We start from the raw sequence: 72089 nt of genomic DNA on the forward strand, positions 1-72089 counted from the left end.
ATGTCATAATCATTAGATGATGTCATAATCATTTTGTTGATGTCATAATCATTTGATGATGTCATAATCATTGGATGATGTCATAATCATTGGATGATGTCATAATCATTTTGTTGATGTCATAATCATTGGATGATGTCATAATCATTTTGTTGATGTCATAATCATTTGATGATGTCATAATCATTTGATGTCATAATCATTGGATGATGTCATAATCATTTTGTTGATGTCATAATCATTTGATGATGTCATAATCATTAGATGATGTCATAATCATTTTGTTGATGTCATAATCATTTGATGATGTCATAATCATTAGATGATGTCATAATCATTTTGTGATGTCATAATCATTTGATGATGTCATAATCATTTGATGTCATAATCATTGGATGATGTCATAATCATTTTGTTGATGTCATAATCATTTGATAATGTCATAATCATTAGATGATGTCATAATCATTTTGTTGATGTCATAATCATTTTGTTGATGTCATAATCATTTGATGATGTCATAATCATTTTGGTGATGTCATAATCATTTGATGATGTCATAATCATTTGATGATGTCATAATCATTTTGTTGATGTCATAATCATTTGATGATGTCAAAATCATTGGATGATGTCATAATCATTTTGTTGATGTCATAATCATTTGATGTCATAATCATTGGATGATGTCATAATCATTTTGTTGATGTCATAATCATTTGATGATGTCATAATCATTTGATGTCATAATCATTGGATGATGTCATAATCATTTTGTTGATGTCATAATCATTTGATGATGTCATAATCATTAGATGATGTCATAATCATTTTGTTGATGTCATAATGATTTGATGATGTCATAATCATTGGATGATGTCATAATCATTGGATGATGTCATAATCATTTTGTAGATGTCATAATCATTGGATGATGTCATAATCATTTTGTTGATGTCATAATCATTTGTTGTTGTCATAATCATTTGATGATGTCACAATCATTAGATGATGTCATAATCATTTTGTTGATGTCATAATCATTTGATGATGTCATAATCATTTTGTGATGTCATAATCATTTGATGATGTCATAATCATTTGATGTCATAATCATTGGATGATGTCATAATCATTTTGTTGATGTCATAATCATTTGATAATGTCATAATCATTAGATGATGTCATAATCATTTTGTTGATGTCATAATCATTTGATGATGTCATAATCATTTTGGTGATGTCATAATCATTTGATGATGTCATAATCATTTGATGTCATAATCATTGGATGATGTCATAATGATTTTGTTGATGTCATAATCATTTGATGATGTCATAATCATTAGATGATGTCATAATGATTTTCTTGATGTCATAATCATTTGATGATGTCATAATCATTAGATGATGTCATAATCATTTTGTGATGTCATAATCATTTGATGATGTCATAATCATTTGATGTCATAATCATTGGATGATGTCATAATCATTTGATGTCATAATCATTGGATGATGTCATAATCATTTGATAATGTCATAATCATTAGATGATGTCATAATCATTTTGCTGATGTCATAATCATTTTGTTGATGTCATAATCATTTGATGATGTCATAATCATTTTGGTGATGTCATAATCATTTGATGTCATAATCATTGGATGATGTTATAATCATTTTGTTGATGTCATAATCATTTGATGATGTCATAATCATTAGATGATGTCATAATCATTTTGTTGATGTCATAATCATTAGAAGATGTCATAATAATTTTGTTGATGTCATAATGATTTGATGATGTCATAATCATTGGATGATATCATAATCATTGGATGATGTCATAATCATTTTGTTGATGTCATAATCATTTGATGATGTCATAATCAATAGATGATGTCATAATCATTTGATGATGTCATAATCATTAGATGATGTCATAATCATTTTGTTGATGTCATAATGATTTGATGATGTCATAATCATTTGATGATATCATAATCATTGGATGATGTCATAATCATTTTGTTGATGTTATAATGATTTGATGATGTCATAATCATTTGATGTCATAATAATTGGATGATGTCATAATCATTTTGTTGATGTCATAATCATTTGATGATGTCATAAACATTTGATGTCATAATCATTGGATGATGTCATAATCATTTTGTTGATGTCATAATCATTGGATGATGTCATAATCATTTTGTTGATGTCATAATCATTTGATGATTTCATAATCATTAGATGATGTCATAATCATTTTGTTGATGTCATAATCATTTGATGATGTCATAATCATTAGATGATGTCATAATCATTTTGTTGATGTCATAATCATTTGATGATGTCATAATCATTTGATGTCATAATCATCGGATGATGTCATAATCATTTTGTTGATGTCATAATCATTTGATAATGTCATAATCATTAGATGATGTCATAATCATTTTGTTGATGTCATAATCATTTTTTTTATGTCATAATCATTTGATGATGTCATAATCATTTTGTTGATGTCATAATCATTTGATGATGTCATAATCATTTGATGTCATAATCATTGGATGATGTCATAATCATTTTGTTGATGTCATAATCATTTGATGATGTCATAATCATTAGATGATGTCATAATCATTTTGTTGATGTCATAATCATTGGATGATGTCATAATCATTGGATGATGTCATAATCATTGGATGATGTCACCATCATTTTGTTGATGTCATAATCATTTGATGTCATAATCATTTGATGATGTCATAATCATTTTGTTGATGTCATAATCATTTTGTTGATGTCATAATGATTTTATGATGTCAAAATCATTGGATGATGTCATAATCATTTTGTTGATGTCATAATCATTTGATGTCATAATCATTGGATGATGTCATAATCATTTTGTTGATGTCATAATCATTTGATGATGTCATAATCATTTGATGTCATAATCATTGGATGATGTCATAATCATTTTGTTGATGTCAAAATCATTGGATGATGTCATAATCATTAGATGATGTCATAATCATTTTGTTGATGTCATAATCATTTGATGATGTCATAATCATTTGATAATGTCGTAATCATTAGATGATGTCATAATCATTTTGTTGATGTCATAATCATTTTGTTGATGTCATAATCATTTGATGATGTCATAATCATTTTGGTGATGTCATAATCATTTGATGTCATAATCATTGGATGATGTCATAATCATTTTGTTGATGTCATAATCATTTGATGATGTCATAATCATTAGATGATGTCATAATCATTTTGTTGATGTCATAATGATTTGATGATGTAATAATCATTGGATGATGTCATAATCATTGGATTATGTCATAATCATTTTGTTGATGTCATAATCATTTGATGATGTCATAATCATTAGATGATGTCATAATCATTTTGTTGATGTCATAATGATTTGATGATGTAATAATCATTTGATGTCATAATCATTGGATGATGTCATAATCATTTTGTTGATGTCATAATCATTTGATGATGTCATAATCATTTGATGTCATAATCATTGGATGATGTCATAATCATTTTGTTGATGTCATAATCATTTGTTGATGTCATAATCATTTGATGATGTCATAATCATTGGATGATGTCATAATCATTTTGTTGATGTCATAATCATTTGATGATGTCATAATCATTAGATGATGTCATAATCATTTTGTTGATGTCATAATGATTTGATGATGTCATAATCATTGGATGATGTCATAATCATTGGATGATGTCATAATCATTTTGTTGATGTCATAATCATTGGATGATGTCATAATCATTGGATGATGTCATAATCATTTGTTGATGTCATAATCATTTGATGATGTCGTAATCATTAGATGATGTCATAATCATTTTGTTGATGTCATAATCATTTGATGTTGTCATAATCATGAGATGATGTCATAATCATTTTGTGATGTCATAATCATTTGATGATGTCATAATCATTTGATGTCATAATCATTGGATGATGTCATAATCATTTGATGTCATAATCATTGGATGATGTCATAATCATTTTGTTGATGTCATAATCATTTGATGATGTCATAATCATTTGATGTCATAATCATTGGATGATGTCATAATCATTTTGTTGATGTCATAATCATTTGATGATGTCATAATCATTAGATGATGTCATAATCATTTTGTTGATGTCATAATGATTTGATGATGTCATAATCATTGGATGATGTCATAATCATTGGATGATGTCATAATCATTTGATGTCATAATCATTGGATGATGTCATAATCATTTTGTTGATGTCATAATCATTTGATGTCATAATCATTGGATGATGTCATAATCATTTTGTTGATGTCATAATCATTTGATGATGTCATAATCATTAGATGATGTCATAATCATTTTGTTGATGTCATAATGATTTGATGATGTCATAATCATTGGATGATGTCATAATCATTGGATGATGTCATAATCATTTTGTTGATGTCATAATCATTGGATGATGTCATAATCATTTTGTTGATGTCATAATCATTTGATGATGTCATAATCATTTGATGTCATAATCATTGGATGATGTCATAATCATTTTGTTGATGTCATAATCATTTGATGATGTCATAATCAATAGATGATGTCATAATCATTTTGTTGATGTCATAATCATTTGATGATGTCATAATCATTAGATGATGTCATAATCATTTTGTGATGTCATAATCATTTGATGATGTCATAATCATTTGATGTCATAATCATTGGATGATGTCATAATCATTTTGTTGATGTCATAATCATTTGATAATGTCATAATCATTAGATGATGTCATAATCATTTTGTTGATGTCATAATCATTTGATGATGTCATAATCATTTTGGTGATGTCATAATCATTTGATGATGTCATAATCATTTGATGATGTCATAATCATTTTGTTGATGTCATAATCATTTGATGATGTCAAAATCATTGGATGATGTCATAATCATTTTGTTGATGTCATAATCATTTGATGTCATAATCATTGGATGATGTCATAATCATTTTGTTGATGTCATAATCATTTGATGATGTCATAATCATTTGATGTCATAATCATTGGATGATGTCATAATCATTTTGTTGATGTCATAATCATTTGATGATGTCATAATCATTAGATGATGTCATAATCATTTTGTTGATGTCATAATGATTTGATGATGTCATAATCATTGGATGATGTCATAATCATTGGATGATGTCATAATCATTTTGTAGATGTCATAATCATTGGATGATGTCATAATCATTTTGTTGATGTCATAATCATTTGTTGTTGTCATAATCATTTGATGATGTCATAATCATTAGATGATGTCATAATCATTTTGTTGATGTCATAATCATTTGATGATGTCATAATCATTTTGTGATGTCATAATCATTTGATGATGTCATAATCATTTGATGTCATAATCATTGGATGATGTCATAATCATTTTGTTGATGTCATAATCATTTGATAATGTCATAATCATTAGATGATGTCATAATCATTTTGTTGATGTCATAATCATTTTGTTGATGTCATAATCATTTGATGATGTCATAATCATTTTGGTGATGTCATAATCATTTGATGATGTCATAATCATTTGATGTCATAATCATTGGATGATGTCATAATGATTTTGTTGATGTCATAATCATTTGATGATGTCATAATCATTAGATGATGTCATAATGATTTTCTTGATGTCATAATCATTTGATGATGTCATAATCATTAGATGATGTCATAATCATTTTGTGATGTCATAATCATTTGATGATGTCATAATCATTTGATGTCATAATCATTGGATGATGTCATAATCATTTGATGTCATAATCATTGGATGATGTCATAATCATTTGATAATGTCATAATCATTAGATGATGTCATAATCATTTTGCTGATGTCATAATCATTTTGTTGATGTCATAATCATTTGATGATGTCATAATCATTTTGGTGATGTCATAATCATTTGATGTCATAATCATTGGATGATGTTATAATCATTTTGTTGATGTCATAATCATTTGATGATGTCATAATCATTAGATGATGTCATAATCATTTTGTTGATGTCATAATCATTAGATGATGTCATAATCATTTTGTTGATGTCATAATGATTTGATGATGTCATAATCATTGGATGATATCATAATCATTGGATGATGTCATAATCATTTTGTTGATGTCATAATCATTTGATGATGTCATAATCAATAGATGATGTCATAATCATTTGATGATGTCATAATCATTAGATGATGTCATAATCATTTTGTTGATGTCATAATGATTTGATGATGTCATAATCATTTGATGATATCATAATCATTGGATGATGTCATAATCATTTTGTTGATGTTATAATGATTTGATGATGTCATAATCATTTGATGTCATAATAATTGGATGATGTCATAATCATTTTGTTGATGTCATAATCATTTGATGATGTCATAAACATTTGATGTCATAATCATTGGATGATGTCATAATCATTTTGTTGATGTCATAATCATTGGATGATGTCATAATCATTTTGTTGATGTTATAATCATTTGATGATTTCATAATCATTAGATGATGTCATAATCATTTTGTTGATGTCATAATCATTTGATGATGTCATAATCATTAGATGATGTCATAATCATTTTGTTGATGTCATAATCATTTGATGATGTCATAATCATTTGATGTCATAATCATCGGATGATGTCATAATCATTTTGTTGATGTCATAATCATTTGATAATGTCATAATCATTAGATGATGTCATAATCATTTTGTTGATGTCATAATCATTTTTTTGATGTCATAATCATTTGATGATGTCATAATCATTTTGTTGATGTCATAATCATTTGATGATGTCATAATCATTTGATGTCATAATCATTGGATGATGTCATAATCATTTTGTTGATGTCATAATCATTTGATGATGTCATAATCATTAGATGATGTCATAATCATTTTGTTGATGTCATAATGATTTGATGATGTCATAATCATTGGATGATGTCATAATCATTGGATGATGTCACCATCATTTTGTTGATGTCATAATCATTTGATGTCATAATCATTTGATGATGTCATAATCATTTTGTTGATGTCATAATCATTTTGTTGATGTCATAATGATTTTATGATGTCAAAATCATTGGATGATGTCATAATCATTTTGTTGATGTCATAATCATTTGATGTCATAATCATTGGATGATGTCATAATCATTTTGTTGATGTCATAATCATTTGATGATGTCATAATCATTTGATGTCATAATCATTGGATGATGTCATAATCATTTTGTTGATGTCAAAATCATTGGATGATGTCATAATCATTAGATGATGTCATAATCATTTTGTTGATGTCATAATCATTTGATGATGTCATAATCATTTGATAATGTCGTAATCATTAGATGATGTCATAATCATTTTGTTGATGTCATAATCATTTTATTGATGTCATAATCATTTGATGATGTCATAATCATTTTGGTGATGTCATAATCATTTGATGTCATAATCATTGGATGATGTCATAATCATTTTGTTGATGTCATAATCATTTGATGATGTCATAATCATTAGATGATGTCATAATCATTTTGTTGATGTCATAATGATTTGATGATGTAATAATCATTGGATTATGTCATAATCATTTTGTTGATTTCATAATCATTTGATGATGTCATGATCATTAGATGATGTCATAATCATTTTGTTGATGTCATAATGATTTGATGATGTCATAATCATTTGATGTCATAATCATTGGATGATGTCATAATCATTTTGTTGATGTCATAATCATTTGATGATGTCATAAACATTTGATGTCATAATCATTGGATGATGTCATAATCATTTTGTTGATGTCATAATCATTGGATGATGTCATAATCATTTTGTTGATGTCATAATCATTTGATGATGTCATAATCATTAGATGATGTCATAATCATTTTGTTGATGTCATAATGATTTGATGATGTAATAATCATTTGATGTCATAATCATTGGATGATGTCATAATCATTTTGTTGATGTCATAATCATTTGATGATGTCATAATCATTTGATGTCATAATCATTGGATGATGTCATAATCATTTTGTTGATGTCATAATCATTTGTTGATGTCATAATCATTTGATGATGTCATAATCATTGGATGATGTCATAATCATTTTGTTGATGTCATAATCATTTGATGATGTCATAATCATTAGATGATGTCATAATCATTTTGTTGATGTCATAATGATTTGATGATGTCATAATCATTGGATGATGTCATAATCATTGGATGATGTCATAATCATTTCGTTGATGTCATAATCATTGGATGATGTCATAATCATTGGATGATGTCATAATCATTTGTTGATGTCATAATCATTTGATGATGTCGTAATCATTAGATGATGTCATAATCATTTTGTTGATGTCATAATCATTTGATGATGTCATAATCATGAGATGATGTCATAATCATTTTGTGATGTCATAATCATTTGATGATGTCATAATCATTTGATGTCATAATCATTGGATGATGTCATAATCATTTGATGTCATAATCATTGGATGATGTCATAATCATTTGATAATGTCATAATCATTAGATGATGTCATAATCATTTTGCTGATGTCATAATCATTTTGTTGATGTCATAATCATTTGATGATGTTATAATCATTTTGTTGATGTCATAATCATTTGATGATGTCATAATCATTAGATGATGTCATAATCATTTTGTTGATGTCATAATCATTAGATGATGTCATAATCATTTTGTTGATGTCATAATGATTTGATGATGTCATAATCATTGGATGATATCATAATCATTGGATGATGTCATAATCATTTTGTTGATGTCATAATCATTTGATGATGTCATAATCAATAGATGATGTCATAATCATTTGATGATGTCATAATCATTAGATGATGTCATAATCATTTTGTTGATGTCATAATGATTTGATGATGTCATAATCATTTGATGTCATAATCATTGGATGATGTCATAATCATTTTGTTGATGTCATAATCATTTGATGATGTCATAAACATTTGATGTCATAATCATTTTGTTGATGTCATAATCATTGGATGATGTCATAATCATTTTGTTGATGTCATAATCATTTGATGATGTCATAATCATTAGATGATGTCATAATCATTTTGTTGATGTCATAATCATTTGATGATGTCATAATCATTAGATGATGTCATAATCATTTTGTTGATGTCATAATCATTTGATGATGTCATAATCATTTGATGTCATAATCATCGGATGATGTCATAATCATTTTGTTGATGTCATAATCATTTTTTTGATGTCATAATCATTTGATGATGTCATAATCATTTTGTTGATGTCATAATCATTTGATGATGTCATAATCATTTGATGTCATAATCATTGGATGATGTCATAATCATTTTGTTGATGTCATAATCATTTTTTTGATGTCATAATCATTTGATGATGTCATAATCATTTTGTTGATGTCATAATCATTTGATGATGTCATAATCATTTGATGTCATAATCATTGGATGATGTCATAATCATTTTGTTGATGTCATAATCATTTGATGATGTCATAATCATTAGATGATGTCATAATGATTTTCTTGATGTCATAATCATTTGATGATGTCATAATCATTAGATGATGTCATAATCATTTTGTGATGTCATAATCATTTGATGATGTCATAATCATTTGATGTCATAATCATTGGATGATGTCATAATCATTTGATGTCATAATCATTGGATGATGTCATAATCATTTGATAATGTCTTAATCATTAGATGATGTCATAATCATTTGATGATGTCATAATCATTTTGGTGATGTCATAATCATTTGATGTCATAATCATTGGATGATGTTATAATCATTTTGTTGATGTCATAATCATTTGATGATGTCATAATCATTAGATGATGTCATAATCATTTTGTTGATGTCATAATCATTAGATGATGTCATAATCATTTTGTTGATGTCATAATGATTTGATGATGTCATAATCATTGGATGATATCATAATCATTGGATGATGTCATAATCATTTTGTTGATGTCATAAACATTTGATGATGTCATAATCAATAGATGATGTCATAATCATTTGATGATGTCATAATCATTAGATGATGTCATAATCATTTTGATGATGTCATAATGATTTGATGATGTCATAATCATTTGATGATATCATAATCATTGGATGATGTCATAATCATTTTGTTGATGTCATAATGATTTGATGATGTCATAATCATTTGATGTCATAATAATTGGATGATGTCATAATCATTTGATGATATCATAATCATTGGATGATGTTATAATCATTTTGTTGATGTCATAATCATTTGATGATGTCATAATCATTAGATGATGTCATAATCATTTTGTTGATGTCATAATCATTAGATGATGTCATAATCATTTTGTTGATGTCATAATGATTTGATGATGTCATAATCATTGGATGATATCATAATCATTGGATGATGTCATAATCATTTTGTTGATGTCATAAACATTTGATGATGTCATAATCAATAGATGATGTCATAATCATTTGATGATGTCATAATCATTAGATGATGTCATAATCATTTTGTTGATGTCATAATGATTTGATGATGTCATAATCATTTGATGATATCATAATCATTGGATGATGTCATAATCATTTTGTTGATGTCATAATGATTTGATGATGTCATAATCATTTGATGTCATAATAATTGGATGATGTCATAATCATTTTGTTGATGTCATAATCATTTGATGATGTCATAAACATTTGATGTCATAATCATTGGATGATGTCATAATCATTTTGTTGATGTCATAATCATTGGATGATGTCATAATCATTTTGTTGATGTCATAATCATTTGATGATGTCATAATCATTAGATGATGTCATAATCATTTTGTTGATGTCATAATCATTTGATGATGTCACAATCATTAGATGATGTCATAATCATTTTGTTGATGTCATAATCATTTGATGATGTCATAATCATTTGATGTCATAATCATCGGATGATGTCATAATCATTTTGTTGATGTCATAATCATTTGATAATGTCATAATCATTAGATGATGTCATAATCATTTTGTTGATGTCATAATCATTTTTTTGATGTCATAATCATTTGATGATGTCATAATCATTTTGTTGATGTCATAATCATTTGATGATGTCATAATCATTTGATGTCATAATCATTGGATGATGTCATAATCATTTTGTTGATGTCATAATCATTTGATGATGTCATAATCATTAGATGATGTCATAATCATTTTGTTGATGTCATAATGATTTGATGATGTCATAATCATTGGATGATGTCATAATCATTGGATGATGTCATCATCATTTTGTTGATGTCATAATCATTTGATGTCATAATCATTTGATGATGTCATAATCATTTTGTTGATGTCATAATCATTTTGTTGATGTCATAATGATTTGATGATGTCAAAATCATTGGATGATGTCATAATCATTCTGTTGATGTCATAATCATTTGATGTCATAATCATTGGATGATGTCACAATCATTTTGTTGATGTCATAATCATTTGATGATGTCATAATCATTTGATGTCATAATCATTGGATGATGTCATAATCATTTTGTTGATGTCAAAATCATTGGATGATGTCATAATCATTAGATGATGTCATAATCATTTTGTTGATGTCATAATCATTTGATGATGTCATAATCATTTGATAATGTCGTAATCATTAGATGATGTCATAATCATTTTGTTGATGTCATAATCATTTTGTTGATGTCATAATCATTTGATGATGTCATAATCATTTTGGTGATGTCATAATCATTTGATGTCATAATCATTGGATGATGTCATAATCATTTTGTTGATGTCATAATCATTTGATGATGTCATAATCATTAGATGATGTCATAATCATTTTGTTGATGTCATAATGATTTGATGATGTAATAATCATTGGATGATGTCATAATCATTGGATTATGTCATAATCATTTTGTTGATGTCATAATCATTTGATGATGTCATAATCATTAGATGATGTCATAATCATTTTGTTGATGTCATAATGATTTGATGATGTCATAATCATTTGATGTCATAATCATTGGATGATGTCATAATCATTTTGTTGATGTCATAATCATTTGATGATGTCATAAACATTTGATGTCATAATCATTGGATGATGTCATAATCATTTTGTTGATGTCATAATCATTGGATGATGTCATAATCATTTTGTTGATGTCATAATCATTTGATGATGTCATAATCATTAGATGATGTCATAATCATTTTGTTGATGTCATAATGATTTGCTGATGTCATAATCATTTGATGTCATAATCATTGGATGATGTCATAATCATTTTGTTGATGTCATAATCATTTGATGATGTCATAATCATTTGATGTCATAATCATTGGATGATGTCATAATCATTTTGTTGATGTCATAATCATTTGTTGATGTCATAATCATTTGATGATGTCATAATCATTGGATGATGTCATAATCATTTTGTTGATGTCATAATCATTTGATGATGTCATAATCATTAGATGATGTCATAATCATTTTGTTGATGTCATAAAGATTTGATGATGTCATAATCATTGGATGATGTCATAATCATTGGATGATGTCATAATCATTTTGTTGATGTCATAATCATTGGATGATGTCATAATCATTGGATGATGTCATAATCATTTTGTTGATGTCATAATCATTGGATGATGTCATAATCATTTTGTTGATGTCATAATCATTTGTTGATGTCATAATCATTTGATGATGTCATAATCATGAGATGATGTCATAATCATTTTGTGATGTCATAATCATTTGATGATGTCATAATCATTTGATGTCATAATCATTGGATGATGTCATAATCATTTGATGTCATAATCATTGGATGATGTCATAATCATTTGATAATGTCATAATCATTAGATGATGTCATAATCATTTTGCTGATGTCATAATCATTTTGTTGATGTCATAATCATTTGATGATGTTATAATCATTTTGTTGATGTCATAATCATTTGATGATGTCATAATCATTAGATGATGTCATAATCATTTTGTTGATGTCATAATCATTAGATGATGTCATAATCATTTTGTTGATGTCATAATGATTTGATGATGTCATAATCATTGGATGATATCATAATCATTGGATGATGTCATAATCATTTTGTTGATGTCATAATCATTTGATGATGTCATAATCAATAGATGATGTCATAATCATTTGATGATGTCATAATCATTAGATGATGTCATAATCATTTTGTTGATGTCATAATGATTTGATGATGTCATAATCATTTGATGTCATAATCATTGGATGATGTCATAATCATTTTGTTGATGTCATAATCATTTGATGATGTCATAAACATTTGATGTCATAATCATTTTGTTGATGTCATAATCATTGGATGATGTCATAATCATTTTGTTGATGTCATAATCATTTGATGATGTCATAATCATTAGATGATGTCATAATCATTTTGTTGATGTCATAATCATTTGATGATGTCATAATCATTAGATGATGTCATAATCATTTTGTTGATGTCATAATCATTTGATGATGTCATAATCATTTGATGTCATAATCATCGGATGATGTCATAATCATTTTGTTGATGTCATAATCATTTGATAATGTCATAATCATTAGATGATGTCATAATCATTTTGTTGATGTCATAATCATTTTTTTGATGTCATAATCATTTGATGATGTCATAATCATTTTGTTGATGTCATAATTAGTGTTGAGCATTCCGATACCGCAAGTATCGGGTATCGGCCGATATCAGCGGTATCGGAATTCCGATACTTAATTCCGATACTTTTTTCATATCGGATTCCGGGATCGGAATCGGAATAGGAAGTTCCCATCATGCTATGAGCCTGCTTGCTTTGATTAAGCCAATGGGAATCCTCCGAAGTGTGGGCACATCCTGTTAGGCATGTAGGCATGTTAACTATTGGCATGGCTGTGATTGGCTGCCGAAATGATGTCATGATGCACTATAAAAGCCACCGCAGCCGCCATTTCTGGTCACTCTGCTGTGAATTCAGTTAGGGACAGGCTGCTGTAGAAGACTGTGAGGGACAGTTAGAAATAGCGATTCTAAAAACAATATTGTGCTTTATCCAGGCTACATAAACCACCACTGTAGCTTGCTTTTCCCTAGCAGCGCTGTTTTCACAGCTGTCTGCAAGGGCTGTGTGAGTGCAGCTCACGCTGTGGAGTGGGTCCTGCAGCCACGTCAGGCTGTAGGCCACCCAGTGTGATCACTGCTGCCTCATACATCTTTTATTTTTTGAGCTGCATTTTTTAAATAATTTCAATCTAGTGTGCTTCCATCCGTATCCATATACGTTGGTTGCAAACACTAGTAGTAGACAGCGGAGCCTTTCTGCAGCCTTTCAGTGCTAGTGTCCACTTTGCTGCACTGTTCACGGCTGTCTGAGAGGTCTCTGACTGTGTGTGAGTGCAGCTCATGCTGAGTAGTGTGTCCTGCAGCTACGTCTGGCTGTAGGACGCTCAGCGTGCGTCACTGCCTCACACATATTTTTATTTGAGTGCAGCTCATTTTTTCTTCTATTAGTGTGCATCCATCCGTCTCCATCTACGGTGGTTGCAAACACTATATAGGAGTACACAGCGGAGCCTTTCTGCAGCCTGTCAGTGCCAGTGCCCACTTAGCTGCACTGTTGACGGCTGTCTGAGAGGACTCTGACTGTGTGTGAGTGCAGCTCACGCTGAGTAGAGTGTCCTGCAGCTACGTCTGGTTGTAGGACGCTCAACGTGCGTCACTGCCTCACACATATTTGTCTCTGAGTGCAGCTCATTTTTTCTTCTCCTATTAGTGTGCATCCATCCGTATCCATCAACATTGGTTGGTTGCAAACACTATATAGGAGTAGATAGAGGAGCCTTTTTTTCTGGCTTGTGCCCTGCCGGCGCAGCCAGATTAGTATTACCCAATTTTTTTGGAGCCTCATCTTTTGCATTGTAGGTTACCTGCCTGCATTGTAATAGCTCCAAAAAGTTGGTGATACTATCAGTTTCAATTCTTTGTTCTCATACTTTGAGTTTGTTTCAAACAAAGAAACCACATAAAAAGTTCACCAAACACTACATTTTGAACTTGTGTAGGCCACATCAGCTCCTATTAAAGTCTAGTCCACACACACACACTTCATAAAATTAGTGTTTCTTGTACCTGTAACCAGCTGTTCAGGAATAAGCACACTAAGGCCCCCCTTTGTCCTTTTTTGCCTATCTTAAGCAGTCTTGCAAGATGAAGAAGGCAGGGAGTAAGGCGCGGGGGCGTGGGCGTGGGCGTGGAGTTTCAGCAGGGAGAGGACGTGGGGATTCTGCAGGGAGAGGACGTGGGGATTCTACAGGTAGAGGACGTGGGGATTCTGGGCCTGCTGCGGGCACCAGTGGATCAGCATCCCCCAGTTTTAGCAGGCAACAGTCCTTTATGCGCAGCTTTGTAGGACCTCAACGTACCCCACTGCTGCGGGAGGAACAAATTGAAGCCGTTGTCGGATGGATGGCAGCTAACGCATCGACTTCAATTACTTCCGCATCCTCTCAGGGTCAGAGCACCGAAGAGCAACCATCTGTCTCTTCACCACCTGCCAAAGTGCCCAGGCAGTCAGAGAGACATGGACAGGAGCCATCACAATCTCTACTTCTGTTCTCGGAATCTGTTGGCTTGGAAAGAGGGGGCCAGCCAAGCAGCATTCCTGAATGTGAAGAAGAGGGAGTATGCAGTGATGCGCAACTTCTTTGTCCCTCTGAATCTGAAGAGGCGAGTGGGCCAGTGCCTATGGTCAGCACACCTCAGTACGCATCAGATGATGACGAGACTCAGTTGCCACTTTCTGGTGCGTACGGTGCTGGCGAGACAACCCCGGAGAAGCAGCTGTTTGAAGAGGGGAGGGAAGATGATGAGGTCCTTGACCCATCATGGCGTGAGCAACAGGAAGGTGGTGGGAGCAGCTCGGAGGAAGAGATTCCCCTACCGGCCAAAACAGGAGGCAGAGGGAGGGGGAAGACTTGGTTGCCTGTACCCTCCACTTCGGCACCCGTTAGGAGCATTCCTCCTTCCAAAGGCAAACCGGGCGCTCACAAGAGTTGCAGTGCGTGGTCCTTTTTTGACACAGTTGCAGATGACATTTGCTTTGTCAAATGCAAGCTGTGTCATCAGAGAGTCAAAAGAGGGAGAAATGTCAGCAACCTCAATACCACAAATATGTGGAAACATGTGCGCACCAAGCACGAGTTGGAGTTGCATAGACACCCTCAAGACGTAGGCCAACGTACAGCACCACCTACCACCTCTTCAGTTCGTGTTGGGCCCTCTTCCTCCAGCTCACACACTGCTGGTTCGGCTTCCTCACAGGATCGCCAAGGAAGAACCTCTGCCACTGTTGTCCGGAGACCCTGTCAGATTCCACCCATAACAGCACGTTCCCATCCATCACAGCCATCGGTAGCACAGGCATGGGATAAAAGGCGCCCTTACTCGGCAAACCATCCCCGAGCACAGTCTCTGAATGCTGGCATTGCCAAACTTCTGGCAGTTGAAATGCTGTCATTCAGGCTGGTGGACACTGACACCTTCCGGGACTTAATGGCATTGGCAGTCCCCCAATACAACGTGCCCAGCCGCTTTTATTTCAGCAGGCGAGCCGTCCCTGCCCTGCAGAAACATGTTGAGGGCAAAATAAAACATGCGCTACTAAACGCCGTTAGTAGCAAGGTCCACCTGACCACCGATGCGTGGACCAGTAACCATGGACAGGGACGATACCTTTCCCTCACTGCCCACTGGGTCAATGTTGTGGAGCCGGGTACGGATCTGGAGAGTGGCGCTGTACGTGTTCTTCCAACGCCACGGATTGCAGGACTCCAGTCTGTACACATAGACTCCTCCTCCTACTCAAGTTCCTCAGAAACAGCAGAGCAGGAGCCTGTTACGACCGATATGAGCACAGCCGTGGCCAAACGTCAACAGGCTGTACTCAAATTAATTTCTTTGGGGAATCGAAGCCACACAGCGCAGGAGCTCTGGAATGCTATCAAGCTGGAGAGCGATGTGTGGTTTGGGCCAGCGAATCTCCAGCCGGGCTTGGTAGTGTGTGACAATGGCCGAAATCTGGTGGCAGCTCTTGGCCTAGGCAACCTCACACACATCCCATGTCTGGCACATGTTCTTAACTTGGTCGTGCAGAGCTTTCTGAGGGACTATCCGGATCTTGATGCACTGTTGCACAAGGTCCGCATAGAGTGCGCTCACTTGCGACGTTCCAGCACGGCAAGATCGCGCCTCGCTGCTCTGCAGCGACGATTTGGCCTTCCAGAACATCGCATCATATGTGACCTACCCACCCGGTGGAATTCAACGTTACATATGTTGGAGCGGTTGTGTGAGCAGCAGGCAGCAGTCATGGAGTACCAGCTGCATCAGGCGCAAACAAGTCGCACTGTGCGCCGTTCACACTTCAGCACCATTGAGTGGGCCTCTATGAAGGACATCTGCCTCGTTTTGCGTGCCTTCGATGAATCCACGCGGATGGCGAGTGCAGATGATGCACTAGTCAGCATGACTGTCCCCCTTATCTGCCTGCTTCAACAAACACTGCAAGCACTAAGGGATGAGGTTTCAGAAGAGGTGGAGGATGAGGAGTCCCAAATGCCATCTGCTTCTGGACAGTCTGCGCTACGTGTTTCCTCACAAAGGCCTAGGCAGGGGACACTTTGTGAGGAGGATGAGGAGGAGTCGATGGAGGAGGAAGACATCTCTCCAGAGGAGGGAGGTACACAAACCTCTACTCAGTATGTACAGCGAGGGTGGGGTGATGCAGAGCAGGTCGAGGTCACGCCTCAAACAGGGGACAGCGGTTCTTTGGCAGTTGGGAGTCTGCAGCACATGGTTGATTTCATGCTGCAGTGCCTGAGAAACGACCGCCGCATCGCCCACATTCTCGTCTCGGCTGATTATTGGGTGTACACCCTCCTAGATCCTCGCTACCGGGACAGCGTACAAAGGCTCATACCAACGTTGAACCGGGAGCGTAAAATGCGGGAGTACGAAGAGTCACTGGTGCAGTCCATAATGTTTTCCATTCCACCCGACAGCATTGTTGCAAGTGCTTTACAAAGCAGCTCTGTGCGTCGAGGCAGTGGAGGAAACTCTGCACAAAGAGGGAGCAGAGGCAGTGCCGCAGCACAAGGCAAGACCACTATGGCCCAAATGTGGCAAAGTTTTGTGTGTCCACCACAATTGTCTACACCATCAGCGACGCCTCGAGTCAGCAGGAGGCAACGCTTCCGTCAGATGGTGTCAGACTACATGTCTTGCCCTGTCGCTGTACTCCCAGATGGCTCTTCCCCCTTCAAGTTTTGGGTCTCTAAGCTGGATACATGGCCAGAGCTTAGCCAGTATGCATTGGAGGTGCTGGCTTGCCCTGCTGCCAGTGTATTATCGGAACGTGTCTTTAGTGCCGCAGGTGGTGTACTAACAGACCGTCGCACGCGACTATCTTCCGATAATGTTGACCGGCTGACTTTTCTGAAAATGAACAAGGCCTGGATCTCCAAAGACTTTGCCATTCCTCTTACAGACTAAATTAGTGGTTGGCAACTGTATCCAGGTCTGCTGGTGTGTTCATTTTTCTACCACCTGAACTATAATCCCTGTGCTTCAACACAGCCAGTTGTCGCTCAGATGTGTCGTCTGCACAGAGAAACACACTAGCTCCTGTGTTACTGGGGTTCAGTAATGCCAGCTGATCCCCTGCTGTGTGGACGGCAGAGTCACCAGCTCCATCAACATTCAAACCACTACTGATTTTTAACCGTGCCCAACTTAGGTCTCTGGCTCCACTGTCTCTACTATTTCCCCTGACCTCCAACCCCGCCATCTACATCTCTGAAGTGGCGTCAGCACAATCTACACTTGTTCCTGTGTTCCTGTGGCTCAGTCCCATCAGTTTATCCCCTGATGTGTGTCCGGCAAGGTCTCCTGCTCTGTCCACATTCCCATAACCAGTAGTGGGAATGAGGACAGAGCTGGCGAACTTGCCGGACAAACATCAGGGGATCAACTGATGGGACTGAGCACCAGTAACACAGGAACAAGTGTAGATTGTGCTGACGCCACTTCAGAGATGTAGCTGGCGGGGTTGGAGGCCAGGGTAAATAGTAGAGACAGTGGAGCCAGAGGCCTAAGTGGAGCATGGTTAGAATCAGTAGTAGTCCACAACCTCCATAAAAACCGCTGCCCATTGGCCTCTGCATGCGGCATGCGTAATCCTGGGCACCAACAGCGTCAGTTGGTGTTCAGAAGTGTCGTCTCCACAGAGCCAAACACATTCGTTCAAGTGTTAGTGGGGTTCAGCACTGCCAGCTGTTCCCCTGCTGTGGAGATGGCAAGTCTCCTGCTGCCTTCACCTGCCCAAATCCAGTAGGCCCCAGCCTGCTCCTCGCCTAATCCTGGGCTCCAACAGCGTCAGTTGGTGTTCAGAAGTGTCGTCTCCACAGAGCCAAACACATTCGTTCAAGTGTTAGTGGGGTTCAGCACTGCCAGCTGTTCCCCTGCTGTGGAGATGGCAAGTCTCCTGCTGCATTCACCTGCCAAAATCCAGTAGGCCCCAGCCTGCTCCTCGCCTAATCCTGGGCTCCAACAGCGTCAGTTGGTGTTCAGAAGTGTCGTCTCCACAGAGCCAAACACATTCGTTCAAGTGTTAGTGGGGTTCAGCACTGCCAGCTGTTCCCCTGCTGTGGAGATGGCAAGTCTCCTGCTGCCTTCACCTGCCAAAATCCAGTAGGCCCCAGCCTGCTCCTCGCCTAATCCTGGGCTCCAACAGCGTCAGTTGGTGTTCAGAAGTGTCGTCTCCACAGAGCCAAACACGTTCGTTCAAGTGTTAGTGGGGTTCAGCACTGCCAGCTGTTCCCCTGCTGTGGAGATGGCAAGTCTCCTGCTGCATTCACCTGCCAAAATCCAGTAGGCCCCAGCCTGCTCCTCGCCTAATCCTGGGCTACAACAGCGTCAGTTGGTGTTCAGAAGTGTCGTCTCCACAGAACCAAACACATTCGTTCAAGTGTTAGTGGGGTTCAGCACTGCCAGCTGTTCCCCTGCTGTGGAGATGGCAAGTCTCCTGCTGCCTTCACCTGCCAAAATCCAGTAGGCCCCAGCCTGCTCCTCGCCTAATCCTGGGCTCCAACAGCGTCAGTTGGTGTTCAGAAGTGTCGTCTCCACAGAACCAAACACATTCGTTCAAGTGTTAGTGGGGTTCAGCACTGCCAGCTGTTCCCCTGCTGTGGAGATGGCAAGTCTCCTGCTGCCTTCACCTGCCAAAATCCAGTAGGCCCCAGCCTGCTCCTCGCCTAATCCTGGGCTCCAACAGCGTCAGTTGGTGTTCAGAAGTGTCGTCTCCACAGAGCCAAACACATTCGTTCAAGTGTTAGTGGGGTTCAGCACTGCCAGCTGTTCCCCTGCTGTGGAGATGGCAAGTCTCCTGCTGCCTTCACCTGCCAAAATCCAGTAGGCCCCAGCCTGCTCCTCGCCTAATCCTGGGCTCCAACAGCGTCAGTTGGTGTTCAGAAGTGTCGTCTCCACAGAGCCAAACACATTCGTTCAAGTGTTAGTGGGGTTCAGCACTGCCAGCTGTTCCCCTGCTGTGGAGATGGCAAGTCTCCTGCTGCCTTCACCTGCCAAAATCCAGTAGGCCCCAGCCTGCTCCTCGCCTAATCCTGGGCTCCAACAGCGTCAGTTGGTGTTCAGAAGTGTCGTCTCCACAGAGCCAAACACATTCGTTCAAGTGTTAGTGGGGTTCAGCACTGCCAGCTGTTCCCCTGCTGTGGAGATGGCAAGTCTCCTGCTGCCTTCACCTGCCAAAATCCAGTAGGCCCCAGCCTGCTCCTCGCCTAATCCTGGGCTCCAACAGCGTCAGTTGGTGTTCAGAAGTGTCGTCTCCACAGAGCCAAACACATTCGTTCAAGTGTTAGTGGGGTTCAGCACTGCCAGCTGTTCCCCTGCTGTGGAGATGGCAAGTCTCCTGCTGCCTTCACCTGCCAAAATCCAGTAGGCCCCAGCCTGCTCCTCGCCTAATCCTGGGCTCCAACAGCGTCAGTTGGTGTTCAGAAGTGTCGTCTCCACAGAGCCAAACACATTCGTTCAAGTGTTAGTGGGGTTCAGCACTGCCAGCTGTTCCCCTGCTGTGGAGATGGCAAGTCTCCTGCTGCCTTCACCTGCCAAAATCCAGTAGGCCCCAGCCTGCTCCTCGCCTAATCCTGGGCTCCAACAGCGTCAGTTGGTGTTCAGAAGTGTCGTCTCCACAGAACCAAACACATTCGTTCAAGTGTTAGTGGGGTTCAGCACTGCCAGCTGTTCCCCTGCTGTGGAGATGGCAAGTCTCCTGCTGCCTTCACCTGCCAAAATCCAGTAGGCCCCAGCCTGCTCCTCGCCTAATCCTGGGCTCCAACAGCGTCAGTTGGTGTTCAGAAGTGTCGTCTCCACAGAGCCAAACACATTCGTTCAAGTGTTAGTGGGGTTCAGCACTGCCAGCTGTTCCCCTGCTGTGGAGATGGCAAGTCTCCTGCTGCCTTCACCTGCCAAAATCCAGTTGGCCCCAGCCTGCTCCTCGCCTAATCCTGGGCTCCAACAGCGTCAGTTGGTGTTCAGAAGTGTCGTCTCCACAGAACCAAACACATTCGTTCAAGTGTTAGTGGGGTTCAGCACTGCCAGCTGTTCCCCTGCTGTGGAGATGGCAAGTCTCCTGCTGCCTTCACCTGCCAAAATCCAGTAGGCCCCAGCCTGCTCCTCGCCTAATCCTGGGCTCCAACAGCGTCAGTTGGTGTTCAGAAGTGTCGTCTCCACAGAGCCAAACACATTCGTTCAAGTGTTAGTGGGGTTCAGCACTGCCAGCTGTTCCCCTGCTGTGGAGATGGCAAGTCTCCTGCTGCCTTCACCTGCCAAAATCCAGTTGGCCCCAGCCTGCTCCTCGCCTAATCCTGGGCTCCAACAGCGTCAGTTGGTGTTCAGAAGTGTCGTCTCCACAGAGCCAAACACATTCGTTCAAGTGTTAGTGGGGTTCAGCACTGCCAGCTGTTCCCCTGCTGTGGAGATGGCAGTCTCTCCTGCTGTCTCCGCATTACAAAGACAGTAGGCCTCTGCCTACACCCTCCTATTTCCTGGGCTTCAACACAGCCAGTTGTAGTTCGGAAGTGCCGTCCACACGGAAAGAGATACTTGCTCCCGTGTCTCAGTGGGGTTCAGTAACGTCAGCTGATCCCCTGCTGTGTGGATGGCAGTCTCTCCTGCTGTAAACTCATTCAAAATACAGTAGGCCTCTGCCTACACCCTCCTATTTCCTGGGCTTCAACACAGCCAGTTGTAGTTCGGAAGTGCCGTCCACACGGAAAGAGACACTTGCTCCCGTGTCTCAGTGGGGTTCAGTAACGTCAGCTGATCCCCTGCTGTGTGGATGGCAGTCTCTCCTGCTGTAAACTCATTCAAAATACAGTAGGCCTCTGCCTACACCCTCCTATTTCCTGGGCTTCAACACAGCCAGTTGTAGTTCGGAAGTGCCGTCCACACGGAAAGAGACACTTGCTCCCGTGTCTCAGTGGGGTTCAGTAACGTCAGCTGATCCCCTGCTGTGTGGATGGCAGTCTCTCCTGCTGTAAACTCATTCAAAATACAGTAGGCCTCTGCCTACACCCTCCTATTTCCTGGGCTTCAACACAGCCAGTTGTAGTTCGGAAGTGCCGTCCACACGGAAAGAGACACTTGCTCCCGTGTCTCAGTGGGGTTCAGTAACGTCAGCTGATCCCCTGCTGTGTGGATGGCAGTCTCTCCTGCTGTAAACTCATTCAAAATACAGTAGGCCTCTGCCTACACCCTCCTATTTCCTGGGCTTCAACACAGCCAGTTGTAGTTCGGAAGTGCCGTCCACACGGAAAGAGATACTTGCTCCCGTGTCTCAGTGGGGTTCAGTAACGTCAGCTGATCCCCTGCTGTGTGGATGGCAGTCTCTCCTGCTGTCACCTCATTCAAAATTCAGTAGGCCTCTGCCTACACCCTCCTATTTCCTGGGCTTCAACACAGCCAGTTGTAGTTCGGAAGTGCCGTCCACACGGAAAGAGATACTTGCTCCCGTGTCTCAGTGGGGTTCAGTAACGTCAGCTGATCCCCTGCTGTGTGGATGGCAGTCTCTCCTGCTGTAAACTCATTCAAAATACAGTAGGCCTCTGCCTACACCCTCCTATTTCCTGGGCTTCAACACAGCCAGTTGTAGTTCGGAAGTGCCGTCCACACGGAAAGAGACACTTGCTCCCGTGTCTCAGTGGGGTTCAGTAACGTCAGCTGATCCCCTGCTGTGTGGATGGCAGTCTCTCCTGCTGTAAACTCATTCAAAATACAGTAGGCCTCTGCCTACACCCTCCTATTTCCTGGGCTTCAACACAGCCAGTTGTAGTTCGGAAGTGCCGTCCACACGGAAAGAGATACTTGCTCCCGTGTCTCAGTGGGGTTCAGTAACGTCAGCTGATCCCCTGCTGTGTGGATGGCAGTCTCTCCTGCTGTCACCTCATTCAAAATTCAGTAGGCCTCTGCCTACACCCTCCTATTTCCTGGGCTTCAACACAGCCAGTTGTAGTTCGGAAGTGCCGTCCACACGGAAAGAGATACTTGCTCCCGTGTCTCAGTGGGGTTCAGTAACGTCAGCTGATCCCCTGCTGTGTGGATGGCAGTCTCTCCTGCTGTCACCTCATTCAAAATTCAGTAGGCCTCTGCCTACACCCTCCTATTTCCTGGGCTTCAACACAGCCAGTTGTAGTTCGGAAGTGCCGTCCACACGGAAAGAGACACTTGCTCCCGTGTCTCAGTGGGGTTCAGTAACGTCAGCTGATCCCCTGCTGTGTGGATGGCAGTCTCTCCTGCTGTCACCTCATTCAAAATTCAGTAGGCCTCTGCCTACACCCTCCTATTTCCTGGGCTTCAACACAGCCAGTTGTAGTTCGGAAGTGCCGTCCACACGGAAAGAGATACTTGCTCCCGTGTCTCAGTGGGGTTCAGTAACGTCAGCTGATCCCCTGCTGTGTGGATGGCAGTCTCTCCTGCTGTAAACTCATTCAAAATACAGTAGGCCTCTGCCTACACCCTCCTATTTCCTGGGCTTCAACACAGCCAGTTGTAGTTCGGAAGTGCCGTCCACACGGAAAGAGATACTTGCTCCCGTGTCTCAGTGGGGTTCAGTAACGTCAGCTGATCCCCTGCTTTGTGGATGGCAGTCTCTCCTGCTGTAAACTCATTCAAAATACAGTAGGCCTCTGCCTACACCCTCCTATTTCCTGGGCTTCAACACAGCCAGTTGTAGTTCGGAAGTGCCGTCCACACGGAAAGAGATACTTGCTCCCGTGTCTCAGTGGGGTTCAGTAACGTCAGCTGATCCCCTGCTGTGTGGATGGCAGTCTCTCCTGCTGTCACCTCATTCAAAATTCAGTAGGCCTCTGCCTACACCCTCCTATTTCCTGGGCTTCAACACAGCCAGTTGTAGTTCGGAAGTGCCGTCCACACGGAAAGAGACACTTGCTCCCGTGTCTCAGTGGGGTTCAGTAACGTCAGCTGATCCCCTGCTGTGTGGATGGCAGTCTCTCCTGCTGTCACCTCATTCAAAATTCAGTAGGCCTCTGCCTACACCCTCCTATTTCCTGGGCTTCAACACAGCCAGTTGTAGTTCGGAAGTGCCGTCCACACGGAAAGAGATACTTGCTCCCGTGTCTCAGTGGGGTTCAGTAACATCAGCTGATCCCCTGCTGTGTGGATGGCAGTCTCTCCTGCTGTAAACTCATTCAAAATACAGTAGGCCTCTGCCTACACCCTCCTATTTCCTGGGCTTCAACACAGCCAGTTGTAGTTCGGAAGTGCCGTCCACACGGAAAGAGATACTTGCTCCCGTGTCTCAGTGGGGTTCAGTAACGTCAGCTGATCCCCTGCTTTGTGGATGGCAGTCTCTCCTGCTGTAAACTCATTCAAAATACAGTAGGCCTCTGCCTGCACCCTCCTATTTCCTGGGCTTCAACACAGCCAGTTGTAGTTCGGAAGTGCCGTCCACACGGAAAGAGATACTTGCTCCCGTGTCTCAGTGGGGTTCAGTAATGTCAGCTGATCCCCTGCTGTGTGGATGGCAAAGTCTCCTGCTGCCTACACAGTCGTACCACTACTGATTTTTAACCGTGCTCCAATTAGGCCTGTGGCTCCACTGTCTCTCGTATTTCCCCTGTCCTCCAACCCTGCCAGTTACAGCTCCGAAGTGGCGTCTGCACAATCCACACTTGTTCCTGTGTTACAGGTGTTCAGTCCGATCAGTTAATCCCCTGATGTGTGTCCGGCAATGTCGCCTGCTCTGTCCACATTCCCATTATCGGAATGTGGACAGAGCAGGCGACATTGCCGGACACACATCAGGGGATTAACTGACCGGACTGAACACCTGTAACACAGGAACAAGTGTGGATTGTGCAGACGCCACTTCGGAGCTGTAACTGGCGGGGTTGGAGGACAGGGGAAATACGAAAATCAGTGAATCCACAGGCCTAAGTGGAGCTTGGTTCAAATTAGTAGTCTACAACCGATCTTAAAATTTCTTCAATGCAGCCTAAGCCTGCTCCGTGCTTGTCCCTGGGCTTCAACACAGCCAGTTGTTGCTCGGAAGTGCCGTCTTCACAGAGTAAAACACTAGCTCCTGTGTTTGTGGGGTTCAGTAACGTCAGCTGTTCCCCTGCTGTTTTGATGGCAATCTGTCCTGCTGCCTCCCAATTGACAGCACATCAGGCCTCAGCCTGCTAAGTGCTTGTCCTGGGCTCCAACATCGCCAGTTGCTGCTCATAACTGACTTTGGCACGGGTACTCCCTCCTGCCCAGCTTGGTTCCAGCCCTGCCTGCTGTTTCCGGGAAGTGTCAATGTCAGTTTGCCACCCCAAGTTGCCATGTCGTGTTGCGGTTGGGTTAGCCGAGGCTAGGGTGCCAGCAGTTTAGGTGCTTCCTATGTGGACTGCGGGTTCTGGTAAGAAAGGTTTGTTCCATAGTGCCAGTAGGACAAGCACCCCCTGTAGGACTGTGTGATTCGGTAACTGCGGCCAGCTTGCGGCATGCCAACTTTGCTTTTCAGGGGTAACTTCTGATACCCCTCCGGGTTCCAGCACCGTCAGCTGGTTCTCATCAGAGCCTTTGGCCTAGGTGCCTCCATCTCGGTATCCGAGTTCCAGCAACGTCTGCTGGTCCTTGGTAGTGCTTTGTAGCACAGGTACCTCCTGCTTAGTAACCGGGTTCCAGCACCGTCAGCTGGTCCTCGGTTGTGCCATTGGCTCTTATTCCTTCTGCTGCCCCTCCGGGTGCCAGCACTGTCAGCTGGTCCTCGCTATTTCCATTTGCTCTTGCAGCTTATGCTACCCCTCCGGGTTCCAGCACCGTCAGCTGGTTCTCGTCAGAGCCTTTGGCCTAGGTGCCTCCATCTCGGTATCCGAGTTCCGGCAACGTCTGCTGGTCCTTGGTAGTGCTTTGTAGCACAGGTACCTCCTGCTTAGTAACCGGGTTCCAGCACCGTCAGCTGGTCCTCGGTTGTGCCATTGGCTCTTATTCCTTCTGCTGCCCCTCCGGGTGCCAGCACTGTCAGCTGGTCCTCGCTATTTCCATTTGCTCTTGCAGCTTATGCTACCCCTCCGGGTTCCAGCACCGTCAGCTGGTTCTCGTCAGAGCGTTTGGCCTAGGTGCCTCCATCTCGGTATCCGAGTTCCGGCAACGTCTGCTGGTCCTTGGTAGTGCTTTGTAGCACAGGTACCTCCTGCTTAGTAACCGGGTTCCAGCACCGTCAGCTGGTCCTCGGTAGTGCCATTGGCTCTTGTTCCTTCTGCTGCCCCTCCGGGTGCCAGTACCGTCAGCTGGTTCAAGAGGACAAAGAACAGGAAGACAACCACCAAGATGCAGAACAACAAGAGAGAGAAGACAAAGAAGCATAAAAAAAACAAAGCAGAAGAACATTAAGCATAAGACTAATACTCTGAGCAAATGATATTATCTTATTTATAAGCAGAAGAAGACTAAGCAGTGTATGGGGGTGAGTCCGTTCCTCCTCGTGGTGCCCCTGGAAAAGGCCTGCTTCTGCAGGCCAAACTGAACGCGGACAAATCCTGTTGTAAATCTTTTGTGACAGGCAGAACGGAAGGTGTAAACTTCTAACTTTTCTAGATAACAACTACAGGAATGCCTGACACAAACAAGAATATGATGAAGAAGAATAGGAAGAAGATGAAGAAGCTGAATATGTAGAATAATAATTGTTGAATAAGAAGAATATGAAGAATGTAAGAAAAGGAAGAAGAAGAAGAAGAAGAAGAAGAAGAAGAAGAAGAAGAAGAAGAAGAAGAAGAATGTAAAAAAAGGAAGTAGAAGAAGAAGAAGAATGTAAAAAAAGGAATAAGAAGAAGAATGTAAAAAAAGGAAGTAGAAGAAGAAGAAGAAGAATGTAAAAAAAGGAAGTAGAAGAAGAAGAAGAAGAATGTAAAAAAAGGAAGTAGAAGAAGAAGACATACATGTCTGGCAAAATATAAATGAGGCTAACATAGTCAATATCTTTGTAACTCCTAACATCTTTAAAAAAAAAAGTTTAATTCCTGCTATTCCATTTGATTGGGCTAAACCTCTATGGCTTTAATGTCTCCTCCACCTCCCACAATACATTCTACATTATTCTTAGTTGTTTTTCTTCATGTAGAATTAACCTACAAGGAAAGAAAGGTTTTTTTTTAATTCCGATATTTTGGCCCCATTGACTTGCATTGGTTCCCGGTATCGGAATCGGCGATACCGATACTTTTTTTTAAGATCGGCCGATCCATTCCGATCCGATATTTTCAAGTATCGGCTGGTATCGCTCAACTCTAGTCATAATCATTTGATGATGTCATAATCATTTGATGTCATAATCATTGGATGATGTCATAATCATTTTGTTGATGTCATAATCATTTGATGATGTCATAATCATTAGATGATGTCATAATCATTTTGTTGATGTCATAATGATTTGATGATGTCATAATCATTAGATGATGTCATAATCATTGGATGATGTCATCATCATTTTGTTGATGTCATAATCATTTGATGTCATAATCATTTGATGATGTCATAATCATTTTGTTGATGTCATAATCATTTTGTTGATGTCATAATGATTTGATGATGTCAAAATCATTGGATGATGTCATAATCATTTTGTTGATGTCATAATCATTTGATGTCATAATCATTGGATGATGTCATAATCATTTTGTTGATGTCATAATCATTTGATGATGTCATAATCATTTGATGTCATAATCATTGGATGATGTCATAATCATTTTGTTGATGTCAAAATCATTGGATGATGTCATAATCATTTTGTTGATGTCATAATCATTGGATGATGTCATAATCATTTTGTTGATGTCATAATCATTTGATGAAGTCATAATCATTAGATGATGTCATAATCATTTTGTTGATGTCATAATCATTTGATGATGTCATAATCATTTGATAATGTCATAATCATTAGATGATGTCATAATCATATTGTTGATGTCATAATAATTTTGTTGATGTCATAATCATTTGATGATGTCATAATCATTTTGGTGATGTCATAATCATTTGATGATGTCATAATCATTTGATGTCATAATCATTGGATGATGTCATAATCATTTTGTTGATGTCATAATCATTTGATGATGTCATAATCATTAGATGATGTCATAATCATTTTGTTGATGTCATAATGATTTGATGATGTAATAATCATTGGATGATGTCATAATCATTGGATGATGTCATAATCATTTTGTTGATGTCATAATCATTTGATGATGTCATAATCATTAGATGATGTCATAATCATTTTGTTGATGTCATAATGATTTGATGATGTCATAATCATTTGATGTCATAATCATTGGATGATGTCATAATCATTTTGTTGATGTCATAATCATTTGATGATGTCATAAACATTTGATGTCATAATCATTGGATGATGTCATAATCATTTTGTTGATGTCATAATCATTGGATGATGTCATAATCATTTTGTTGATGTCATAATCATTTGATGATGTCATAATCATTAGATGATGTCATAATCATTTTGTTGATGTCATAATGATTTGATGATGTCATAATCATTTGATGTCATAATCATTGGATGATGTCATAATCATTTTGTTGATGTCATAATCATTTGATGATGTCATAATCATTAGATGATGTCATAATCATTTTGTTGATGTCATAATGATTTGATGATGTCATAATCATTTGATGATGTCATAATCATTAGATGATGTCATAATCATTTTGTTGATGTCATAATGATTTGATGATGTCATAATCATTTGATGATATCATAATCATTGGATGATGTCATAATCATTTTGTTGATGTCATAATGATTTGATGATGTCATAATCATTTGATGTCATAATAATTGGATGATGTCATAATCATTTTGTTGATGTCATAATCATTTGATGATGTCATAAACATTTGATGTCATAATCATTGGATGATGTCATAATCATTTTGTTGATGTCATAATCATTGGATGATGTCATAATCATTTTGTTGATGTCATAATCATTTGATGATGTCATAATCATTAGATGATGTCATAATCATTTTGTTGATGTCATAATCATTTGATGATGTCATAATCATTTGATGTCATAATCATCGGATGATGTCATAATCATTTTGTTGATGTCATAATCATTTGATAATGTCATAATCATTAGATGATGTCATAATCATTTTGTTGATGTCATAATCATTTTTTTGATGTCATAATCATTTGATGATGTCATAATCATTTTGTTGATGTCATAATCATTTGATGATGTCATAATCATTTGATGTCATAATCATTGGATGATGTCATAATCATTTTGTTGATGTCATAATCATTTGATGATGTCATAATCATTAGATGATGTCATAATCATTTTGTTGATGTCATAATGATTTGATGATGTCATAATCATTGGATGATGTCATAATCATTGGATGATGTCATCATCATTTTGTTGATGTCATAATCATTTGATGTCATAATCATTTGATGATGTCATAATCATTTTGTTGATGTCATAATCATTTTGTTGATGTCATAATGATTTGATGATGTCAAAATCATTGGATGATGTCATAATCATTTTGTTGATGTCATAATCATTTGATGTCATAATCATTGGATGATGTCATAATCATTTTGTTGATGTCATAATCATTTGATGATGTCATAATCATTTGATGTCATAATCATTGGATGATGTCATAATCATTTTGTTGATGTCAAAATCATTGGATGATGTCATAATCATTAGATGATGTCATAATCATTTTGTTGATGTCATAATCATTTGATGATGTCATAATCATTTGATAATGTCGTAATCATTAGATGATGTCATAATCATTTTGTTGATGTCATAATCATTTTGTTGATGTCATAATCATTTGATGATGTCATAATCATTTTGGTGATGTCATAATCATTTGATGTCATAATCATTGGATGATGTCATAATCATTTTGTTGATGTCATAATCATTTGATGATGTCATAATCATTAGATGATGTCATAATCATTTTGTTGATGTCATAATGATTTGATGATGTAATAATCATTGGATGATGTCATAATCATTGGATAATGTCATAATCATTTTGTTGATGTCATAATCATTTGATGATGTCATAATCATTAGATGATGTCATAATCATTTTGTTGATGTCATAATGATTTGATGATGTCATAATCATTTGATGTCATAATCATTGGATGATGTCATAATCATTTTGTTGATGTCATAATCATTTGATGATGTCATAAACATTTGATGTCATAATCATTGGATGATGTCATAATCATTTTGTTGATGTCATAATCATTGGATGATGTCATAATCATTTTGTTGATGTCATAATCATTTGATGATGTCATAATCATTAGATGATGTCATAATCATTTTGTTGATGTCATAATGATTTGATGATGTCATAATCATTTGATGTCATAATCATTGGATGATGTCATAATCATTTTGTTGATGTCATAATCATTTGATGATGTCATAATCATTTGATGTCATAATCATTGGATGATGTCATAATCATTTTGTTGATGTCATAATCATTTGTTGATGTCATAATCATTTGATGATGTCATAATCATTGGATGATGTCATAATCATTTTGTTGATGTCATAATCATTTGATGATGTCATAATCATTAGATGATGTCATAATCATTTTGTTGATGTCATAATGATTTGATGATGTCATAATCATTGGATGATGTCATAATCATTGGATGATGTCATAATCATTTTGTTGATGTCATAATCATTGGATGATGTCATAATCATTGGATGATGTCATAATCATTTTGTTGATGTCATAATCATTGGATGATGTCATAATCATTTTGTTGATGTCATAATCATTTGATGATGTCATAATCATTAGATGATGTCATAATCATTTTGTTGATGTCATAATCATTTGATGATGTCATAATCATGAGATGATGTCATAATCATTTTTTGATGTCATAATCATTTGATGATGTCATAATCATTTGATGTCATAATCATTGGATGATGTCATAATCATTTGATGTCATAATCATTGGATGATGTCATAATCATTTGATAATGTCATAATCATTAGATGATGTCATAATCATTTTGCTGATGTCATAATCATTTTGTTGATGTCATAATCATTTGATGATGTTATAATCATTTTGTTGATGTCATAATCATTTGATGATGTCATAATCATTAGATGATGTCATAATCATTTTGTTGATGTCATAATCATTAGATGATGTCATAATCATTTTGTTGATGTCATAATGATTTGATGATGTCATAATCATTGGATGATATCATAATCATTGGATGATGTCATAATCATTTTGTTGATGTCATAATCATTTGATGATGTCATAATCAATAGATGATGTCATAATCATTTGATGATGTCATAATCATTAGATGATGTCATAATCATTTTGTTGATGTCATAATGATTTGATGATGTCATAATCATTTGATGTCATAATCATTGGATGATGTCATAATCATTTTGTTGATGTCATAATCATTTGATGATGTCATAAACATTTGATGTCATAATCATTTTGTTGATGTCATAATCATTGGATGATGTCATAATCATTTTGTTGATGTCATAATCATTTGATGATGTCATAATCATTAGATGATGTCATAATCATTTTGTTGATGTCATAATCATTTGATGATGTCATAATCATTAGATGATGTCATAATCATTTTGTGGATGTCATAATCATTTGATGATGTCATAATCATTTGATGTCATAATCATCGGATGATGTCATAATCATTTTGTTGATGTCATAATCATTTGATAATGTCATAATCATTAGATGATGTCATAATCATTTTGTTGATGTCATAATCATTTTTTTGATGTCATAATCATTTGATGATGTCATAATCATTTTGTTGATGTCATAATCATTTGATGATGTCATAAGCATTTGATGTCATAATCATTGGATGATGTCATAATCATTTTGTTGATGTCATAATCATTTGATGATGTCATAATCATTAGATGATGTCATAATCATTTTGTTGATGTCATAATGATTTGATGATGTCATAATCATTGGATGATGTCATAATCATTGGATGATGTCATCATCATTTTGTTGATGTCATAATCATTTGATGTCATAATCATTTGATGATGTCATAATCATTTTGTTGATGTCATAATCATTTTGTTGATGTCATAATGATTTGATGATGTCAAAATCATTGGATGATGTCATAATCATTTTGTTGATGTCATAATCATTTGATGTCATAATCATTGGATGATGTCATAATCATTTTGTTGATGTCATAATCATTTGATGATGTCATAATCATTTGATGTCATAATCATTGGATGATGTCATAATCATTTTGTTGATGTCAAAATCATTGGATGATGTCATAATCATTTTGTTGATGTCATAATCATTGGATGATGTCATAATCATTTTGTTGATGTCATAATCATTTGATGATGTCATAATCATTTTGTTGATGTCATAATCATTTGATGATGTCATAATCATTTGATAATGTCATAATCATTAGATGATGTCATAATCATATTGTTGATGTCATAATCATTTGATGATGTCATAATCATTTTGGTGATGTCATAATCATTTGATGATGTCATAATCATTTGATGTCATAATCATTGGATGATGTCATAATCATTTTGTTGATGTCATAATCATTTGATGATGTCATAATCATTAGATGATGTCATAATCATTTTGTTGATGTCATAATGATTTGATGATGTAATAATCATTGGATGATGTCATAATCATTGGATGATGTCATAATCATTTTGTTGATGTCATAATCATTTGATGATGTCATAATCATTAGATGATGTCATAATCATTTTGTTGATGTCATAATGATTTGATGATGTCATAATCATTTGATGTCATAATCATTGGATGATGTCATAATCATTTTGTTGATGTCATAATCATTTGATGATGTCATAAACATTTGATGTCATAATCATTGGATGATGTCATAATCATTTTGTTGATGTCATAATCATTGGATGATGTCATAATCATTTTGTTGATGTCATAATCATTTGATGATGTCATAATCATTAGATGATGTCATAATCATTTTGTTGATGTCATAATGATTTGATGATGTCATAATCATTTGATGTCATAATCATTGGATGATGTCATAATCATTTTGTTGATGTCATAATCATTTGATGATGTCATAATCAATAGATGATGTCATAATCATTTGATGATGTCATAATCATTAGATGATGTCATAATCATTTGATGATGTCATAATGATTTGATGATGTCATAATCATTTGATGATATCATAATCATTGGATGATGTCATAATCATTTTGTTGATGTCATAATGATTTGATGATGTCATAATCATTTGATGTCATAATAATTGGATGATGTCATAATCATTTTGTTGATGTCATAATCATTTGATGATGTCATAAACATTTGATGTCATAATCATTGGATGATGTCATAATCATTTTGTTGATGTCATAATCATTGGATGATGTCATAATCATTTTGTTGATGTCATAATCATTTGATGATGTCATAATCATTAGATGATGTCATAATCATTTTGTTGATGTCATAATCATTTGATGATGTCATAATCATTTGATGTCATAATCATCGGATGATGTCATAATCATTTTGTTGATGTCATAATCATTTGATAATGTCATAATCATTAGATGATGTCATAATCATTTTGTTGATGTCATAATCATTTTTTTGATGTCATAATCATTTGATGATGTCATAATCATTTTGTTGATGTCATAATCATTTGATGATGTCATAATCATTTGATGTCATAATCATTGGATGATGTCATAATCATTTTGTTGATGTCATAAACATTTGATGATGTCATAATCATTAGATGATGTCATAATCATTTTGTTGATGTCATAATGATTTGATGATGTCATAATCATTGGATGAAGTCATAATCATTGGATGATGTCATCATCATTTTGTTGATGTCATAATCATTTGATGTCATAATCATTTGATGATGTCATAATCATTTTGTTGATGTCATAATCATTTTGTTGATGTCATAATGATTTGATGATGTCAAAATCATTGGATGATGTCATAATCATTTTGTTGATGTCATAATCATTTGATGTCATAATCATTGGATGATGTCATAATCATTTTGTTGATGTCATAATCATTTGATGATGTCATAATCATTTGATGTCATAATCATTGGATGATGTCATAATCATTTTGTTGATGTCAAAATCATTGGATGATGTCATAATCATTAGATGATGTCATAATCATTTTGTTGATGTCATAATCATTTGATGATGTCATAATCATTTGATAATGTCGTAATCATTAGATGATGTCATAATCATTTTGTTGATGTCATAATCATTTTGTTGATGTCATAATCATTTGATGATGTCATAATCATTTTGGTGATGTCATAATCATTTGATGTCATAATCATTGGATGATGTCATAATCATTTTGTTGATGTCATAATCATTTGATGATGTCATAATCATTAGATGATGTCATAATCATTTTGTTGATGTCATAATGATTTGATGATGTAATAATCATTGGATGATGTCATAATCATTGGATGATGTCATAATCATTTTGTTGATGTCATAATCATTTGATGATGTCATAATCATTAGATGATGTCATAATCATTTTGTTGATGTCATAATGATTTGATGATGTCATAATCATTTGATGTCATAATCATTGGATGATGTCATAATCATTTTGTTGATGTCATAATCATTTGATGATGTCATAAACATTTGATGTCATAATCATTGGATGATGTCATAATCATTTTGTTGATGTCATAATCATTGGATGATGTCATAATCATTTTGTTGATGTCATAATCATTTGATGATGTCATAATCATTAGATGATGTCATAATCATTTTGTTGATGTCATAATGATTTGATGATGTCATAATCATTTGATGTCATAATCATTGGATGATGTCATAATCATTTTGTTGATGTCATAATCATTTGATGATGTCATAATCATTTGATGTCATAATCATTGGATGATGTCATAATCATTTTGTTGATGTCATAATCATTTGTTGATGTCATAATCATTTGATGATGTCATAATCATTGGATGATGTCATAATCATTTTGTTGATGTCATAATCATTTGATGATGTCATAATCATTTTGTTGATGTCATAATGATTTGATGATGTCATAATCATTGGATGATGTCATAATCATTGGATGATGTCATAATCATTTTGTTGATGTCATAATCATTGGATGATGTCATAATCATTGGATGATGTCATAATCATTTTGTTGATGTCATAATCATTGGATGATGTCATAATCATTTTGTTGATGTCATAATCATTTGTTGATGTCATAATCATTTGATGATGTCATAATCATTAGATGATGTCATAATCATTTTGTTGATGTCATAATCATTTGATGATGTCATAATCATGAGATGATGTCATAATCATTTTTTGATGTCATAATCATTTGATGATGTCATAATCATTTGATGTCATAATCATTGGATGATGTCATAATCATTTGATGTCATAATCATTGGATGATGTCATAATCATTTGATAATGTCATAATCATTAGATGATGTCATAATCATTTTGCTGATGTCATAATCATTTTGTTGATGTCATAATCATTTGATGATGTTATAATCATTTTGTTGATGTCATAATCATTTGATGATGTCATAATCATTAGATGATGTCATAATCATTTTGTTGATGTCATAATCATTAGATGATGTCATAATCATTTTGTTGATGTCATAATGATTTGATGATGTCATAATCATTGGATGATATCATAATCATTGGATGATGTCATAATCATTTTGTTGATGTCATAATCATTTGATGATGTCATAATCAATAGATGATGTCATAATCATTTGATGATGTCATAATCATTAGATGATGTCATAATCATTTTGTTGATGTCATAATGATTTGATGATGTCATAATCATTTGATGTCATAATCATTGGATGATGTCATAATCATTTTGTTGATGTCATAATCATTTGATGATGTCATAAACATTTGATGTCATAATCATTTTGTTGATGTCATAATCATTGGATGATGTCATAATCATTTTGTTGATGTCATAATCATTTGATGATGTCATAATCATTAGATGATGTCATAATCATTTTGTTGATGTCATAATCATTTGATGATGTCATAATCATTAGATGATGTCATAATCATTTTGTGGATGTCATAATCATTTGATGATGTCATAATCATTTGATGTCATAATCATCGGATGATGTCATAATCATTTTGTTGATGTCATAATCATTTGATAATGTCATAATCATTAGATGATGTCATAATCATTTTGTTGATGTCATAATCATTTTTTTGATGTCATAATCATTTGATGATGTCATAATCATTTTGTTGATGTCATAATCATTTGATGATGTCATAATCATTTGATGTCATAATCATTGGATGATGTCATAATCATTTTGTTGATGTCATAATCATTTGATGATGTCATAATCATTAGATGATGTCATAATCATTTTGTTGATGTCATAATGATTTGATGATGTCATAATCATTGGATGATGTCATAATCATTGGATGATGTCATCATCATTTTGTTGATGTCATAATCATTTGATGTCATAATCATTTGATGATGTCATAATCATTTTGTTGATGTCATAATCATTTTGTTGATGTCATAATGATTTGATGATGTCAAAATCATTGGATGATGTCATAATCATTTTGTTGATGTCATAATCATTTGATGTCATAATCATTGGATGATGTCATAATCATTTTGTTGATGTCATAATCATTTGATGATGTCATAATCATTTGATGTCATAATCATTGGATGATGTCATAATCATTTTGTTGATGTCAAAATCATTGGATGATGTCATAATCATTTTGTTGATGTCATAATCATTGGATGATGTCATAATCATTTTGTTGATGTCATAATCATTTGATGATGTCATAATCATTTTGTTGATGTCATAATCATTTGATGATGTCATAATCATTTGATAATGTCATAATCATTAGATGATGTCATAATCATATTGTTGATGTCATAATAATTTTGTTGATGTCATAATCATTTGATGATGTCATAATCATTTTGGTGATGTCATAATCATTTGATGATGTCATAATCATTTGATGTCATAATCATTGGATGATGTCATAATCATTTTGTTGATGTCATAATCATTTGATGATGTCATAATCATTAGATGATGTCATAATCATTTTGTTGATGTCATAATGATTTGATGATGTAATAATCATTGGATGATGTCATAATCATTGGATGATGTCATAATCATTTTGTTGATGTCATAATCATTTGATGATGTCATAATCATTAGATGATGTCATAATCATTTTGTTGATGTCATAATGATTTGATGATGTCATAATCATTTGATGTCATAATCATTGGATGATGTCATAATCATTTTGTTGATGTCATAATCATTTGATGATGTCATAAACATTTGATGTCATAATCATTGGATGATGTCATAATCATTTTGTTGATGTCATAATCATTGGATGATGTCATAATCATTTTGTTGATGTCATAATCATTTGATGATGTCATAATCATTAGATGATGTCATAATCATTTTGTTGATGTCATAATGATTTGATGATGTCATAATCATTTGATGTCATAATCATTGGATGATGTCATAATCATTTTGTTGATGTCATAATCATTTGATGATGTCATAATCAATAGATGATGTCATAATCATTTGATGATGTCATAATCATTAGATGATGTCATAATGATTTGATGATGTCATAATCATTTGATGATATCATAATCATTGGATGATGTCATAATCATTTTGTTGATGTCATAATGATTTGATGATGTCATAATCATTTGATGTCATAATAATTGGATGATGTCATAATCATTTTGTTGATGTCATAATCATTTGATGATGTCATAAACATTTGATGTCATAATCATTGGATGATGTCATAATCATTTTGTTGATGTCATAATCATTGGATGATGTCATAATCATTTTGTTGATGTCATAATCATTTGATGATGTCATAATCATTAGATGATGTCATAATCATTTTGTTGATGTCATAATCATTTGATGATGTCATAATCATTAGATGATGTCATAATCATTTTGTTGATGTCATAATCATTTGATGATGTCATAATCATTTGATGTCATAATCATCGGATGATGTCATAATCATTTTGTTGATGTCATAATCATTTGATAATGTCATAATCATTAGATGATGTCATAATCATTTTGTTGATGTCATAATCATTTTTTTGATGTCATAATCATTTGATGATGTCATAATCATTTTGTTGATGTCATAATCATTTGATGATGTCATAATCATTTGATGTCATAATCATTGGATGATGTCATAATCATTTTGTTGATGTCATAAACATTTGATGATGTCATAATCATTAGATGATGTCATAATCATTTTGTTGATGTCATACTGATTTGATGATGTCATAATCATTGGATGATGTCATAATCATTGGATGATGTCATCATCATTTTGTTGATGTCATAATCATTTGATGTCATAATCATTTGATGATGTCATAATCATTTTGTTGATGTCATAATCATTTTGTTGATGTCATAATGATTTGATGATGTCAAAATCATTGGATGATGTCATAATCATTTTGTTGATGTCATAATCATTTGATGTCATAATCATTGGATGATGTCATAATCATTTTGTTGATGACATAATCATTTGATGATGTCATAATCATTTGATGTCATAATCATTGGATGATGTCATAATCATTTTGTTGATGTCAAAATCATTGGATGATGTCATAATCATTAGATGATGTCATAATCATTTTGTTGATGTCATAATCATTTGATGATGTCATAATCATTTGATAATGTCGTAATCATTAGATGATGTCATAATCATTTTGTTGATGTCATAATCATTTTGTTGATGTCATAATCATTTGATGATGTCATAATCATTTTGGTGATGTCATAATCATTTGATGTCATAATCATTGGATGATGTCATAATCATTTTGTTGATGTCATAATCATTTGATGATGTCATAATCATTAGATGATGTCATAATCATTTTGTTGATGTCATAATCATTTGATGATGTAATAATCATTGGATGATGTCATAATCATTGGATGATGTCATAATCATTTTGTTGATGTCATAATCATTTGATGATGTCATAATCATTAGATGATGTCATAATCATTTTGTTGATGTCATAATGATTTGATGATGTCATAATCATTTGATGTCATAATCATTGGATGATGTCATAATCATTTTGTTGATGTCATAATCATTTGATGATGTCATAAACATTTGATGTCATAATCATTGGATGATGTCATAATCATTTTGTTGATGTCATAATCATTGGATGATGTCATAATCATTTTGTTGATGTCATAATCATTTGATGATGTCATAATCATTAGATGATGTCATAATCATTTTGTTGATGTCATAATGATTTGATGATGTCATAATCATTTGATGTCATAATCATTGGATGATGTCATAATCATTTTGTTGATGTCATAATCATTTGATGATGTCATAATCATTTGATGTCATAATCATTGGATGATGTCATAATCATTTTGTTGATGTCATAATCATTTTGTTGATGTCATAATCATTTGATGATGTCATAATCATTTTGTTGATGTCATAATGATTAGATGATGTCATAATCATTTTGTTGATGTCATAATGATTTGATGATGTCATAATCATTTGATGTCATAATCATTGGATGATGTCATAATCATTTTGTTGATGTCATAATCATTTGATGATGTCATAAACATTTGATGTCATAATCATTGGATGATGTCATAATCATTTTGTTGATGTCATAATCATTGGATGATGTCATAATCATTTTGTTGATGTCATAATCATTTGATGATGTCATAATCATTAGATGGTGTCATAATCATTTTGTTGATGTCATAATCATTTGATGATGTCATAATCATTAGATGATGTCATAATCATTTTGTTGATGTCATAATCATTTGATGATGTCATAATCATTTGATGTCATAATCATCGGATGATGTCATAATCATTTTGTTGATGTCATAATCATTTGATAATGTCATAATCATTAGATGATGTCATATTCATTTTGTTGATGTCATAATCATTTTTTTGAAGTCATAATCATTTGATGATGTCATAATCATTTTGTTGATGTCATAATAATTTGATGATGTCATAATCATTTGATGTCATAATCATTTTGTTGATGTCATAATCATTTTGTTGATGTCATAATCATTTGATGATGTCATAATCATTTTGGTGATGTCATAATCATTTGATGATGTCATAATCATTTGATGTCATAATCATTTTGTTGATGTCATAATCATTTGATGATGTCATAATCATTAGATGATGTCATAATCATTTTGTTGATGTCATAATCATTTGATGATGTCATAATCATTTGATGTCATAATCATCGGATGATGTCATAATCATTTTGTTGATGTCATAATCATTTGATAATGTCATAATCATTAGATGATGTCATAATCATTTTGTTGATGTCATAATCATTTTTTTGATGTCATAATCATTTGATGATGTCATAATCATTTTGTTGATGTCATAATCATTTCATGATGTCATAATCATTTGATGTCATAATCATTGGATGATGTCATAATCATTTTGTTGATGTCATAATCATTTGATGATGTCATAATCATTAGATGATGTCATAATCATTTTGTTGATGTCATAATGATTTGATGATGTCATAATCATTGGATGATGTCATAATCATTGGATGATGTCATCATCATTTTGTTGATGTCATAATCATTTGATGTCATAATCATTTGATGATGTCATAATCATTTTGTTGATGTCATAATCATTTTGTTGATGTCATAATCATTTGATGTCATAATCATTTGATGATGTCATAATCATTTTGTTGATGTCATAATCATTTTGTTGATGTCATAATGATTTGATGATGTCAAAATCATTGGATGATGTCATAATCATTTTGTTGATGTCATAATCATTTGATGTCATAATCATTGGATGATGTCATAATCATTTTGTTGATGTCATAATCATTTGATGATGTCATAATCATTTGATGTCATAATCATTGGATGATGTCATAATCATTTTGTTGATGTCAAAATCATTGGATGATGTCATAATCATTTTGTTGATGTCATAATCATTGGATGATGTCATAATCATTTTGTTGATGTCATAATCATTTGATGATGTCATAATCATTAGATGATGTCATAATCATTTTGTTGATGTCATAATCATTTGATGATGTCATAATCATTTGATAATGTCATAATCATTAGATGATGTCATAATCATTTTGTTGATGTCATAATAATTTTGTTGATGTCATAATCATTTGATGATGTCATAATCATTTTGGTGATGTCATAATCATTTGATGATGTCATAATCATTTGATGTCATAATCATTGGATGATGTCATAATCATTTTGTTGATGTCATAATCATTTGATGATGTCATAATCATTAGATGATGTCATAATCATTTTGTTGATGTCATAATGATTTGATGATGTAATAATCATTGGATGATGTCATAATCATTGGATGATGTCATAATCATTTTGTTGATGTCATAATCATTTGATGATGTCATAATCATTAGATGATGTCATAATCATTTTGTTGATGTCATAATGATTTGATGATGTCATAATCATTTGATGTCATAATCATTGGATGATGTCATAATCATTTTGTTGATGTCATAATCATTTGATGATGTCATAAACATTTGATGTCATAATCATTGGATGATGTCATAATCATTTTGTTGATGTCATAATCATTGGATGATGTCATAATCATTTTGTTGATGTCATAATCATTTGATGTCATAATCATTTGATGATGTCATAATCATTTTGTTGATGTCATAATCATTTTGTTGATGTCATAATGATTTGATGATGTCAAAATCATTGGATGATGTCATAATCATTTTGTTGATGTCATAATCATTTGATGTCATAATCATTGGATGATGTCATAATCATTTTGTTGATGTCATAATCATTTGATGATGTCATAATCATTTGATGTCATAATCATTGGATGATATCATAATCATTTTGTTGATGTCAAAATCATTGGATGATGTCATAATCATTTTGTTGATGTCATAATCATTGGATGATGTCATAATCATTTTGTTGATGTCATAATCATTTGATGATGTCATAATCATTAGATGATGTCATAATCATTTTGTTGATGTCATAATCATTTGATGATGTCATAATCATTTGATAATGTCATAATCATTAGATGATGTCATAATCATATTGTTGATGTCATAATAATTTTGTTGATGTCATAATCATTTGATGATGTCATAATCATTTTGGTGATGTCATAATCATTTGATGTCATAATCATTGGATGATGTCATAATCATTTTGTTGATGTCATAATCATTTGATGATGTCATAATCATTAGATGATGTCATAATCATTTTGTTGATGTCATAATGATTTGATGATGTAATAATCATTGGATGATGTCATAATCATTGGATGATGTCATAATCATTTTGTTGATGTCATAATCATTTGATGATGTCATAATCATTAGATGATGTCATAATCATTTTGTTGATGTCATAATCATTTTTTTGATGTCATAATCATTTGATGATGTCATAATCATTTTGTTGATGTCATAATAATTTGATGATGTCATAATCATTTGATGTCATAATCATTGGATGATGTCATAATCATTTTGTTGATGTCATAATCATTTTGTTGATGTCATAATCATTTGATAATGTCATAATCATTTTGGTGATGTCATAATCATTTGATGATGTCATAATCATTTGATGTCATAATCATTGGATGATGTCATAATCATTTTGTTGATGTCATAATCATTTGATGATGTCATAATCATTAGATGATGTCATAATCATTTTGTTGATGTCATAATGATTTGATGATGTCATAATCATTGGATGATGTCATAATCATTGGATGATGTCATCATCATTTTGTTGATGTCATAATCATTTGATGATGTCATAATCATTTGATGTCATAATCATTTGATGATGTCATAATCATTTTGTTGATGTCATAATAATTTTGTTGATGTCATAATCATTTGATGTCATAATCATTGGATGATGTCATAATCATTTTGTTGATGTCATAATCATTTGATGATGTCATAATCATTTGATGTCATAATCATTGGATGATGTCATAATCATTTTGTTGATGTCATAATCATTTGATGATGTCATAATCATTTGATGTTATAATCATTGGATGATGTCATAATCATTTTGTTGATGTCATAATCATTTGATGATGTCATAATCATTAGACGATGTCATAATCATTTTGTTGATGTCATAATCATTTGATGATGTCATAATCATTAGATGATGTCATAATCATTTTGTGATGTCATAATCATTTGATGATGTCATAATCATTTGATGTCATAATCATTGGATGATGTCATAATCATTTTGTGATGTCATAATCATTTGATGATGTCATAATCATTTGATGTCATAATCATTGGATGATGTCATAATCATTTGATGTCATAATCATTGGATGATGTCATAATCATTTGATGATATCATAATCATAGGATGATGTCATAATCATTTTGTTGATGTCATAATGATTTGATGATGTCATAATGATTTGATGTCATAATAATTGGATGATGTCATAATCATTTTGTTGATGTCATAATCATTTGATGATGTCATAAACATTTGATGTCATAATCATTGGATGATGTCATAATCATTTTGTTGATGTCATAATCATTGGATGATGTCATAATCATTTTGTTGATGTCATAATCATTTGATGATGTCATAATCATTAGATGATGTCATAATCATTTTGTTGATGTCATAATCATTTGATGATGTCATAATCATTAGATGATGTCATAATCATTTTGTTGATGTCATAATCATTTGATGATGTCATAATCATTTGATGTCATAGTCATCGGATGATGTCATAATCATTTTGTTGATGTCATAATCATTTGATAATGTCATAATCATTAGATGATGTCATAATCATTTTGTTGATGTCATAATCATTTTTTTGATGTCATAATCATTTGATGATGTCATAATCATTTTGTTGATGTCATAATCATTTGATGATGTCATAATCATTTGATGTCATAATCATTGGATGATGTCATAATCATTTTGTTGATGTCATAATCATTTGATGATGTCATAATCATTAGATGATGTCATAATCATTTTGTTGATGTCATAATGATTTGATGATGTCATAATCATTGGATGATGTCATAATCATTGGATGATGTCATCATCATTTTGTTGATGTCATAATCATTTGATGTCATAATCATTTGATGATGTCATAATCATTTTGTTGATGTCATAATCATTTTGTTGATGTCATAATGATTTGATGATGTCAAAATCATTGGATGATGTCATAATCATTTTGTTGATGTCATAATCATTTGATGTCATAATCATTGGATGATGTCATAATCATTTTGTTGATGTCATAATCATTTGATGATGTCATAATCATTTGATGTCATAATCATTGGATGATGTCATAATCATTTTGTTGATGTCAAAATCATTTGATGATGTCATAATCATTTGATAATGTCGTAATCATTAGATGATGTCATAATCATTTTGTTGATGTCATAATCATTTTGTTGATGTCATAATCATTTTGTTGATGTCATAATCATTTGATGATGTCATAATCATTTTGGTGATGTCATAATCATTTGATGTCATAATCATTGGATGATGTCATAATCATTTTGTTGATGTCATAATCATTTGATGATGTCATAATCATTAGATGATGTCATAATGATTTTGTTGAAGTCATAATGATTTGATGATGTAATAATCATTGGATGATGTCATAATCATTGGATTATGTCATAATCATTTTGTTGATGTCATAATCATTTGATGATGTCATAATCATTAGATGATGTCATAATCATTTTGTTGATGTCATAATCATTTGATGATGTCATAATCATTTTGGTGATGTCATAATCATTTGATGTCATAATCATTGGATGATGTTATAATCATTTTGTTGATGTCATAATCATTTGATGATGTCATAATCATTAGATGATGTCATAATCATTTTGCTGATGTCATAATCATTTTGTTGATGTCATAATCATTTGATGATGTCATAATCATTTTGGTGATGTCATAATCATTTGATGTCATAATCATTGGATGATGTTATAATCATTTTGTTGATGTCATAATCATTTGATGATGTCATAATCATTAGATGATGTCATAATCATTTTGTTGATGTCATAATCATTAGATGATGTCATAATCATTTTGTTGATGTCATAATGATTTGATGATGTCATAATCATTGGATGATATCATAATCATTGGATGATGTCATAATCATTTTGTTGATGTCATAATGATTTGATGATGTCATAATCATTTGATGTCATAATAATTGGATGATGTCATAATCATTTTGTTGATGTCATAATCATTTGATGATGTCATAAACATTTGATGTCATAATCATTGGATGATGTCATAATCATTTTGTTGATGTCATAATCATTGGATGATGTCATAATCATTTTGTTGATGTCATAATCATTTGATGATGTCATAATCATTAGATGATGTCATAATCATTTTGTTGATGTCATAATCATTTGATGATGTCATAATCATTAGATGATGTCATAATCATTTTGTTGATGTCATAATCATTTGATGATGTCATAATCATTTGATGTCATAATCATCGGATGATGTCATAATCATTTTGTTGATGTCATAATCATTTGATAATGTCATAATCATTAGATGATGTCATAATCATTTTGTTGATGTCATAATCATTTTTTTGATGTCATAATCATTTGATGATGTCATAATCATTTTGTTGATGTCATAATCATTTGATGATGTCATAATCATTTGATGTCATAATCATTGGATGATGTCATAATCATTTGATGATGTCATAATCATTTTGTTGATGTCATAATGATTTGATGATGTCATAATCATTGGATGATGTCATAATCATTGGATGATGTCATCATCATTTTGTTGATGTCATAATCATTTGATGTCATAATCATTTGATGATGTCATAATCATTTTGTTGATGTCATAATCATTTTGTTGATGTCATAATGATTTGATGATGTCAAAATCATTGGATGATGTCATAATCATTTTGTTGATGTCATAATCATTTGATGTCATAATCATTGGATGATGTCATAATCATTTTGTTGATGTCATAATCATTTGATGATGTCATAATCATTTGATGTCATAATCATTTGATGATGTCATAATCATTTTGTTGATGTCAAAATCATTGGATGATGTCATAATCATTAGATGATGTCATAATCATTTTGTTGATGTCATAATCATTTGATGATGTCATAATCATTTGATAATGTCGTAATCATTAGATGATGTCATAATCATTTTGTTGATGTCATAATCATTTTGTTGATGTCATAATCATTTGATGATGTCATAATCATTTTGGTGATGTCATAATCATTTGATGTCATAATCATTGGATGATGTCATAATCATTTTGTTGATGTCATAATCATTTGATGATGTCATAATCATTAGATGATGTCATAATCATTTTGTTGATGTCATAATGATTTGATGATGTAATAATCATTGGATGATGTCATAATCATTGGATTATGTCATAATCATTTTGTTGATGTCATAATCATTTGATGATGTCATAATCATTTTGTTGATGTCATAATGATTTGATGATGTCATAATCATTTGATGTCATAATCATTGGATGATGTCATAATCATTTTGTTGATGTCATAATCATTTGATGATGTCATAAACATTTGATGTCATAATCATTGGATGATGTCATAATCATTTTGTTGATGTCATAATCATTGGATGATGTCATAATCATTTTGTTGATGTCATAATCATTTGATGATGTCATAATCATTAGATGATGTCATAATCATTTTGTTGATGTCATAATGATTTGATGATGTCATAATCATTTGATGTCATAATCATTGGATGATGTCATAATCATTTTGTTGATGTCATAATCATTTGATGATGTCATAATCATTTGATGTCATAATCATTGGATGATGTCATAATCATTTTGTTGATGTCATAATCATTTGTTGATGTCATAATCATTTGATGATGTCATAATCATTGGATGATGTCATAATCATTTTGTTGATGTCATAATCATTTGATGATGTCATAATCATTAGATGATGTCATAATCATTTTGTTGATGTCATAATGATTTGATGATGTCATAATCATTGGATGATGTCATAATCATTGGATGATGTCATAATCATTTTGTTGATGTCATAATCATTGGATGATGTCATAATCATTGGATGATGTCATAATCATTTTGTTGATGTCATAATCATTGGATGATGTCATAATCATTTTGTTGATGTCATAATCATTTGTTGATGTCATAATCATTTGATGATGTCATAATCATTAGATGATGTCATAATCATTTTGTTGATGTCATAATCATTTGATGATGTCATAATCATGAGATGATGTCATAATCATTTTGTGATGTCATAATCATTTGATGATGTCATAATCATTTGATGTCATAATCATTGGATGATGTCATAATCATTTGATGTCATAATCATTGGATGATGTCATAATCATTTGATAATGTCATAATCATTAGATGATGTCATAATCATTTTGCTGATGTCATAATCATTTTGTTGATGTCATAATCATTTGATGATGTTATAATCATTTTGTTGATGTCATAATCATTTGATGATGTCATAATCATTAGATGATGTCATAATCATTTTGTTGATGTCATAATCATTAGATGATGTCATAATCATTTTGTTGATGTCATAATGATTTGATGATGTCATAATCATTGGATGATATCATAATCATTGGATGATGTCATAATCATTTTGTTGATGTCATAATCATTTGATGATGTCATAATCAATAGATGATGTCATAATCATTTGATGATGTCATAATCATTAGATGATGTCATAATCATTTTGTTGATGTCATAATGATTTGATGATGTCATAATCATTTGATGTCATAATCATTGGATGATGTCATAATCATTTTGTTGATGTCATAATCATTTGATGATGTCATAAACATTTGATGTCATAATCATTTTGTTGATGTCATAATCATTGGATGATGTCATAATCATTTTGTTGATGTCATAATCATTTGATGATGTCATAATCATTAGATGATGTCATAATCATTTTGTTGATGTCATAATCATTTGATGATGTCATAATCATTAGATGATGTCATAATCATTTTGTTGATGTCATAATCATTTGATGATGTCATAATCATTTGATGTCATAATCATCGGATGATGTCATAATCATTTTGTTGATGTCATAATCATTTGATAATGTCATAATCATTAGATGATGTCATAATCATTTTGTTGATGTCATAATCATTTTTTTGATGTCATAATCATTTGATGATGTCATAATCATTTTGTTGATGTCATAATCATTTGATGATGTCATAATCATTTGATGTCATAATCATTGGATGATGTCATAATCATTTTGTTGATGTCATAATCATTTGATGATGTCATAATCATTAGATGATGTCATAATGATTTTCTTGATGTCATAATCATTTGATGATGTCATAATCATTAGATGATGTCATAATCATTTTGTGATGTCATAATCATTTGATGATGTCATAATCATTTGATGTCATAATCATTGGATGATGTCATAATCATTTGATGTCATAATCATTGGATGATGTCACAATCATTTGATAATGTCATAATCATTAGATGATGTCATAATCATTTTGCTGATGTCATAATCATTTTGTTGATGTCATAATCATTTGATGATGTCATAATCATTTTGGTGATGTCATAATCATTTGATGTCATAATCATTGGATGATGTTATAATCATTTTGTAGATGTCATAATCATTTGATGATGTCATAATCATTAGATGATGTCATAATCATTTTGTTGATGTCATAATCATTAGATGATGTCATAATCATTTTGTTGATGTCATAATGATTTGATGATGTCATAATCATTGGATGATATCATAATCATTGGATGATGTCATAATCATTTTGTTGATGTCATAATCATTTGATGATGTCATAATCAATAGATGATGTCATAATCATTTGATGATGTCATAATCATTAGATGATGTCATAATCATTTTGTTGATGTCATAATGATTTGATGATGTCATAATCATTTGATGATATCATAATCATAGGATGATGTCATAATCATTTTGTTGATGTCATAATGATTTGATGATGTCATAATGATTTGATGTCATAATAATTGGATGATGTCATAATCATTTTGTTGATGTCATAATCATTTGATGATGTCATAAACATTTGATGTCATAATCATTGGATGATGTCATAATCATTTTGTTGATGTCATAATCATTGGATGATGTCATAATCATTTTGTTGATGTCATAATCATTTGATGATGTCATAATCATTAGATGATGTCATAATCATTTTGTTGATGTCATAATCATTTGATGATGTCATAATCATTAGATGATGTCATAATCATTTTGTTGATGTCATAATCATTTGATGATGTCATAATCATTTGATGTCATAGTCATCGGATGATGTCATAATCATTTTGTTGATGTCATAATCATTTGATAATGTCATAATCATTAGATGATGTCATAATCATTTTGTTGATGTCATAATCATTTTTTTGATGTCATAATCATTTGATGATGTCATAATCATTTTGTTGATGTCATAATCATTTGATGATGTCATAATCATTTGATGTCATAATCATTGGATGATGTCATAATCATTTTGTTGATGTCATAATCATTTGATGATGTCATAATCATTAGATGATGTCATAATCATTTTGTTGATGTCATAATGATTTGATGATGTCATAATCATTGGATGATGTCATAATCATTGGATGATGTCATCATCATTTTGTTGATGTCATAATCATTTGATGTCATAATCATTTGATGATGTCATAATCATTTTGTTGATGTCATAATCATTTTGTTGATGTCATAATGATTTGATGATGTCAAAATCATTGGATGATGTCATAATCATTTTGTTGATGTCATAATCATTTGATGTCATAATCATTGGATGATGTCATAATCATTTTGTTGATGTCATAATCATTTGATGATGTCATAATCATTTGATGTCATAATCATTGGATGATGTCATAATCATTTTGTTGATGTCAAAATCATTTGATGATGTCATAATCATTTGATAATGTCGTAATCATTAGATGATGTCATAATCATTTTGTTGATGTCATAATCATTTTGTTGATGTCATAATCATTTTGTTGATGTCATAATCATTTGATGATGTCATAATCATTTTGGTGATGTCATAATCATTTGATGTCATAATCATTTTGTTGATGTCATAATCATTTGATGATGTCATAATCATTAGATGATGTCATAATCATTTTGTTGAAGTCATAATGATTTGATGATGTAATAATCATTGGATGATGTCATAATCATTGGATTATGTCATAATCATTTTGTTGATGTCATAATCATTTGATGATGTCATAATCATTAGATGATGTCATAATCATTTTGTTGATGTCATAATGATTTGATGATGTCATAATCATTTGATGTCATAATCATTGGATGATGTCATAATCATTTTGTTGATGTCATAATCATTTGATGATGTCATAATCATTTGATGTCATAATCATTGGATGATGTCATAATCATTTTGTTGATGTCATAATCATTTGTTGATGTCATAATCATTTGATGATGTCATAATCATTGGATGATGTCATAATCATTTTGTTGATGTCATAATCATTTGATGATGTCATAATCATTAGATGATGTCATAATCATTTTGTTGATGTCATAATGATTTGATGATGTCATAATCATTGGATGATGTCATAATCATTGGATGATGTCATAATCATTTTTGTTGATGTCATAATCATTGGATGATGTCATAATCATTGGATGATGTCATAATCATTTTGTTGATGTCATAATCATTGGATGATGTCATAATCATTTTGTTGATGTCATAATCATTTGTTGATGTCATAATCATTTGATGATGTCATAATCATTAGATGATGTCATAATCATTTTGTTGATGTCATAATCATTTGATGATGTCATAATCATGAGATGATGTCATAATCATTTTGTGATGTCATAATCATTTGATGATGTCATAATCATTTGATGTCATAATCATTGGATGATGTCATAATCATTTGATGTCATAATCATTGGATGATGTCATAATCATTTGATAATGTCATAATCATTAGATGATGTCATAATCATTTTGCTGATGTCATAATCATTTTGTTGATGTCATAATCATTTGATGATGTTATAATCATTTTGTTGATGTCATAATCATTTGATGATGTCATAATCATTAGATGATGTCATAATCATTTTGTTGATGTCATAATCATTAGATGATGTCATAATCATTTTGTTGATGTCATAATGATTTGATGATGTCATAATCATTGGATGATATCATAATCATTGGATGATGTCATAATCATTTTGTTGATGTCATAATCATTTGATGATGTCATAATCAATAGATGATGTCATAATCATTTGATGATGTCATAATCATTAGATGATGTCATAATCATTTTGTTGATGTCATAATGATTTGATGATGTCATAATCATTTGATGTCATAATCATTGGATGATGTCATAATCATTTTGTTGATGTCATAATCATTTGATGATGTCATAAACATTTGATGTCATAATCATTTTGTTGATGTCATAATCATTGGATGATGTCATAATCATTTTGTTGATGTCATAATCATTTGATGATGTCATAATCATTAGATGATGTCATAATCATTTTGTTGATGTCATAATCATTTGATGATGTCATAATCATTAGATGATGTCATAATCATTTTGTTGATGTCATAATCATTTGATGATGTCATAATCATTTGATGTCATAATCATCGGATGATGTCATAATCATTTTGTTGATGTCATAATCATTTGATAATGTCATAATCATTAGATGATGTCATAATCATTTTGTTGATGTCATAATCATTTTTTTGATGTCATAATCATTTGATGATGTCATAATCATTTTGTTGATGTCATAATCATTTGATGATGTCATAATCATTTGATGTCATAATCATTGGATGATGTCATAATCATTTTGTTGATGTCATAATCATTTGATGATGTCATAATCATTAGATGATGTCATAATGATTTTCTTGATGTCATAATCATTTGATGATGTCATAATCATTAGATGATGTCATAATCATTTTGTGATGTCATAATCATTTGATGATGTCATAATCATTTGATGTCATAATCATTGGATGATGTCATAATCATTTGATGTCATAATCATTGGATGATGTCACAATCATTTGATAATGTCATAATCATTAGATGATGTCATAATCATTTTGCTGATGTCATAATCATTTTGTTGATGTCATAATCATTTGATGATGTCATAATCATTTTGGTGATGTCATAATCATTTGATGTCATAATCATTGGATGATGTTATAATCATTTTGTAGATGTCATAATCATTTGATGATGTCATAATCATTAGATGATGTCATAATCATTTTGTTGATGTCATAATCATTAGATGATGTCATAATCATTTTGTTGATGTCATAATGATTTGATGATGTCATAATCATTGGATGATATCATAATCATTGGATGATGTCATAATCATTTTGTTGATGTCATAATCATTTGATGATGTCATAATCAATAGATGATGTCATAATCATTTGATGATGTCATAATCATTAGATGATGTCATAATCATTTTGTTGATGTCATAATGATTTGATGATGTCATAATCATTTGATGATATCATAATCATAGGATGATGTCATAATCATTTTGTTGATGTCATAATGATTTGATGATGTCATAATGATTTGATGTCATAATAATTGGATGATGTCATAATCATTTTGTTGATGTCATAATCATTTGATGATGTCATAAACATTTGATGTCATAATCATTGGATGATGTCATAATCATTTTGTTGATGTCATAATCATTGGATGATGTCATAATCATTTTGTTGATGTCATAATCATTTGATGATGTCATAATCATTAGATGATGTCATAATCATTTTGTTGATGTCATAATCATTTGATGATGTCATAATCATTAGATGATGTCATAATCATTTTGTTGATGTCATAATCATTTGATGATGTCATAATCATTTGATGTCATAGTCATCGGATGATGTCATAATCATTTTGTTGATGTCATAATCATTTGATAATGTCATAATCATTAGATGATGTCATAATCATTTTGTTGATGTCATAATCATTTTTTTGATGTCATAATCATTTGATGATGTCATAATCATTTTGTTGATGTCATAATCATTTGATGATGTCATAATCATTTGATGTCATAATCATTGGATGATGTCATAATCATTTTGTTGATGTCATAATCATTTGATGATGTCATAATCATTAGATGATGTCATAATCATTTTGTTGATGTCATAATGATTTGATGATGTCATAATCATTGGATGATGTCATAATCATTGGATGATGTCATCATCATTTTGTTGATGTCATAATCATTTGATGTCATAATCATTTGATGATGTCATAATCATTTTGTTGATGTCATAATCATTTTGTTGATGTCATAATGATTTGATGATGTCAAAATCATTGGATGATGTCATAATCATTTTGTTGATGTCATAATCATTTGATGTCATAATCATTGGATGATGTCATAATCATTTTGTTGATGTCATAATCATTTGATGATGTCATAATCATTTGATGTCATAATCATTGGATGATGTCATAATCATTTTGTTGATGTCAAAATCATTTGATGATGTCATAATCATTTGATAATGTCGTAATCATTAGATGATGTCATAATCATTTTGTTGATGTCATAATCATTTTGTTGATGTCATAATCATTTTGTTGATGTCATAATCATTTGATGATGTCATAATCATTTTGGTGATGTCATAATCATTTGATGTCATAATCATTTTGTTGATGTCATAATCATTTGATGATGTCATAATCATTAGATGATGTCATAATCATTTTGTTGAAGTCATAATGATTTGATGATGTAATAATCATTGGATGATGTCATAATCATTGGATTATGTCATAATCATTTTGTTGATGTCATAATCATTTGATGATGTCATAATCATTAGATGATGTCATAATCATTTTGTTGATGTCATAATGATTTGATGATGTCATAATCATTTGATGTCATAATCATTGGATGATGTCATAATCATTTTGTTGATGTCATAATCATTTGATGATGTCATAAACATTTGATGTCATAATCATTGGATGATGTCATAATCATTTTGTTGATGTCATAATCATTGGATGATGTCATAATCATTTTGTTGATGTCATAATCATTTGATGATGTCATAATCATTAGATGATGTCATAATCATTTTGTTGATGTCATAATGATTTGATGATGTCATAATCATTTGATGTCATAATCATTGGATGATGTCATAATCATTTTGTTGATGTCATAATCATTTGATGATGTCATAATCATTTGATGTCATAATCATTGGATGATGTCATAATCATTTTGTTGATGTCATAATCATTTGTTGATGTCATAATCATTTGATGATGTCATAATCATTGGATGATGTCATAATCATTTTGTTGATGTCATAATCATTTGATGATGTCATAATCATTAGATGATGTCATAATCATTTTGTTGATGTCATAATGATTTGATGATGTCATAATCATTGGATGATGTCATAATCATTGGATGATGTCATAATCATTTTTGTTGATGTCATAATCATTGGATGATGTCATAATCATTGGATGATGTCATAATCATTTTGTTGATGTCATAATCATTGGATGATGTCATAATCATTTTGTTGATGTCATAATCATTTGTTGATGTCATAATCATTTGATGATGTCATAATCATTAGATGATGTCATAATCATTTTGTTGATGTCATAATCATTTGATGATGTCATAATCATGAGATGATGTCATAATCATTTTGTGATGTCATAATCATTTGATGATGTCATAATCATTTGATGTCATAATCATTGGATGATGTCATAATCATTTGATGTCATAATCATTGGATGATGTCATAATCATTTGATAATGTCATAATCATTAGATGATGTCATAATCATTTTGCTGATGTCATAATCATTTTGTTGATGTCATAATCATTTGATGATGTTATAATCATTTTGTTGATGTCATAATCATTTGATGATGTCATAATCATTAGATGATGTCATAATCATTTTGTTGATGTCATAATCATTAGATGATGTCATAATCATTTTGTTGATGTCATAATGATTTGATGATGTCATAATCATTGGATGATATCATAATCATTGGATGATGTCATAATCATTTTGTTGATGTCATAATCATTTGATGATGTCATAATCAATAGATGATGTCATAATCATTTGATGAAGTCATAATCATTAGATGATGTCATAATCATTTTGTTGATGTCATAATGATTTGATGATGTCATAATCATTTGATGTCATAATCATTGGATGATGTCATAATCATTTTGTTGATGTCATAATCATTTGATGATGTCATAAACATTTGATGTCATAATCATTTTGTTGATGTCATAATCATTGGATGATGTCATAATCATTTTGTTGATGTCATAATCATTTGATGATGTCATAATCATTAGATGATGTCATAATCATTTTGTTGATGTCATAATCATTTGATGATGTCATAATCATTAGATGATGTCATAATCATTTTGTTGATGTCATAATCATTTGATGATGTCATAATCATTTGATGTCATAATCATCGGATGATGTCATAATCATTTTGTTGATGTCATAATCATTTGATAATGTCATAATCATTAGATGATGTCATAATCATTTTGTTGATGTCATAATCATTTTTTTTGATGTCATAATCATTTGATGATGTCATATTCATTTTGTTGATGTCATAATCATTTGATGATGTCATAATCATTTGATGTCATAATCATTGGATGATGTCATAATCATTTTGTTGATGTCATAATCATTTGATGATGTCATAATCATTAGATGATGTCATAATCATTTTGTTGATGTCATAATGATTTGATGATGTCATAATCATTGGATGATGTCATAATCATTGGATGATGTCATCATCATTTTGTTGATGTCATCATCATTTGATGTCATAATCATTTGATGATGTCATAATCATTTTGTTGATGTCATAATCATTTTGTTGATGTCATAATGATTTGATGATGTCAAAATCATTGGATGATGTCATAATCATTTTGTTGATGTCATAATCATTTGATGTCATAATCATTGGATGATGTCATAATCATTTTGTTGATGTCATAATCATTTGATGATGTCATAATCATTTGATGTCATAATCATTGGATGATGTCATAATCATTTTGTTGATGTCAAAATCATTGGATGATGTCATAATCATTTTGTTGATGTCATAATCATTGGATGATGTCATAATCATTTTGTTGATGTCATAATCATTTGATGATGTCATAATCATTAGATGATGTCATAATCATTTTGTTGATGTCATAATCATTTGATGATGTCATAATCATTTGATAATGTCATAATCATTAGATGATGTCATAATCATATTGTTGATGTCATAATAATTTTGTTGATGTCATAATCATTTGATGATGTCATAATCATTTTGGTGATGTCATAATCATTTGATGATGTCATAATCATTTGATGTCATAATCATTGGATGATGTCATAATCATTTTGTTGATGTCATAATCATTTGATGATGTCATAATCATTAGATGATGTCATAATCATTTTGTTGATGTCATAATGATTTGATGATGCAATAATCATTGGATGATGTCATAATCATTGGATGATGTCATAATCATTTTGTTGATGTCATAATCATTTGATGATGTCATAATCATTAGATGATGTCATAATCATTTTGTTGATGTCATAATGATTTGATGATGTCATAATCATTTGATGTCATAATCATTGGATGATGTCATAATCATTTTGTTGATGTCATAATCATTTGATGATGTCATAAACATTTGATGTTATAATCATTGGATGATGTCATAATCATTTTGTTGATGTCATAATCATTGGATGATGTCATAATCATTTTGTTGATGTCATAATCATTTGATGATGTCATAATCATTAGATGATGTCATAATCATTTTGTTGATGTCATAATGATTTGATGATGTCATAATCATTTGATGTCATAATCATTGGATGATGTCATAATCATTTTGTTGATGTCATAATCATTTGATGATGTCATAATCAATAGATGATGTCATAATCATTTGATGATGTCATAATCATTAGATGATGTCATAATCATTTTGTTGATGTCATAATGATTTGATGATGTCATAATCATTTGATGATATCATAATCATTGGATGATGTCATAATCATTTTGTTGATGTCATAATGATTTGATGATGTCATAATCATTTGATGTCATAATAATTGGATGATGTCATAATCATTTTGTTGATGTCATAATCATTTGATGATGTCATAAACATTTGATGTCATAATCATTGGATGATGTCATAATCATTTTGTTGATGTCATAATCATTGGATGATGTCATAATCATTTTGTTGATGTCATAATCATTTGATGATGTCATAATCATTAGATGATGTCATAATCATTTTGTTGATGTCATAATCATTTGATGATGTCATAATCATTAGATGATGTCATAATCATTTTGATGATGTCATAATCATTTGATGATGTCATAATCATTTGATGTCATAATCATCGGATGATGTCATAATCATTTTGTTGATGTCATAATCATTTGATAATGTCATAATCATTAGATGATGTCATAATCATTTTGTTGATGTCATAATCATTTTTTTGATGACATAATCATTTGATGATGTCATAATCATTTTGTTGATGTCATAATCATTTGATGATGTCATAATCATTTGATGTCATAATCATTGGATGATGTCATAATCATTTTGTTGATGTCATAATCATTTGATGATGTCATAATCATTAGATGATGTCATAATCATTTTGTTGATGTCATAATGATTTGATGATGTCATAATCATTGGATGATGTCATAATCATTGGATGATGTCATCATCATTTTGTTGATGTCATAATCATTTGATGTCATAATCATTTGATGATGTCATAATCATTTTGTTGATGTCATAATCATTTTGTTGATGTCATAATGATTTGATGATGTCAAAATCATTGGATGATGTCATAATCATTTTGTTGATGTCATAATCATTTGATGTCATAATCATTGGATGATGTCATAATCATTTTGTTGATGTCATAATCATTTGATGATGTCATAATCATTTGATGTCATAATCATTGGATGATGTCATAATCATTTTGTTGATGTCAAAATCATTGGATGATGTCATAATCATTAGATGATGTCATAATCATTTTGTTGATGTCATAATCATTTGATGATGTCATAATCATTTGATAATGTCGTAATCATTAGATGATGTCATAATCATTTTGTTGATGTCATAATCATTTTGTTGATGTCATAATCATTTGATGATGTCATAATCATTTTGGTGATGTCATAATCATTTGATGTCATAATCATTGGATGATGTCATAATCATTTTGTTGATGTCATAATCATTTGATGATGTCATAATCATTAGATGATGTCATAATCATTTTGTTGATGTCATAATGATTTGATGATGTAATAATCATTGGATGATGTCATAATCATTGGATGATGTCATAATCATTTTGTTGATGTCATAATCATTTGATGATGTCATAATCATTAGATGATGTCATAATCATTTTGTTGATGTCATAATGATTTGATGATGTCATAATCATTTGATGTCATAATCATTGGATGATGTCATAATCATTTTGTTGATGTCATAATCATTTGATGATGTCATAATCATTTGATGTCATAATCATTGGATGATGTCATAATCATTTTGTTGATGTCATAATCATTTGTTGATGTCATAATCATTTGATGATGTCATAATCATTGGATGATGTCATAATCATTTTGTTGATGTCATAATCATTTGATGATGTCATAATCATTAGATGATGTCATAATCATTTTGTTGATGTCATAATGATTTGATGATGTCATAATCATTGGATGATGTCACAATCATTGGATGATGTCATAATCATTTTGTTGATGTCATAATCATTGGATGATGTCATAATCATTGGATGATGTCATAATCATTTTGTTGATGTCATAATCATTGGATGATGTCATAATCATTTTGTTGATGTCATAATCATTTGTTGATGTCATAATCATTTGATGATGTCATAATCATTAGATGATGTCATAATCATTTTGTTGATGTCATAATCATTTGATGATGTCATAATCATGAGATGATGTCATAATCATTTTGTGATGTCATAATCATTTGATGATGTCATAATCATTTGATGTCATAATCTTTGGATGATGTCATAATCATTGGATGTCATAATCATTGGATGATGTCATAATCATTTGATAATGTCATAATCATTAGATGATGTCATAATGATTTTGCTGATGTCATAATCATTTTGTTGATGTCATAATCATTTGATGATGTTATAATCATTTTGTTGATGTCATAATCATTTGATGATGTCATAATCATTAGATGATGTCATAATCATTTTGTTGATGTCATAATCATTAGATGATGTCATAATCATTTTGTTGATGTCATAATGATTTGATGATGTCATAATCATTGGATGATATCATAATCATTGGATGATGTCATAATCATTTTGTTGATGTCATAATCATTTGATGATGTCATAATCAATAGATGATGTCATAATCATTTGATGATGTCATAATCATTAGATGATGTCATAATCATTTTGTTGATGTCATAATGATTTGATGATGTCATAATCATTTGATGTCATAATCATTGGATGATGTCATAATCATTTTGTTGATGTCATAATCATTTGATGATGTCATAAACATTTGATGTCATAATCATTTTGTTGATGTCATAATCATTGGATGATGTCATAATCATTTTGTTGATGTCATAATCATTTGATGATGTCATAATCATTAGATGATGTCATAATCATTTTGTTGATGTCATAATCATTTGATGATGTCATAATCATTAGATGATGTCATAATCATTTTGTTGATGTCATAATCATTTGATGATGTCATAATCATTTGATGTCATAATCATCGGATGATGTCATAATCATTTTTTTGATGTCATAATCATTTGATAATGTCATAATCATTAGATGATGTCATAATCATTTTGTTGATGTCATAATCATTTTTTTGATGTCATAATCATTTGATGATGTCATAATCATTTTGTTGATGTCATAATCATTTGATGATGTCATAATCATTTGATGTCATAATCATTGGATGATGTCATAATCATTTTGTTGATGTCATAATCATTTGATGATGTCATAATCATTAGATGATGTCATAATCATTTTGTTGATGTCATAATGATTTGATGATGTCATAATCATTGGATGATGTCATAATCATTGGATGATGTCATCATCATTTTGTTGATGTCATAATCATTTGATGTCATAATCATTTGATGATGTCATAATCATTTTGTTGATGTCATAATCAATTTGTTGATGTCATAATGATTTGATGATGTCAAAATCATTGGATGATGTCATAATCATTTCGTTGATGTCATAATCATTTGATGTCATAATCATTGGATGATGTCATAATCATTTTGTTGATGTCATAATCATTTGATGATGTCATAATCATTTGATGTCATAATCATTGGATGATGTCATAATCATTTTGTTGATGTCAAAATCATTGGATGATGTCATAATCATTTTGTTGATGTCATAATCATTGGATGATGTCATAATCATTTTGTTGATGTCATAATCATTTGATGATGTCATAATCATTAGATGATGTCATAATCATTTTGTTGATGTCATAATCATTTGATGATGTCATAATCATTTGATAATGTCATAATCATTAGATGATGTCATAATCATATTGTTGATGTCATAATAATTTTGTTGATGTCATAATCATTTGATGATGTCATAATCATTTTGGTGATGTCATAATCATTTGATGATGTCATAATCATTTGATGTCATAATCATTGGATGATGTCATAATCATTTTGTTGATGTCATAATCATTTGATGATGTCATAATCATTAGATGATGTCATAATCATTTTGTTGATGTCATAATGATTTGATGATGTAATAATCATTGGATGATGTCATAATCATTGGATGATGTCATAATCATTTTGTTGATGTCATAATCATTTGATGATGTCATAATCATTAGATGATGTCATAATCATTTTGTTGATGTCATAATGATTTGATGATGTCATAATCATTTGATGTCATAATCATTGGATGATGTCATAATCATTTTGTTGATGTCATAATCATTTGATGATGTCATAAACATTTGATGTCATAATCATTGGATGATGTCATAATCATTTTGTTGATGTCATAATCATTGGATGATGTCATAATCATTTTGTTGATGTCATAATCATTTGATGATGTCATAATCATTAGATGATGTCATAATCATTTTGTTGATGTCATAATGATTTGATGATGTCATAATCATTTGATGTCATAATCATTGGATGATGTCATAATCATTTTGTTGATGTCATAATCATTTGATGATGTCATAATCAATAGATGATGTCATAATCATTTGATGATGTCATAATCATTAGATGATGTCATAATCATTTTGTTGATGTCATAATGATTTGATGATGTCATAATCATTTGATGATATCATAATCATTGGATGATGTCATAATCATTTTGTTGATGTCATAATGATTTGATGATGTCATAATCATTTGATGTCATAATAATTGGATGATGTCATAATCATTTTGTTGATGTCATAATCATTTGATGATGTCATAAACATTTGATGTCATAATCATTGGATGATGTCATAATCATTTTGTTGATGTCATAATCATTGGATGATGTCATAATCATTTTGTTGATGTCATAATCATTTGATGATGTCATAATCATTAGATGATGTCATAATCATTTTGTTGATGTCATAATCATTTGATGATGTCATAATCATTAGATGATGTCATAATCATTTTGTTGATGTCATAATCATTTGATGATGTCATAATCATTTGATGTCATAATCATCGGATGATGTCATAATCATTTTGTTGATGTCATAATCATTTGATAATGTCATAATCATTAGATGATGTCATAATCATTTTGTTGATGTCATAATCATTTTTTTGATGTCATAATCATTTGATGATGTCATAATCATTTTGTTGATGTCATAATCATTTGATGATGTCATAATCATTTGATGTCATAATCATTGGATGATGTCATAATCATTTTGTTGATGTCATAATCATTTGATGATGTCATAATCATTAGATGATGTCATAATCATTTTGTTGATGTCATAATGATTTGATGATGTCATAATCATTGGATGATGTCATAATCATTGGATGATGTCATCATCATTTTGTTGATGTCATAATCATTTGATGTCATAATCATTTGATGATGTCATAATCATTTTGTTGATGTCATAATCATTTTGTTGATGTCATAATGATTTGATGATGTCAAAATCATTGGATGATGTCATAATCATTTTGTTGATGTCATAATCATTTGATGTCATAATCATTGGATGATGTCATAATCATTTTGTTGATGTCATAATCATTTGATGATGTCATAATCATTTGATGTCATAATCATTGGATGATGTCATAATCATTTTGTTGATGTCAAAATCATTGGATGATGTCATAATCATTAGATGATGTCATAATCATTTTGTTGATGTCATAATCATTTGATGATGTCATAATCATTTGATAATGTCGTAATCATTAGATGATGTCATAATCATTTTGTTGATGTCATAATCATTTTGTTGATGTCATAATCATTTGATGATGTCATAATCATTTTGGTGATGTCATAATCATTTGATGTCATAATCATTGGATGATGTCATAATCATTTTGTTGATGTCATAATCATTTGATGATGTCATAATCATTAGATGATGTCATAATCATTTTGTTGATGTCATAATGATTTGATGATGTCATAATCATTTGATGTCATAATCATTGGATGATGTCATAATCATTTTGTTGATGTCATAATCATTTGATGATGTCATAATCATTTGATGTCATAATCATTGGATGATGTCATAATCATTTTGTTGATGTCATAATCATTTTGTTGATGTCATAATCATTTGATGATGTCATAATCATTTTGTTGATGTCATAATGATTAGATGATGTCATAATCATTTTGTTGATGTCATAATGATTTGATGATGTCATAATCATTTGATGTCATAATCATTGGATGATGTCATAATCATTTTGTTGATGTCATAATCATTTGATGATGTCATAAACATTTGATGTCATAATCATTGGATGATGTCATAATCATTTTGTTGATGTCATAATCATTGGATGATGTCATAATCATTTTGTTGATGTCATAATCATTTGATGATGTCATAATCATTAGATGGTGTCATAATCATTTTGTTGATGTCATAATCATTTGATGATGTCATAATCATTAGATGATGTCATAATCATTTTGTTGATGTCATAATCATTTGATGATGTCATAATCATTTGATGTCATAATCATCGGATGATGTCATAATCATTTTGTTGATGTCATAATCATTTGATAATGTCATAATCATTAGATGATGTCATATTCATTTTGTTGATGTCATAATCATTTTTTTGATGTCATAATCATTTGATGATGTCATAATCATTTTGTTGATGTCATAATAATTTGATGATGTCATAATCATTTGATGTCATAATCATTTTGTTGATGTCATAATCATTTTGTTGATGTCATAATCATTTGATGATGTCATAATCATTTTGGTGATGTCATAATCATTTGATGATGTCATAATCATTTGATGTCATAATCATTTTGTTGATGTCATAATCATTTGATAATGTCATAATCATTAGATGATGTCATAATCATTTGATGATGTCATAATCATTTTGTTGATGTCATAATCATTAGATGATGTCATAATCATTTTGTTGATGTCATAATCATTTTTTTGATGTCATAATCATTTGATGATGTCATAATCATTTTGTTGACGTCATAATCATTTGATGATGTCATAATCATTTGATGTCATAATCATTGGATGATGTCATAATCATTTTGTTGATGTCATAATCATTTGATGATGTCATAATCATTAGATGATGTCATAATCATTTTGTTGATGTCATAATGATTTGATGATGTCATAATCATTGGATGATGTCATAATCATTGGATGATGTCATCATCATTTTGTTGATGTCATAATCATTTGATGTCATAATCATTTGATGATGTCATAATCATTTTGTTGATGTCATAATCATTTTGTTGATGTCATAATCATTTGATGTCATAATCATTTGATGATGTCATAATCATTTTGTTGATGTCATAATGATTTGATGATGTCAAAATCATTGGATGATGTCATAATCATTTTGTTGATGTCATAATCATTTGATGTCATAATCATTGGATGATGTCATAATCATTTTGTTGATGTCATAATCATTTGATGATGTCATAATCATTTGATGTCATAATCATTGGATGATGTCATAATCATTTTGTTGATGTCAAAATCATTGGATGATGTCATAATCATTTTGTTGATGTCATAATCATTGGATGATGTCATAATCATTTTGTTGATGTCATAATCATTTGATGATGTCATAATCATTAGATGATGTCATAATCATTTTGTTGATGTCATAATCATTTGATGATGTCATAATCATTTGATAATGTCATAATCATTAGATGATGTCATAATCATTTTGTTGATGTCATAATCATTTGATGATGTCATAATCATTTGATAATGTCGTAATCATTAGATGATGTCATAATCATTTTGTTGATGTCATAATCATTTTGTTGATGTCATAATCATTTGATGATGTCATAATCATTTTGTTGATGTCATAATCATTTGATGATGTCATAATCATTAGATGATGTCATAATCATTTTGTTGATGTCATAATGATTTGATGATGTAATAATCATTGGATGATGTCATAATCATTGGATGATGTCATAATCATTTTGTTGATGTCATAATCATTTGATGATGTCATAATCATTAGATGATGTCATAATCATTTTGTTGATGTCATAATGATTTGATGATGTCATAATCATTTGATGTCATAATCATTGGATGATGTCATAATCATTTTGTTGATGTCATAATCATTTGATGATGTCATAAACATTTGATGTCATAATCATTGGATGATGTTATAATCATTTTGTTGATGTCATAATCATTGGATGATGTCATAATCATTTTGTTGATGTCATAATCATTTGATGTCATAATCATTTGATGATGTCATAATCATTTTGTTGATGTCATAATCATTTTGTTGATGTCATAATGATTTGATGATGTCAAAATCATTGGATGATGTCATAATCATTTTGTTGATGTCATAATCATTTGATGTCATAATCATTGGATGATGTCATAATCATTTTGTTGATGTCATAATCATTTGATGATGTCATAATCATTTGATGTCATAATCATTGGATGATATCATAATCATTTTGTTGATGTCAAAATCATTGGATGATGTCATAATCATTTTGTTGATGTCATAATCATTGGATGATGTCATAATCATTTTGTTGATGTCATAATCATTTGATGATGTCATAATCATTAGATGATGTCATAATCATTTTGTTGATGTCATAATCATTTGATGATATCATAATCATTTGATAATGTCATAATCATTAGATGATGTCATAATCATATTGTTGATGTCATAATCATTTGATGATGTCATAATCATTTTGGTGATGTCATAATCATTTGATGTCATAATCATTGGATGATGTCATAATCATTTTGTTGATGTCATAATCATTTTATGATGTCATAATCATTAGATGATGTCATAATCATTTTGTTGATGTCATAATGATTTGATGATGTAATAATCATTGGATGATGTCATAATCATTGGATGATGTCATAATCATTTTGTTGATGTCATAATCATTTGATGATGTCATAATCATTAGATGATGTCATAATCATTTTGTTGATGTCATAATCATTTTTTTGATGTCATAATCATTTGATGATGTCATAATCATTTTGTTGATGTCATAATAATTTGATGATGTCATAATCATTTGATGTCATAATCATTGGATGATGTCATAATCATTTTGTTGATGTCATAATCATTTTGTTGATGTCATAATCATTTGATGATGTCATAATCATTTTGGTGATGTCATAATCATTTGATGATGTCATAATCATTTGATGTCATAATCATTGGATGATGTCATAATCATTTTGTTGATGTCATAATCATTTGATGATGTCATAATCATTGGATGATGTCATAATCATTTTGTTGATGTCATAGTCATTTGATGATGTCATCATCATTTTGTTGATGTCATAATCATTTGATGTCATAATCATTTGATGATGTCATAATCATTTTGTTGATGTCATAATCATTTTGTTGATGTCATAATCATTTGATGTCATAATCATTTGATGATGTCATAATCATTTTGTTGATGTCATAATCATTTTGTTGATGTCATAATGATTTGATGATGTCAAAATCATTGGATGATGTCATAATCATTTTGTTGATGTCATAATCATTTGATGTCATAATCATTGGATGATGTCATAATCATTTTGTTGATGTCATAATCATTTGATGATGTCATAATCATTTGATGTCATAATCATTGGATGATGTCATAATCATTTTGTTGATGTCAAAATCATTGGATGATGTCATAATCATTTTGTTGATGTCATAATCATTGGATGATGTCATAATCATTTTGTTGATGTCATAATCATTTGATGATGTCATAATCATTAGATGATGTCATAATCATTTTGTTGATGTCATAATCATTTGATGATGTCATAATCATTTGATAATGTCATAATCATTAGATGATGTCATAATCATTTTGTTGATGTCATAATCATTTGATGATGTCATAATCATTTGATAATGTCGTAATCATTAGATGATGTCATAATCATTTTGTTGATGTCATAATCATTTTGTTGATGTCATAATCATTTGATGATGTCATAATCATTTTGTTGATGTCATAATCATTTGATGATGTCATAATCATTAGATGATGTCATAATCATTTTGTTGATGTCATAATGATTTGATGATGTAATAATCATTGGATGATGTCATAATCATTGGATGATGTCATAATCATTTTGTTGATGTCATAATCATTTGATGATGTCATAATCATTAGATGATGTCATAATCATTTTGTTGATGTCATAATGATTTGATGATGTCATAATCATTTGATGTCATAATCATTGGATGATGTCATAATCATTTTGTTGATGTCATAATCATTTGATGATGTCATAAACATTTGATGTCATAATCATTGGATGATGTCATAATCATTTTGTTGATGTCATAATCATTGGATGATGTCATAATCATTTTGTTGATGTCATAATCATTTGATGTCATAATCATTTGATGATGTCATAATCATTTTGTTGATGTCATAATCATTTTGTTGATGTCATAATGATTTGATGATGTCAAAATCATTGGATGATGTCATAATCATTTTGTTGATGTCATAATCATTTGATGTCATAATCATTAGATGATGTCATAATCATTTTGTTGATGTCATAATGATTTGATGATGTCATAATCATTTTGTTGATGTCATAATCATTTGATGTCATAATCATTAGATGATGTCATAATCATTTTGTTGATGTCATAATGATTTGATGATGTCATAATCATTTGATGTCATAATCATTGGATGATGTCATAATCATTTTGTTGATGTCATAATCATTTGATGATGTCATAAACATTTGATGTCATAATCATTGGATGATGTCATAATCATTTTGTTGATGTCATAATCATTGGATGATGTCATAATCATTTTGTTGATGTCATAATCATTTGATGTCATAATCATTTGATGATGTCATAATCATTTTGTTGATGTCATAATCATTTTGTTGATGTCATAATGATTTGATGATGTCAAAATCATTGGATGATGTCATAATCATTTTGTTGATGTCATAATCATTTGATGTCATAATCATTGGATGATGTCATAATCATTTTGTTGATGTCATAATCATTTGATGATGTCATAATCATTTGATGTCATAATCATTGGATGATATCATAATCATTTTGTTGATGTCAAAATCATTGGATGATGTCATAATCATTTTGTTGATGTCATAATCATTGGATGATGTCATAATCATTTTGTTGATGTCATAATCATTTGATGATGTCATAATCATTAGATGATGTCATAATCATTTTGTTGATGTCATAATCATTTGATGATGTCATAATCATTTGATAATGTCATAATCATTAGATGATGTCATAATCATATTGTTGATGTCATAATCATTTGATGATGTCATAATCATTTTGGTGATGTCATAATCATTTGATGTCATAATCATTGGATGATGTCATAATCATTTTGTTGATGTCATAATCATTTTATGATGTCATAATCATTAGATGATGTCATAATCATTTTGTTGATGTCATAATGATTTGATGATGTAATAATCATTGGATGATGTCATAATCATTGGATGATGTCATAATCATTTTGTTGATGTCATAATCATTTGATGATGTCATAATCATTAGATGATGTCATAATCATTTTGTTGATGTCATAATCATTTTTTTGATGTCATAATCATTTGATGATGTCATAATCATTTTGTTGATGTCATAATAATTTGATGATGTCATAATCATTTGATGTCATAATCATTGGATGATGTCATAATCATTTTGTTGATGTCATAATCATTTTGTTGATGTCATAATCATTTGATGATGTCATAATCATTTTGGTGATGTCATAATCATTTGATGATGTCATAATCATTTGATGTCATAATCATTGGATGATGTCATAATCATTTTGTTGATGTCATAATCATTTGATGATGTCATAATCATTGGATGATGTCATAATCATTTTGTTGATGTCATAGTCATTTGATGATGTCATAATCATTAGATGATGTCATAATCATTTTGTTGATGTCATAATCATTTTTTTGATGTCATAATCATTTGATGATGTCATAATCATTTTGTTGATGTCATAATAATTTGATGATGTCATAATCATTTGATGTCATAATCATTGGATGATGTCATAATCATTTTGTTGATGTCATAATCATTTTGTTGATGTCATAATCATTTGATGATGTCATAATCATTTTGGTGATGTCATAATCATTTGATGATGTCATAATCATTTGATGTCATAATCATTGGATGATGTCATAATCATTTTGTTGATGTCATAATCATTTGATGATGTCATAATCATTAGATGATGTCATAATCATTTTGTTGATGTCATAATGATTTGATGATGTCATAATCATTGGATGATGTCATAATCATTGGATGATGTCATCATCATTTTGTTGATGTCATAATCATTTGATGATGTCATAATCATTTGATGTCATAATCATTTGATGATGTCATAATCATTTTGTTGATGTCATAATAATTTTGTTGATGTCATAATCATTTGATGTCATAATCATTGGATGATGTCATAATCATTTTGTTGATGTCATAATCATTTGATGATGTCATAATCATTTGATGTCATAATCATTGGATGATGTCATAATCATTTTGTTGATGTCATAATCATTTGATGATGTCATAATCATTTGATGTTATAATCATTGGATGATGTCATAATCATTTTGTTGATGTCATAATCATTTGATGATGTCATAATCATTAGATGATGTCATAATCATTTTGTTGATGTCATAATCATTTGATGATGTCATAATCATTAGATGATGTCATAATCATTTTGTGATGTCATAATCATTTGATGATGTCATAATCATTTGATGTCATAATCATTGGATGATGTCATAATCATTTTGTTGATGTCATAATCATTTGATAATGTCATAATCATTAGATGATGTCATAATCATTTTGATGATGTCATAATCATTTTGTTGATGTCATAATCATTTGATGATGTCATAATCATTTTGGTGATGTCATAATCATTTGATGATGTCATAATCATTTGATGTCATAATCATTGGATGATGTCATAATCATTTTGTTGATGTCATAATCATTTGATGATGTCATAATCATTAGATGATGTCATAATCATTTTGTTGATGTCATAACCATTTGATGATATCATAATCATTAGATGATGTCATAATCATTTTGTGATGTCATAATCATTTGATGATGTCATATTCATTTGATGTCATAATCATTGGATGATGTCATAATCATTTTGTTGATGTCATAATCATTTGATAATGTCATAATCATTAGATGATGTCATAATCATTTTGTTGATGTCATAATCATTTTGTTGATGTCATAATCATT

This window comes from Dendrobates tinctorius, unplaced genomic scaffold, assembly GCF_039654945.1.
Source record: "Dendrobates tinctorius isolate UK_male_01 unplaced genomic scaffold, ASM3965494v1 ptg000019l, whole genome shotgun sequence".
Taxonomy (NCBI): Eukaryota; Metazoa; Chordata; class Amphibia; order Anura; family Dendrobatidae; genus Dendrobates; species Dendrobates tinctorius.